We start from the raw sequence: 72,089 nt of genomic DNA on the forward strand, positions 1-72,089 counted from the left end.
TTTCACTGGAGCTTAGAAATCACAATCAACTGTGCCCAAGAGTTTCATTTGCTGCCTGCATCTGACAAATTAGTGGCGTAAATCGTTCAAACATTCAATATAATTTCTACCGGCAACCGCCCAATGCTAAAATATTAAGACTTTGCATGGTTTGTATTTCCACCTAACTTTAAATATCCTTACTCTCTCTTAATCATTCATCAGAGTTGAAAAAGTCAGTGTTAAGTGGTTTTAGTTCATATTTCCACAAACTGCTCAGTGTGTAGATATCCGGTTGGATATTTGGCACACAAACAAATAACATAACAGTATCTAAATGTAGCCAAACAGAACATTTACAAGCATTTTGGGTATTTTTTTAGCTGGTCATGAAGTTGTTATTATTTTCTGTTACTGGTTAATAGCAGAAAATTGTTTTAGATCCTGTGTCGAGTACCCCACAGTGAACAATACTGCTATGTTGATCCCTCCAAGGCCTTAATTAGGTTTTCTATATTTTTTCTCTCAGGGTACAATCACAGAGATACAGAGTCGCCCATAACACCACTGAGTACTTGACTAGCACGGCACCTTTGACCCTTCCACACTGTGAACAGGAATCACAGCGTCCAGTAGCTTTAGGCCTTCTCAGCGTGCCTGTTACATAAAAGCCCACTGGGAAATAAAAATAACGTTAATGTTTAGTCACAGATTTCAGTGCCTAAAATAGTAGAGGGTAAAAATAATGCTCTTGGCATATAAAACAGTTAGTCCTTATCACATTATTTCTATTTCTGGGAAAATATGTATCTTTTGTAGTTGGAGTTTGTCAGTTTTGACATTCATACACAAGCTGGGTACATGGTCGATGAGGATGACGGCATCATGACTCACTGGTAAAGACGACCTTGAATATTGCAGTTTCAGGTACAGGTACAAATCCTGCTGAGCGTACCTCCGATTCAGTTTTAATAATAATACTAATACATTTATTTTATAGAGTGCTTTTAACAATACACAAAGACACAGAATAAAGACAAATTAAAACAATAAAACCATACAGAATAAATGAAAACACAATCAATAAAATCAATATAGAGAAGACTAAACAAAATAGAAAAACAAATAAAAAGGTGGGTCTTGAGAAGAGATTTGAATTTGGTTGATGCAGATTTATTTTTTTACTGTTGCAGGTATGCCTCAAAAATTCAGATTTGACTTTGCTGCCAAAAGGATGATGTTGCACTCATAGACTGTAAAAAAAAAAAAAAAAAAGAGAGAGACGTTGCCATCATAATGTCACCCACTACTTTGTGGACTCTTGTTTTTATGCCTTGAGTTTGCGTTTTGACCCCGTCTTGGATCTTTGGAGCCAGAAATGATCATATTTGGACAAACCTAATTCTAGCTGCTAGCTTGACTAGTACGGCCCATTCAAAGGCTATGGTTAACTGTGATGATGATGATGCAAATTTTTGTTTTAAATGATGAACCTATCCTTTTAAAGTAGAACCTCGGGTGCCAGGATGGCTTGACAAAGGGTGGGACTTGAGTATGTCGGGTGTTCACAAAGGAAAAGTGACAAAATAGTATACGCTCAAAATGGAAACTCACTTTTTTGAGTGTCATTTTGAGCTACACTCTTCTCCCATTATGCAACAAAAAGCACCAAAGAAAATGGAGGAGCTCATAGCTGAAAAGAAAAAAAAAACTATTACGTATGGCAGCTCGGGTAACACCTCTAAAAACAAAAAATAAATGTATAATACTTCTTAGAAAAAACATTTTATTGTCTCTTTAAATCTATTTGGAAGTGACATCCCTCAGCATCATGTGTTGCATCATTTCCTGTCAATACAAAACAATTATGTTAATTTCTTGTAATATAGGTACTGCAAAAATAGTATTATATAAAGCTATTACTAAGACACTGATCCACATGGAGGAATAAATGAATAATCTATTACACAACAGGCATTGACACAGATCTGATTAAGTTATCATAAAGACCAAAATGTCATATTTCCAGTGAGGACTGTACTTCCAGTGGTGAGAACAAGGGTCTCGTGACAATCTGACTACGGGGATAAAGATCAGATGTACTTCTGTGTTCAGGCAGTCAGATGCTATCTGTCATGATGCAAAAAAACAAAAAAAAAAAACACTGAAGTGAAGAGCAGAGGCGGATGAGTCGACCATCTGGATGTTTTACTGGTGGGCTGTCCGACGACCGACCTCATCTATTTGTCATATGCTGAGTTGACACAGGCTGATTGTACTTTTGTATTAATCATGACAGTCTGCCCCGCAAAAATGAACACGGACTAGACAAAGAAAATCCCTTCAGACTGCTGTGACTAAACACCACAACTTCAATGATTTATTTAGTAATAGTGAACATCTAGTTACCCTAAAAGCAGCACATTGGCAGTTAAGCCGTTTTGAGGAAGCAAATTGAGTCCAGAATAGGATGAAAGGCCCATCATGCAGAGATGGCTAAAAAAAGATGGGTGGGTGTAGCAAAGCACATTGTTTCAAATAATTTCACCAGCTTTTTTTTTAATGTTGAAACAACAATATGTAATTTAGGACAAATTATAAGCACATTTTTGACACGTTCTTCCACAATAATATTCAATAAATCCAACTGCTCTCATATCTTCAGCTTTGTCAGATACAAACCTGCCTTGAAATGTTTTGAGTTGTCATGGTGTCACCAAGCAGGAACCTCATTTAGAAGAGGGACTTTATTTTATCGTGCCTTTTTCAATTCTATCAACCTTAATACTTGTTCTTTGAAAGCAACCAACCGCTGCCCACACACTGTGCTGCTTGCCTTGGAAAAGAGGAGAAAAAAAAACCAACCAAATAAACAACACATGAATTCAAAAATAACAAGTTATCCCTTAAAGCGATGGTGATTAATTCAGTGTCAGGCATAAGCCAGCATCTCTGGTGGATAGATGGATGTAACGTAAGCAGTTAAAATATTTATTCTTGCAGAGACAGAGACAGAGACAGAGAGAGAGAGAGAGAGAGAGAGAGAAAGAGATTTATAACCACAAATACTTTTTTTGAAATACTTCTTCATATCATATGCAACAACCAAACACTGAAAGCTTTGTCTTCCCACATACTGCACAGCGCATATGGTACCAATTGAACATTTTTCAGAATAGGGAAGAGAGGCAACTGCATTTTCACTCGTTCTAGTGTGGTAGTTGCCATGGCGACGAGTGTAGGTGGTGTACTGTGCTGTACTCTGTGCTGTACTCCTTCCCTTGTCCTCTCCCCTCTTCTCATGCCCACCCTCTCTGTTCTGCTATCTGCAACATCCCCGTAATTTTGATTCGTTCATATTTACTCAAAAAAAAGAAAAAAGAAAGAAAGAAAGATCTGTCATCTTGTCTGTGTTACATCAAGCAGTTTGATCCGAGCTTGCGTCAAACATTTAGCCCTTTAATGAAGCAGGAAGTTAGATTTGAGCCATTCGTTTAATTGTGGTTGAGGAGCATTTAATGATGCTAATCTTTGTGGATTGAAAATATTTGCACGTGTATCATATTCTTGAAGTATTTTCTTCACATTATAGCCCAGTTGATTGAGCATTTCCCTGATTGGTGCTGTCCCTGGTGTTTTTCTTTCTTCCTTGAATGCATTTCTTGCTGACCATCCAAGTTCTTGTATATGCTTTGTCAATCTCTTCTTTTTGCACACCAGCGATTCTTTTATCAGTTTCCATGGAGATGTGTGTGTGTGTGTGTGCGTGCGTGCATGTGTGTGTTTGAGTGAGTGAGTGAGTGAGTGAGGGCTGAGAATTAAAGAGCAGGGACGTGTCCTTTCCAGTCTATATTTTCGATGACTGAATGTGCCGTCCGTCCAGTAACCGTCCCAAGTGTGGCTTTTATATTTGGGAACATCATCAGCTTGCCGTTCAGTTTGGTCAAATCTTATCTTGTGTTCAGTGCAGCTTCAATCAATCAGATTACACTTTCAATCCCAATGAAATGATCACAGTAAAACCTGAGCAAACTAGATTACGGCCATAAAAAGAGCAATGCATAAAGAAAAGATCATTTAAGCAACTCATTGTCTATTAACAGTGTATTAACTGTGAAAACAAATGTTAATCTGTTTTCTGTTTTAACACCCACAGTTTATCCTCTTGATGGTGTATTTTTAAACAGATCAAAATGATTAATTACTATTACTATTTACAAAATAAGGCTATTATTACGTCACATCTTCGTTTTCTGATCATTTTTCGATCCACATTCATCTCATGTTTATGACACAGAGACAGAAAATAAACACCCCTTTAAAGTGGTTACACCTTCTTCAGCAGGAATTTCTGCAACGCCCTCTTTATATATGTATTTATTTATTTATATATTTATTGTATGTATATATATATATATATATATATATATATATGTGTGCCCACGAAATGATCTATGACACATTCAGGATTTAATTATTAGTAATACACATTTATATAACATGTTTACATTGCAGATATCCAAATGAAAATGCCTTTGAACCAGAACAATTGCTATTGCCTCCACACTTCCATATCCTGTATGGACAGTTATGTTGGACTGTTTATTGTTTTCTCAGTGACCAGAATAAAACACATTACAGACTATTAAAATCTAAATGAGTCACCCGCAGACTGTATGAGATATTTTCAACACAAAAAACATCACTGAGCACCAAAAAGGATTCAAAGGGTTCACATTTTTTCTGGTCTGTCATGAAACAATACATACATGCCTATTTGTGCATAAAAAGGATTTCTGATCTGTGCTCGCTTCCTTGCAGGACTCAATGAGGGAAAAAAATCAGCAGTCCTCCTTCTGTGCCAAAAGGCCTTCTGAAATTCAGCCGAAGCTTCATAGTCAGTCTGAGTTACTCAAATCAAGCATGTATCATCCAAAGTTACCGTCTTCTCTATATTGAATTGCCTTCTATGGTCACCTCCATGGTGACCTCCACTGCAGCTCAGCCAAAAAACACTGTCCAACCACAAGGAAGAAGAAAAAGACTACAACTTTGGAAAATATCCACTTAATTTTCTAACTTGGGCTGCTGATCCCTCATATTTGTTTCAGCTGAACTTAACGGGGCACTACTGAAGGTCAAGTAGCAACTACCATCGCTCGAGGCTGAATCTAATGCAAAAGTACTTTAAGGTTTAATGCCACCAACGACCGTTGGGTGGTGGCTCCAAATAATCACCCTGTGACTCCAGCTGACTTCCAATCAAAAAGGACTTCTCTTTAGAAATACTGTTTTTCAACAAGTCATTATGGTCTTAATTGCTGAATTCAGACCCTCTAATATGTGTGCTGGTTTTCATTTACACTACAAACTAAAAAAACTGGCTCCAATGTAAACCAACCTCACCAGAGTCTGTCTTACATCTAAAAAAAGTTTCATGGGGACTACAACTCAGCACAGTTTTCATGTTCAGCTTTTAACAGGGTGCCCTAGGTAACAAACCAGCATGTTTGATAGAAATGTGAATTTACCAGACAGGACAAGTCTGGCAAAATATATGATTGAGTCCATTATGGGAAATGTAGGACGTAAGAGTTTTGGATCTTCAAAAGTCTGGATATCTCAGCCTCTGCTGCTTTTGTTTTGATTGTGTTTTTTAAACCAGTATGAACAGGAGAAATAATTACAATGATCATTAACTCTTTAAATGAACTTATGGGTGTTAGTATTGTTAAGATGGACTTAATTGAGCTAATCCTAACTTTTAATGTTTTTGTAGTTTGAGTTAGTATCAGGACTTCAGGGACATAATTAGTCTGAAATATGACTTGAATAATAAAGTCTTGATTTAGTAGTACATGTTCCCATGTTCAAGGGCGTAGGAATGAGTTTAACATTGGGGGGGGGGGACACATATCGGAAACCTGACAGATCCGTTAATGGTTTGAATGGAAATATGTCATAAATTAACTTAACTGCAAAACATTCACAAATATATTTTATTCTACTAAAAAGATATATTTGTAAATTTTCACATTTTCACTAACTAATATTTTCACTAACTGGCTGATATGACTCTGTCCCCTGACTTCAGTGTCTCTCAGCTATCTGTCCCTGCTCTGAACACCCTATGTCACACAAAAACAATGTCACACAATGATACGAGACTGCAGTTACTACAAGCAAGCAGTTACTACAAGCAAGCAATCCCATGTTTCCTGCTTTTTAAAATATTTAGCATCATATTTTCATTTTACCAACAAAGTTAACTTCAAATTTATAATATTCTATTGTAACAACAGATGTATGTTCTCATCAAATGATTTACATGTGTTTCCTATGTATTTTATTAGTATACAGAAACATATAAAGTACCACAGATCTTATAATCTGATACAGGTACAGATCAGTGCAGATCAGAAATACTGACACTAAAAATATTCACATATCTAAAAGTATGAATGCATGTATTCAAATACATGACTTACACACTCTTATCTATATGCACAACATACAAAAAATAGCTAAACATTTTTTTTTTTTTTTTTTACAAAGAACAAAGAAAAAATATTTTATAAATGACACAGATTTGGTAATGGTTTATTTCTACCAATTACTCTTTTTATATCTCCCTCTTAATTCATTACAAAATGTAAAAGACAATACTTTGACTTTTCATCATCAATGACGATGGTATTGCTGATCACTGTCAAATTGATACATTTATTTAACAAGTCACTGACAATGACCTCTGTGGCAGCTAAGCATGAGTTTGGAATATATCACCTAACCTTTTATGGTTAGGTGGTTACTAATGGGAAAGCTAGTGCAATATTAAAATCATGTTTATTATATTATTATTATTTAAATTCAATCGTGTTCACTTCTTATCATGTTCAAACCTTCCTCTCATTATCAATGACCTAAAATCACCTCACCTTTCGTATAGCACTTACCTACAACTCTGCAGTGCTGGTGGTCTGAAAAGTTGACCTACCTCCGCAGGATGGCCTACCAGTAGGTCAGGCTTTCAGACAAGTTTGATAAACTGACCTACCCTAAAGGAGTCATGGTAGCTCATCCCGTCAAGTAGGGTAGCACATACTGCCATGCAAGAAATATCTATCAAAATGACCTACTACCCATTATATTGTGCTAAAACCATGGGTAGCACATCCTGTCAGGTAGGAAATGTCTATCAGAATGACCTACTACCCATTATATTGTGCTTAAACCATGGGTAGCACATCCTGTCAGGTAGGAAATATCTATCAGAATGACCTACCTACTACCCATTATATTGTGCTAAAACCATGGGTAGCACATCCTGTCAGGTAGGAAATATCTATCAGAATGACCTACTACCCATTATATTGTGCTATATTATTAAAATGAACATTATTATAAAATGAACATATTATTAAACCTTGCACTGATATGCAATAAATTGTCTTGACAGCCTTCCGGAGCCCATAATAAAATTCACCATCTGCATGAGTAAGATAGAGGAAATTTAATTCAATTTTTTTTGTTTCTCAAAATATATGTATGATCAAATTTTATTATAGAGCATATTTGGTATACTGAAAGTAATATGATGCTATGCCTCTAGGGTAACCAGGCATCCTGCACATGTATGTGAAGGAAGTGGTAGAGCATAACCCCCTTCTGGCTGGCTGATAAAATGTTACCCATTGAGAGGGGACCCACTGTTACTCCACCACTAAAAAAACCAAAAAACTTTGCAGAGTATCTTAGAGTCTGCCTTTGCGATTTATAATATGTATCTACATATCTAATATTTATAATATAATTATAAAGCAGTAAGGAGATTAACCACCTCTTCATATCGGTTTTCCATTGTTCCTATAAAGAAAAGAAATGGTGTGTCAACTCGTTCCTCTCCTCCCTCTATCCTAACCTCTATAGTGCTCCTTGCACTCATGGCGAGTAGCTGTTCAATGCAGGGTCACCCAACCTCCAAGGGGCGGTAACGGGGAAAGAACTAAACTGACTTGTGGAGGTGCTCATACTCTGCATGCCTTGCTCTATTGGATGGTAGTGGTATTTTTTTATCCTTTGATGCTTTCGTTGGAAAATACAATCTGGTTTGTACTAATAAACAATACAAGGCAGTAATCAAGGCTATTCTACAAGCAATGATCATCTTAATCCAGGGCATGCTGACCTATTCTGTGGTTACTCCACAAATACCTTCTTTAGTCATAGATGGATAGATGGTCTCAGATAAAAAATTTAATAATAAATTATAAAGGACTAATCTTACTTCAGTTTGTTTCTCTTCAACCGTGAAGAGAATTTTTTGTTCAAAGATTACTCCAGAAATTGTATAATTAAGATAAGAACCAGTTACCTTTCCTTTCCAATCCCACCCAAAGCTAAAGAAGTTCACTTTAAAATGTTGAATGAAATCTAACCATGCAATGACTTCTTACGCTTTTTTCCTTTTTCCCTAAATATGTCATGCTACAGGGTTCACAAAACCTACCTCATGTTTTACTCAACCATCTCCTCACCTAGATAGCTAACGTTAGCAGAAAGAAAGACGATACCCTTTTTTTTCATGATTAGCTCATTAGCTAGTGCTAAATCTGAATGGCAATAAGATTACATATATTTCATTTGACACATTCAGGGTTTTTTCTTGCAAATGTTATAAATTTAATTTAATTTACCTGTTTACACAGACAGACTAACTCCTTTCTAGATGTGGGAGATGTGTAACGTTTTCAAGTTACATGGGTTAAATTCATCGGAAAATCATGTTCTGTAAATACTGTATTTAGTGTTTAATCGCTTTTGTCCGTTACTGGAAAGTCTGCCATATTTTCACCAGCCAATGTTAGCCAGTAACGTTAATAGTAACAACCTTTACCTAGCAAGAGTTCTGTAGGCAGCTGTCTGTGCACCACTTCCCAAACAGTCTGAGGGGGCGGGCCAGTAACAAGACGCTGTGTTGCGCTTTCAAAATAAAAGCAAGTGAGTTAAAGATTTCAACATCAAATATTTCTCTCCTCCGCGGTTTAATTTTTGGGTGGGACTAATCCAATATTGGAGAGGACACCCCCCTTCCTACGCCCTTGTCCATGTTCAAAGATAAACCAGTTGGCGCAACCCTTTTCCACCAAAGCAGTTCCAGTGCTGGTTCTGGGCCAGTGCTTAATTTGGAACCAGTTTTCCTGCTTCGACCAGACGGGGAGTTCCTGTCCTCTGAAAAGAAGCCAATGCGGAAGTAACTTAGAGCTGCATTCTATCAAAAGGCCACCTGGGGGCGATCGTTTTGTGTTCAAAAAGACTTCCGGCTCTATACAAGTCAATGGAGAATTCACCAACTTCTCACTTGATTTCTAACCTCAGTAAACGTTTTCAAAATGTGTTTATGGTCTCAATCGCTAGTTTAAAGCCTTCTTCAATGCAGTATGACGTTCATTTGTGAAATTTTGGCCTCCCTGATTTTATATTTGACGATAAAGCAGGCTACGTGGCTACGTTGTGATTGACAGGTTGATTGACCAATGTCCTTGAGATCCAGCCCTCGCAACCAATCGCAGCCTCCCCGCTCCGCCGTTGGTCCCGCCCATACGTCCGTTCATGACTCCGCCTCATGCCCATATAAGTAGAATCCGTGTTCATTTTTTCCCAGAATGCACCTGAAATTTTCAAGATGGCGCTGCCTAGATTCGATACTATTGGCTTCCGAGCAGCAGTCCACAAACCAATGGGTGACGTCACGGATGTTACGTCCATTTCTTATATACAGTCTATGGCTTCGACTGACGAACCGGCTCCCGGCCAGAAAAACTGGTTCCAGAGTGGCACCAGTTCTTTGCTGGACTAGAAGAAAGAACCGCTCACGTTAGGGGCAAGGGGCGGGGTTATTGAGACCAACCACAACAAACAAGACCACATAGTGGTGAATAGATAAGGATTGAATTATCCCTTGAACATTTGACTGATAGTTTACACATTTGTGTTGTGAGTTAACTGTGCTCTGCCGGCTAACGTTAGCTTACAACAACAGCTAACAACCATCTCAATCCTGTCGAGCAGCACAAATACGTTGTATCTGCCGTGTTCGGATGCGAGCCAGGAGCAACAGCTGTACAAACGTGTAGACTGCCATCGTTGTTGTTGCTTCTTCTTCTTCTTTGTATTATTGTTGCTTCGAAGTTGGCGCGAGTCTTTATGGGAAAGCAGTGACGTTCTGGCGTATTCGGTGACGTAATGACGTGGCTCCCTAACCACCTCTAGCCTTAGAAAAGCAAATTGGTTCTCAACTGTGAACCAGCACCAGCACTAGAACTGCTTTGGTGGAAAAAGGACAGTGAACCAAGGTCTCATTGGTAATCCAGCTCTGGATCCATTAGTCCCTGGTTTGCCACCAGTCATCTGTAATGACAATGACAGACCACACATAATAAATTATTTCAGGCAATCCATCCAAGATGTTTGTTCCCAGAACACCTTGCAGCTTGAATCACGGTCTTATTAAAATGTTATCATGAAAAAGCATCAGGCTCCCACTTTCTGTCAGCCGAAAATAAGTGTATTTCTTTTTTTAGGTGCGCAAACTTAAGTCTAATTAACACAATCATTTGTACTAAATATAAGAAGCAACTTGGACGAGCTTTGTTGTGGTCTAAAATCTCATTTTCATCTTAATTATTAGGCGCAGTGGGCGGCGGGCCGTCATTGCTTCGTTTTATTTTGGGCTGTTACAAACTCCAGAGATGGAGGAGCGCAGGGCGGACTCGCCTGCCTTTGGAGGCGGTGGTTTCTCTTTCTGTCCATCTATCTCCGCCCTCGAGGGAGAGACTTCTCCGCTCACCGAGCACCTCTTTTTCACGCACTGCTCCCTGACTGCTCCTCAATCAAAATTAGCTGTGACGGACGGCGAGAGCGCAAAAGGACACCACGTCAATTTGGCACTGGATTCACCCCTCGGTATGAATTTCTGGATTATGGGGACGTCGTTATGCCTCGCAGGGTGACGCTTTCCAAGATTAAACCAAACGAGGTAGAAACAAGGAGCGTGTAAAAAAATGTGCACGAATCAAATAATGCACATATGATGCTTCACATACTCGAGATTTCACCTGTAAAAACCTCTGGGATGTATATTTTGTGGTTATAGTGTGCGCAATGTGCAGTCGGTTTGTGTGCAGCTCAGAATTGGCATCACCTTCATAATTATCCTCATTTCAGTATCAGTAATCGGCATGATTAACGTGCAGCGGGCAGCAGTTGTAATCATACATAATCCTTATTGTGTCGTTTATCTCTGCAGACTGTTGTAAGTGTACATATAAGTGACAAATGATGAACTGAGGAGCTCAGTGGATCGTTAGACCAAACGCGCCAGCAGGAGTTCATATTGCTCCAAGATAATAAAGCGACGCAGGGGCTGTTTGAAGTCACATGTGCCCAGAACAAACAATTAAGATGACAAAACCCGTCCTCAGAAGAGATTGTCTTTATTACCGAGGAAGCCGCATTGGGATCACATCTCAGTTCCTGGATTGCAATAGAGTTGGAGGACAGGGAGCAGGGGAAGAAGAGAGAGAGCAGAAGCAGAGGAGAGCTGCTGAGCTGCACAACAGAGCTGTTGCTGATAGGCAAGCTTTGGTTTCAGTAATGGACTGAGCTGAAGGTGAGAGTCAGCTACACGTTTTTTTCTTCTTCTAGAGCCTCCACACCTGACAAAGGGCATGTATGGACACATTGCAGCTTAGGTGAGAAACAAAAGGAGCTTGATAACGTGAACACAACAAATTGGCCTAATGAATAGGATAAAACGGTCTCTCAAAGGGGACAAAACTGGCCTTTTATTTGGAACCCGACTCTCAGGTCTGCACAAACTGATTCTGCCTTGGTCCCGAAAAGCTAGTAAACCTGGAACCTCAGCTCCTTCCCAAGTGCCCTGGACACCCACCGGATCCAGTCTGCAACCACAGATGTGACTAAGCTCTCAAGATTTCATCACCAGGAAGCCCTGTGATTTTGGGTAAGTGTTGTATACTAGTGTGGGCAGCAGGGAAAGGTATCCAAAAAAACGTGCATTGTTTTAAAATATCTATGGCACCTGATGACATTCATCATGTTTCAAATACTGACAAAGCATGCAGATTAGAAGTGAATTGCATTTATCCAGTGAAAGGTATACACACATTTACAGTCATTATCTGATGGGCATCTAATGCAAAACTTCCTATCACATCTCACAGTAAAGTGTTCACCAGTGTTAGTGGCAGCTGGCCTAGAGAAGCTCACTGATGGAGGTGTTAGAGCTGCTTTTCACAGCCTGGATATTTGCCTGCAGCACAGACGGGGAGGTAGATTCCAGATGCTGATACAGCTGTGAAACTCACCAATGCTGCTCTGTCCTTGCAGCTATGGACACTGAGGACAGTTGCTGGTTTAGTGCTTTGCTGAACCTGAGCCTGTTTTTTTTAAAGGGGGTGCATTACAGACTGCATGTAAACTCTGCATGATGACACAGTGAGAGGTTCAGTTAAAGTGGGACATTAGTGGGACTAGTTTGCACTAAGATATTTAAAACATTTTTGTAATTTTTTTTCACACATTTATTGTTGAGACTTCCTCCTCTCAGAAATGTGTAGGCTGTGTAAGTGGTTGGCACAAAAGCAAAATGGCACACTGTTTGAATTGGCACATGCTGAATTTGCATCACATTAAATGCATTTTGTGCCACAAATAATGAATGTGAATGATTGTCAGTTTGCATGAATTCAAAAGCATTGAATTATTTTAATCACCTTTTAAAGTATCCATTGTTTTTTAGCACTAGTTTAGTAGTTCATAAAATGTCTTAAAGTTGTGAAAAAATCCTCCTAGTTTTTCAAAATCCAAAGATAAAAAACTGAAAAAATAGCAAATTCTCACATTTGAAGATCTGCAAGCACACAGAATATTTGGCACTTTTTGCTCAACAGATGACAAACTTGTTTTATTGACTTATTGGAAACTTATTTCAGCTCTAATATAATGTCACACTAGTATCATGAAGCTGCATTTGTAACTGGATTTTTATTTTTTTTCACAACACTGAGTTTCAATCAGTGGTGTAAAAATGCCAGCCAGGTGTTACAATGCTTATTGGTAATTTAGTCTTGCAGGTTCGATGCCCCCAGCGGTGCATTTTGTTCACATAATAATGTTCATGGCACAAATCCCAGCATGTGACACTTGTTGCCCCTCGCTGAGCAGATTATCATTTATTCATATATGTTTTTTGCAAGAGAATTTTAAATCAGCACAAACCTGCTGCTCCCTTCAGGTGATTGGCAGTCAGCCTCTTTAGAGTCAGCCAGACTTTCTTGCTCTTTTCCACTGATTTCACTGATACCTGTAGTTTGCCAATTAGTAATCTCTGGATGCTGCACACTGAACACCTGCACAGACAGTAGGAGGGGGTTTCTGGGTGTAGAGATATGCAAATGAGATATTAAGAGCTGGTTCTTTAATTTCACAAAAGTCAGTCTAACTGTAGGCTCAGTTTACCATGATGGCGTTGCTCAATACAACAGTAGCTTAAATAACTTTAGCTAAAAACATGTCCTACTTTAACTGGACTTTTCACTGGTGTCTCTGTGTATTTTGAAGAAATAGATTAACTTTCTTTTTGTGATAGGTTTTTCTTCTTCTTTCATCTCAGCCGATAACCGCTGATGTTTGAGTTTGTAATGTAGCACAGATATGATTGGATGCCACCATCTTCATGGTCCATGATATCACCCAGTTAAAGCAGTGTGGGCTCATGCATTCAGTTTCCCTTCTCAAAAAAGAAAATAAAAAAAACCTCACCACAGTGCAGTGGAGAGAGAAGAGCGTGAGATAATGAAATGTCTGAGGCTGCACACTTGATAGAACAAGATAAGTCCAGCTCACTCTGACTCAGTGCCCCTTGAAGGATTTTCTATCCCTCCTCCATATGAAATGCCTCTAAGATATGACCTATCTCAAACATCTCTCCTTGGAATTATTTTGTTGCTTCTGCTAAAATAGACAGACGTGAGTCATAAATATGCATTAATATTTTTTCCGATTCCTCATGAACTGTTGAGAATCTGGACTCCTCACTACTCAACCATGTCAAGCCAGGGAGCCTGACAGCCGGCAAAGAGCTGATTTTACTCCAACAGCAAGTTTCTGTCATAATTGTGCTTCTGCTCTTCAGCCATGGAGGGTGCTTTCTCTTTCTGCCAAGGACAGAAAGGCTTTGTCAATCTGTTTGAATGTTCTCAAAAAAACGAAAACATAGGAACTCTTGTCAGCGAGTTTCTGTCCTACAATCTTTTCAGATTGTTTTCTTTTGTCTGAAAATGTGAATTTCTACCTCATTCTGACAAAAACATGAGATATTTTTACCTTCCTAGTAATTATTCTCCATCTTGAGAGTTTAACATTGCAATGCCTCGTAATACTCATCTGCATTATCTTGCAGAAATGTGCAAAAATCCTTTCCTCATACAGTAATCCTCCTCTCAGTCTGTTTCTACCATGTTATCCAGCCCAGATTGCTCATCTTATATAGCAGCCCAACTACTCAACATGCCATACAGCTGTGACCAGCAGCTATTCAGGTTGAGAATGGCTTGTCCTCTGTCATGAGAAAATAATTGAATTTCTCAAATGCTCACGCTCTCCAAATGTCCTAGTTTGGACCGCACTGAAATATCTACAATATGAGCTGTTATGATTGTTTTCCCCCACCTCATTTCCTGTTTGTATAAAACTAAATTCCAATCAGGAAAGATGTGGGGATTGAAAATCTGATTTATCTGTAGGAATGCGTATCAATTAATCATAGTAACAGCTTGTGGCTGAGCAGCTTCGTGACATTTACCCTAGGAGCCTCTAAAGGGCAGCTAGGATAAGCTCAATGTTGCTTGTAATATACTTTACTGTGGCCTGCAGGTTGTTTGTGTTTTTGTTGTTTTTTGCTGTAGTGTGCAAAAGTGTGTGTGTGGTTGAGTGTGTAGTATCCCACAGTTTGTACCTCAAATGTATTTTCATTGCATTTGAGTCACAAAGCTGAGCATTTGTTTTTCTGAAAGACAAAATTCCTTATTCAGCAACACTTGAAGATTCATTAGACACTTATAAACATTTTGATTTCAAAATAAAATATATATTTTTATATATTTTTTAAACCTGTTTACCAAGTTGTGACTCTACTCCCCAATTGTATTCTCCTTGTACAATGTGAACCTACATTTTATGACAAAGACTATTCATTTCCTATATACTTTATGTATATGAAAGCAATAACGTGTTAATGTTTCTTGTGCTGCACCGACGAATCCTGTGATTGACCGTGGAGTTGTACGTTTGTTTCATTAACCTCAAAAACCCAAACTTTACTTGTGTCTGTGCTGTATAGCTGCATGGACACATCCTCAAAGACGTGGCTGCCGCATCAGAGTCAGTTTGGGTTGGTTGGTCAAGCGGAGGTTTGCTGTGGCGGCGGGACTGGAGTTTTAACCCCAAGTGAGTCAGTTTGGTCCCATACTGGTCTACTTTTCACCCGCTGTCAACTGTGCCTACTGTGATTTCACAGCCTCCTCTCTAGTCTGTCGTGGTCCAATAAGATTTTTCTCTGTTATATATGTTTTTCTATGTTCTCCTTCAGTCCTCTCTTTTCTCTGAAATCCGCCCGACACAACTATCGCCAATGGTTAACGAAAGGTTTAACATGCCCTCCAACCTCAGACATGCCGTTCTGCTCTTTTTTTTTCTCTGCCATGGCTTTCCAGTCCTTTTCAGTACTATGAAGCTTTACAAAAAAGGGCCTCAATATTTTGAAGATTCCTAGCACTCAATCCTCCACCGGAGCATCACTCACCCTCTGAGCCCTGCTTTGTCACACTCCCAGAGTTGTATTTTGATATCCTCCAGGTTTGATAACGCCATTTGCCTTTTACTTTGGCTTTGATACACTCCAAGTCTCCCCCCTCTCTATGCTATGCTGTCTTTACTTCCCCAGATGAAAGCAGCCATTTCTGTTCCCTCCAGGGAAAGGAAGAGAAATTATTTTCTGTTAGTTAGCGCAGCGTGTAAAGCTGTTGTTTCAATTCAAACATTTAGACTGACACAGAACTGTTAGGGAGAAACAAACAAGAGGAAGCTCATACTTTAGGGGGAATTCTTAGTTGAAAATCATGTTATTCTGAGCTGGGATGTGGTGAGATAACGCAGCATCTCGGCACAGTCACTATAACGAGCGTCAAACTGCTGCTTGAGCTCTAGAGTTTCATTTTGAGAATTTTCAGCAGTTTAATTTGGGTCTCATCATTTACAAGCACAGCAATAATGCCTCTAAAAGCATTAGTAAAAAGGAAGGTGGTTTGATGGAGAGGAGTACACAAGCTGCGGACCATGTTCCTATGGTAACTAGGCCACACTCCCGTTGGCTAGCTCACACAGGCGGAAGGACAAGCAGGAGAGAGTCGAGAATGCTGGAAAACACATGTAATAGAGACCAACTTTGGATTGTTTATGTAGGTTTCTGTTAGTACACCTTTTTTCTTGGCTCAGAGGACATTTTACTTTTTCAAACAGGTCTCCTGTTTTCTGCAGAACAGTGGTTACATTGCAGGATGTTGGAAGTCAGTTTCTTTCTGTGTTTCGCCTCCTTTTTCTCCAAAAATATCTGCAAGTTTTCAAGCCAATCACAAGTTCTTTCCAGTGGCTCCCTCACGCCCACAGTGCCCCTGCTTCCTCAACCCCTCCACCCACCTGTGCTTTCAAATCCTGCAGCTCTTCCTCTTCTGTGCGTTTTACATTTACTTGATTGCAGTATGGTTTCTAAAAATGGCACCAGTGGCTCTGAACACTGTCAGAAGTGTCACTTGTCTTGCTTGCCCACTTTTCTCAGCAGAAACCCTGCTGATTAAGTTTTCTTATTTTAATATCTTGTCATTAATGCACCATTAACTTTTGAGTCAGTTATTTTATGAGTGTATATGTAAGGCTCACAATGAAGCTATTTTGAATATGTCACCCCTCCAGGTTTGCTTCTTCAGTCAAGTGAAGGTTTGATTGCATCAAAAATTAGCCCTTAAATGTGTTCAGATTATATTTGAAAGCACCAGGCATAGCAAGACAAGAGATAATTCCATGAAGAAGAAGATTCTCTACATGCCAGCAGTGTATTGCTCCAGTGCATCTCCAGTGTCATTCTGTGTTTTGTAAATCACTCCTCAAACCTAAACTGTGTCAAACCTCCTGGGGCGATGCTTCCAGCTTGTCAAAGAGCAACGTCGTTGATGTGCAGAGGTTTTGCTCCTGTCAGTCATGCAGGCTGATTGTTTGGGCAGCTTGCTCTTAATGAATAGCTTCAACCCTCCACACACATTTACGCTGTCTGTGTCAGCAGCTGTGAAGCAGGTTGAAGCCATGACAGTGCATAAATACTTCATTTCTAACTCCTGACCCAAGCTTTTCTGTAGGTTAATGTTGGCTTTAACAGTCAGGTCACTCAAATGTAGAAGTTTCAATTTTATGTTCAGATGGTTTGTGACGTTTTCCTCTGAAACATCTGCTGCCATGCTAGATATTACTGGAGCTACTTCCTACCAATTTATGATGTGAAGAGTAACATTAACACCCTGTATTAGCCTGAAGCACCCGCTTAAACAATGTTTTCATATCATTTGTCCAGTGGCCAGAGGGAGCATGTGCTCTACTTTGTGGGTGTAAAGTTCAAGAAAATGTTAGATCACAGATTTTTCTCAAATTTTTACTGTACATAGAATTTACTAAATGTGGACAGCAAATTCCCAGTCCTAATTACCAGTAGAGTCGATTGTTGACGTGAATAATATTTACTATACAGCAATTATGGAGACGTCCATATGACATGAATGAGACATCTGCCCTAGCAGGCCTGCCTGTGAGTCACCAGAGGCTTCGTGTTGTCAGATGCTCCAGACGAGACATCACAAGATCTTGTATGTATGTATCTGGTACTGGAAACACTCTCATACTGATCAGTATGCCAGAAAAAGATTAAGTATGTCATTGGGTAACATTTTGCAGGATGCAAGCCTGAATGCTTTACTGGCTTGTTCTGTAATGACAAATGAAGTAGTATGTCCCAATTGTATGCATACTACATGATACAGTGTGTACTTTTTAAGGGCAGCTGCAGTACGTACTAAAAGTAAAAAGTAGAAGTATGCAATTTGGAGTGCAGCATGTAACCTGGACTGCACTATCATCATTATGGATGCACAATAATCATCAAGCTCACTCAGTTTTTCTCAGAAGGCTCAGATTCCCATCCTCAGTGCAGAGTGAATCTATACTATACTGCAGCCTGTATGACATATAACAAACTGAATATGGCTGCTCTCTCACAAAACAGATTCTTATCATGAGTGAAAATTTAAATGATGAATCTAGTTTTTCTTTGGGATGCACAGTGGCATCAGCAAATTTAGAAGTTTACACATAATTTTCTGTTAATACAAAAAGTGAGTGACTATAATATTCTGTATATATTTATAGTGGCTTGTTTGAAGCTGTTTGAATGCTATTTGAGCAAAACAAGCACAATAGATTTCCTGTGTCATACTTGTATTCAGCTGCAGTTTCTTGACTTAAAGTTCTGTGCCACCTTGACACCTACTGCGTATTTGTCTCAGCAGTATCCTCTATGGGAATATGTGCCAAGCTATTTTTTTCCTAGTCATAGTTTTGTCCTCCAAATGACACAGTCCAACTTAAAAATAACTTTCCAACTTAGTGCACAATACTCTATATCATATCTCTAATATGTGTGAAAACATATTCCCCATATTTTGAGCTTTTTTGATGAGTACATTTGCCAACAAACAGTCACAACTCAGGACTGTAGTTTAGTTAGGGATGCATCAACCAACTTTTCTCTCCTGAAATGAATTCCTATGCTTCATTTCAGGGTTATTTCATCCATACTGTGTCATCCAAAAGTGCAATATGTATCTCACAGTGTGATACTTATGAGGTCAGGGATTGCTGGGGCACTAAAAACTGAGGTGATGACCGACTGTGACTGAATGTAATGTAACTGATAATGGCGAGAAAAAAGTATATATATATTTATATTCCGATTTTTTTTAAAATGGTGATACATAGGTACTTTAAGTCCTCCTATTTAGCATGTATAAACAGTTAGTGGAGGGTTACAGTTGTAATAATATAAAATCTGTCCTCATAGGAGAAGTTATGGTTGTTGACAATACTGTACATTAATAAACAATTAAAATGTCCTCATATATGCTCACAACTACATTATAGTGTGTTATAAACACTGATTGGATATTAATATACTGCTTATAAAAGCTAAATAGGGAGAGCTTAAGTAAAGTGTTACCTATACACAACAGGTGAACGTTGCCGTAGAACATACCAGAAACACTAAATTCATTAATGGTAATGATAAAGAAAATATATATCTAATGAGATCCAATCTGCTTCATCAGATCAATATCGGTGCCAGTGAATCAGATTGACTCATCGCTAATTGTAGTTTTGATGGTGACTGTTTTATCTGGGGCTGAAAGGAGAATTGAAGTTGTAGTTTATATTTTGTTAGAGCTGTGTATATTGTGATCTCTTTATACTGCATCTATTTTGTGACTGAGTCTGGTGAAATGAAAGGGTTATGGTTTTATTCAATTTATTAAAAACAACAAAGTTTCCAAATGTATATAAATAGAGAGATATATGATAAAGGTTGAGTATGTTTCTCCAACACCCACTCACAGTCTTCCTCTTTCTGTCTTTCTCTCCCTCTGTATCACAGTTTGCTAGAGGCTTTGCCGCCCACACACTCCGTCCTGACAGCAATTTACATTGAGAATAGCCCATGTGAACATATCCATGTGTTATAATATGTCACGTTTACTTAGAGCGCCACATGTTGCAGGTGACTGTTTTTTAGTGGCAGAGAATGATCAGATCAATAATATGCTAAATATTCCTCCGCAGGTTCATTCAGTCTATTCTCTGTGAGCTCGGCCTCTCTGAGAAGCGTGTCGAAATTCAGCCCCACATGAGACACAAAAGAAATCGAAATATATCCTTCATCTCAGGAACACCCCCCCTTCAAACCCCCTACCCTGTCGTGGGCAGCTGATAGATCTGATCAGTTCACTGGCATGCGTGACAACACAAACAGCGCCGTTGTGCAGCATGCTGCTCAGTGTTTTTCATCATCTTTATTGTGCAGTTGTGTGCCAATATCTTCAACAGTTCAAGTAGGAGCCCTTGGAGTTGTTTCCATGGATACCAAACAATTAGCCAGGATTCAGAATAGAACCTGGAGAGTAGCCTATTTACAGGCTTTGGGAGCGAGGAAATCATATGATGACAGTGTCTTCATTCTCTGTTACAAAAGGGAAAAAACGCAGTTCCTTTGGGTAATGGGTCATTTCTAAAAAAAAAACAAACAAACAAAAAAATCATGTAAAAACACTCCAACAGCTCAATCTAAGCAAAAAATAGAAGAGAAGAGTGAATATCAATATGAAACTGATTATGTTGTCAGCTTTAAGATAGCACACCTACGGATTGATAGATTAAAGATGCAGAAAACACAACACTACACGGATCCACTGTACAATCTGGGCTGAAAAATCCTCTCTCCTCTTGAATAAGGGTCATTTTTCTACCTTTAGACATGCTTAATTGTTCCTTGTATTGCTGTCATCACAAACCCTGAACTGTGTGTAACTGGATATAGAAAGCTCTGTCAAGAGGAAAATCTCAATTTTTAGGGTTATGTAGAGGGAAGAGATCCATGATGTGTGCCAGCATTTCCCTTGACAATACAAGGCTCTTATAGGAATAGTTCATCATTTTGGAAAATATGTTTATTTGCTTTCTAGCTGAGAGTCAGAGATTAGAGTAGAAGAGAGATGCTGTTCTTGCATCTGTCAAGTATGAAGCTACAGCCAGCAGCTGGTTAGTTTAGTTTGGCAAGGAGACTGAAAAAATGTGGAAAAATCTATCCTGGCCTTGCCCAAAAGAAACAACATCCATCTACCTGCACCTCTAATGCTCACTAATTAACACGTGATATCTTAACATTTAATCTGTAAATACAATCAGATTGTAATAACATCAATGTGTGGCTTTAGGGGAGGGATTATGCCAAACTATCTCTATTCCTGTACTGTTAAACACAGCCAGGCTAGCACTCTTTGTGCTAAGGTAAGCTAAGCTAACCAGCTTCTGGCAGTAGCTTTGTATTTACTGTACAGGCATTAAAAAGGTTTCAGTCTTCTCATCTAACAAGAAATGAATTTCCCAAAATGTGCAACTCTTGCTTTAAAGCCTTGCTTCGTTCTGCTGTCTATTACATCTCTCTTGTATTCCTGTTATTTTGTAGTGACTCCTGCACCTGTATATTGACCTCATCTTTCTTTAGCCAACACAAAGTCAAATAGTGGAAGCATCAGATTCCCAAAAGACAGCTGCTCATACTTTTATTGATCTTTTGCCATGTTTCTAAGTTTGCAACAGCCCAAAGTCAGACAAAGATGAGTCATTACAGCATGTTATTGCTATCTATTATATAGGACTCCAATATAGCTCTCACATCCAGTTTTGCGTCACTTTCCTCTTGACCTTGGATACAAGAAGTTTTCCTACAGCAGCTGACCATAAATAGCTTTTTTTCGCACACAAACACAAGTGTCTATCAGACTGTCACAATGTTTCTCTTTGTAGTGTTTTGGAGGCTGTAGCTGTCTGTCCTTTGTTGCTGAGCTTCGACTGACATCTAATATTCTGCATTGTTGATGAACTTGTATCCTGCTTGTGATTAAGTGTGTCTTCTGTTATGATTTATTACTTATGATGTTCTTCTTTCTGTATGTGACCAAAGCAGTTGCAAGAGATAATGACACAAGAGAAGAAAAAGATGATGTAATAACTTGTAATAACTGCAGCTATACAAGTTTTTAACATGTACAAATCATTTGAAAGTATTTGAGGACCTCATAAAGGGTACAAGATCAAATGTTTTCAATTATGATTCAATGTTTGCAAGCAAGATGTGATTAAATCCATTTATAACCTATTTTAAATGATAAATTGATTATTTGTGCAATATTATTTCATCATCCATTCTTTTATTATTATTGTATACAAAATCAAAGGTTTTCTGAAATCTGTTCATGGTCTCATGTCTCATTAGAGTGTTAGAGCACTTTTAAAGCTACTACACACTATTAATTGTCATTCAGACTTACTCACCTGCATGAAACTTTACCTCACAGTTTATTTTATGCCTGGATACATTTCCTCCCAATTTTTTAGCTCTCCTCTTCAAATTTCTATCTGTTTTGACACCACATTTAGCACATGAAATAATTGGATCTGAAATATGAAAATGTGTGCTTTTAATATGTCATGTATTTCCCCATAATTGGCATTCTTGTCGCTGTGACTTATGTGACATAATGCATTATTCCGTTACTGCCAAATTTAGATGACACAAGCAATTTAGATGACAATATAACTTGTAAAAGTTATGATGGTATTTTACCTTTGGGCAGCCCTACAGTAACATGAGAAGATATTAATGGCTATCAGATATCAGCAGCCATTCGTCCGTCTCAATTCACTGGATTTTGGTATTCTCCAAAAGTCTGTGAATCTATAATTTATGATAGAGAATCTATCATCTACAGTATTTTGATATCGATAAATCTCAAACTAAACACCATATTATATGAATTAGAATAACACATTAAGAAAGATGTGCTTTCACATTGAACACCTAGTAGTTTAATGTCTCATCTTTATTGATCACCCTTTTTTTCTTGTGTTTTCTTCTCTAATCTTTTTTTTTCTTTCTCATAGACCAATCTCGCAGGGCAAGTTTTGCCTCTGCAAGACAGTCAAGCATGGAGACTCCTCCGAATACCACCCCTCAGCCCTTCAGACAGCCGGTGAGTTCAGTAAAGCCTGATACACACATCCTGATGCGAGCATTTGGCATATGCAGCATTTTTGCTCACACAGAGAACACATACAGTTTGGCTTCCACTAATAAGCCACTAATTAGGGAAGCAATGCCAATATGATGCTTAAATGGCAGCAAGACTCTACACTATACGATTTGCATACACCTGTTATTATGCTAATTATTATGCAGTATAGTCTTTCTATATTGGCGCTGTTTTAACTCTACTCTAATTAACTGAATCTTCAGAGTTTCCTCAATCGGCGTTTGAAGGGCTCCATCAAGAGGGCCAAAAGTCAACCCAAACTGGACCGGACGAGCAGCTTCAGACAGATGATTTTACCCCGTTTTCGTAGTGCTGATCAAGAGAGGTAAGTAACCTTTTTTTATAAAGCATTCATATAATTGCAGGTAATATCATCCATTCAGCCTGTAGTTCCATTTATTTCTATATTCGTTGTCATGGGGGTTTGGAGTCTGTCCCAGCATGTTTTGGGCAAAAGCCAGCACAGGTTGCCAGTTTATGACGGGGGTAACAAATATAATCCCTTCTCCTAGTGATTTAGTATCTGCAATTACAAAAAATATGAATCATCTTTAATTAAGTCTTGTCATGAGCTCTAAATTTCTGATATGATAATTGTCTATAATCAGGAGTCATAAGGTCATCTTAATACCCATATTGTTAAAGTTTATGTTGTGTCAAGATCATGCAATTATTATATGATCATGGCAAAGCATCTAAATCATTAAACCATGGATTTGTGTTCCTTTGGATCATGTTTTTGGATTGTGAGAGGAAGAATCCAGATGAAACTAACACAAATTCAGAGAGAATATGCTCCTCGCATATACTTTGTTTTTTTTTTGGTGTTGGTATGTTTGCTTTTATTTGATAGCTGACAGTGATTGACAGGTTATGTGGAGAGAGAGAGAGAGAGAGAGAGAGAGAGAGAAGGCGGCATGATTTGCAGCAGACCTTCCCAGCTGGAATCAAATCAGGGAAATTGTGTTGTATGTTATGCATTTTAACGACCAGGACGCCACCTCGCAATCCACAGTTTTGCCAGCCTACAGCCATCACATAGAAGACACATGCAGTCCATGTAACTGAAACAAGCCTATAGATCGGGCAGAGCTTTGAGATCAGGGCACCAACTCAACCATCAAGAGTCATATCTGTTCCTGCTTGGATGGCTGATGTGCTGCTTTGTGTGCTGAGTGTTACTTTAGTGAGTTAGCTGTGACTACTTTATGCTGAATTGCCTCTGCATTGAAACCGCTCACCCTTGTTGCTAAAGGCTACATTACTTGTCGAGCTGCAGCTAGAACATCGCTAACCCCAATTCCTTCAAGTTTGCCTGTTATAATAGGACGAGCTGATTGTACGCTGTAATTATAGTGTATAATGGAGTTTGTGTAATTATGGTGCACTAAAGCAGAATGATGCCGTTGTTATTGAATGAACTGATAACATTTTTGACAATCTGTATGTTCTACTGTAATTGTAAGAGTTTTCTTCTTTTATATCATGTATTTTTCGCCTCACATGTAGCTCTAATGAAGTCGGTCTCAGTTAGTATGGAACATTTTAAACAAGAAACATCACATTCTTCCCCTTAAAAATAAAAAGTTGAATTCAGTATGAAACAACTCTTGATCAATATCCTATAATCGCTACTTGAGGCCACAGTACACAAGGGTGTTGAGCAAAGGTTGCAATGTCTGGCTTTAATTATTGGCTTGCCAATAAATTTGGTAGATGTTCATGGTCCAGAGATGAGAGCATTAGCAGGTCAGATTTTGCACTTGTTCAACACTCAAAACCAATTAATTCCTCTCAGATTCAGCTGTACTTGAAGATTATAGCTCAGATAGCATGCTAAACATTATAAATTGTATTACCCTAAAAGAATATGCTTTTTAATGACCTCCTCAAAGAAACAAATCCTAACCACTCTTATAAGTGACAACTCGTGTTTTTATGAGGCTGAAGCACAACATGGATCAATCTGAGACTGCCAGCGGTGCTTTGAGCAGCTGAAACGACCCTCTTCACTCAAACTGTGGCTCCTTATCAACCATTCTGACCAAAGCAAAGCCCTGCTGAATGAGGCACGTTGCCTTCAGTGATACCGTCACAGATGGCTTGAGCTTGTGCTTTCTCCAGAGCTTTTAAGGCAGCAGCTGAGGTTATTCATTGGAGTGATATTAATAGTAACGTTACAAAACAATTTATCTCATCATTACTGTCATGACATTAAAAAGATAAATACTGGTTAGTCAAGTTCATTTCATGTCTGCATAACGGGACCATAATTATACACACATCATATGTAGGTGCAAGGCTGGAAAAACGGTGTCTATTAAAAAAATCATTACCTACATACTGACTCCAAACTACAAATGTGTTTAAATAAGTACATACTCTTGGAGATTAGTGTGTTTTTGATTGAGCATTCATTGTTTTGGGATGATTTATCAGCCTTAAGTGGGACTCTTTTCATTGATGCACAAAAGGAAAATCTATACGTACTTTCAAATATCTGTAGGAAGTTCTAGTTGAATTGCTTACATTTATCATGTCAGTGTTATTTCTATAATTCAATCGTGTCAGGGTGCAATAGCCTGCAACACTGGAGGCTCTCACGACTGCTTTTTCTTGTTTTGTTTTCTGACATGAGGTCACATCCCGAAGGAAATCTGTCTCGCACTGTGATCAAAATTTTATGCAGTACTCCAGTCACAGTGCACATGTGGGAAAAGCATAAAGACGTAGAGAGGGAGAGGCAGAAAGTAAATATGTAATGCTGACAATACATTTTCCTCCAGCCATGGGAGATGCATAATAGACATTTTTGGGGCAGGTGTGGATGTCCGATGTGCAGTAATGTCGCTTGTAATGTAATGCAGTGCAGGTAAAACAAATCATATGTTAACCTAAGTGGTACTGTGGAGGCAGCAGTAGAGGAGGTGGGGGGGAAGCTTAATAGCGTTGGGGGTAAGAGTAGCTTTCTGCCCCAGTCAGTGTGATTTCCCCACTGCTTTCACAGCCGGCTTTAAGTTCTGCCCACACAGGCTTAATTCACTCAAGTTGACTTTGCTATAAACCCTCGGCTATCCAACTTCACACTCAAGCTTTCCAACGCAGCTGCTCTTCACTCTGCTGCCAGGTTGGTTTACCAAAGCAGTTTTCATGTACTGCGTTCTGCGATGGCACTGTAAACCTTTCACTGCACCTCTGAACAACATTAAATCTGGCCTTAATTGAGTGCTTCTCATTTCTTGCATAATTATTATTATGTGTTTCTTTAAAGCTTCAAATCTCTTCCTTTCTCTTTTCCCCCACCTCTTATGTTCAAAGCCAGTGTTTACAATGCATTATGCTAGCTCCAGCTTTTAACTGCACAAAAACTCCACATTTTCAGTTCACTGTTTTTATAACCCAGTTTCAGAAAAGAAGAGTTCAATATTTTTTGGGGGAATATATCACTTTCTCGCAGAGGGTTAGATTAGAGAAGATTGACATCTCTCTTCTGACTTGAAATGATAACGCACCGAGAGGTTGTAGGTTTCATTTGGTTTGCCTCCTTTTTACACAATTCTGAAGTAAAATGTTTTCCTCGCTACATTTCTTTTTTACTGACCTTGCTTCACCTGATAGAGCCCTTGCTTAACTGCGCTGCTTCCACCTCCACTACGACATCTTCTTTCCTTCACACAGCTGCCCTCCTCTAAAGGTCACCCTATGATCAGCCATAATAATCCTTTCCTTTTTTATAACTGAACTACAGTATTCCTGCAGGCTGCTTCTCTTTCTTTTTTTGGCCCATTTTCACAGTGGGCTCAGCTCACATTACATTTACTTTCTAACATTCTTGTGTAGCTATTGGAAATGATAAGAACTGCCTTTCCAGACAACGACACAAACTGAGACACTGTGGGTTATTTCCATGCAGCTAACAAATGACTCACATACAGCTGAGGGTAACATGAGCTCAGAGGACAGCAGACTCAACTAGAACCAGAACTGGAAATCTGGTAGTCTTGAATTTTCCATGAAACTCATTATAAAAGGATCAGATCTCTGAAATTCATGTAGAGATTGCAGGAGTGACACACAAGGATCTCTGAGCTGCAGTGACTCATTGTGTGTCATATAAAAATTGTTATGGATAATTATGATTGATATACACATAACTATGCTTGAGATTTAAAAGTAAATATATCTCCTCTTATTCTTCTTCTTCTTCTCTCAACCAGGACACGCTTGATGCAGAGTTTCAAAGAATCCCACTCCCACGAATCCCTACTTTCTCCCAGCAGTGCTGCAGAGGCTTTGGACCTAGTCTTGGACGAAGATGCCATAATCAAACCTGTCCATTCTAGTATTTTAGGACAAGAGTACTGCTTTGAGGTGTTTACAGTATTTACAACCTGTTCATTGTCCCTGCCTCCTTTTGTATAACCAACAAATCCATATTACTGTAGTTTGATGAAATGTTCCCAACATGTTGAGATTTCAGGGGTCCTTTAAACCATTTATTACAAGATTAATGAAGTGAACTAGTCATTTAGGGAATTTGAAACCTTTTATTCAAGTTGATGCCAAACCGTTCTGCGGTTCCAGCTTCTAAGATGTGAGGATTTGCAGTTTTTACCTTGTTAATAGCTGTAAACTGAATATCTTGGATTTTGTAATGTTGGTTTGAAGATGTAATTTTTTACTACTTATAACATTGTAACCGTACCAATTAAACAGATTAATTGAGGAATGCAAATAATAGTTACTTGCAGCCATAGGAGAAATATTTCTCTTACTTTCTGTGTGTAGGGATCATGTATGTACTAAAAACTGTACATTTTGTGTCTCCAGGTGACCACCAATTCAGGGACAAAATGTTTTGCCTGCCGATCAGCATCAGAGAGGGACAAATGGATTGAAAATTTACAACGAGCTGTCAAACCTAACAAGGTAGACACCATAGATTATTTTTCAAATTCCTGAAAATGATAAACAATGTTGTTGAAACTGCTGAACTGTTGTTTTATCACACCATCCAAACCAAAGTTATAAGACTTATAATGTCAGAACTGATATAAATAAGGACTGTTATAATCCAGTAATAGAACTCCTCGGTCGTCTCTCAGGATAACAGCAGACGGGTGGACAATGTGCTCAAGTTGTGGATCATTGAAGCTCGAGACCTCCCGGCTAAGAAGCGTTATTATTGTGAGCTGTGTCTGGATGACATGCTGTATGCCCGCACCACCAGCAAACCCCGGACTGACACCGTTTTCTGGGGCGAGCATTTTGAATTTAACAATTTGCCTACCATTCGTAGCCTTCGTTTACACCTCTACAAGGAAACAGACAAAAAAAGACGCAAGGTAAATGAAGCATTTCAGTTCATTGGTTCATATTTATTCTGTCTTTATTGTTTTATAAATACAAGTTCCAGTGACATTAAGTGCAAAGTCAGATTTGTTACAGTTAAAGTTGAAATCTTGTACAGTATGGATACATTATATAAGCATTGTGGTACAAAAATTAAACACATGCTGTTATGATTGTCTCTAGGAAAAAAGCACATACCTTGGCCTTGTCAGCATCCCCATTTCTAGCATCACGGGCAGGCAGTTTGTTGAGCAGTGGTACCCGGTCATACAGTCCAGCGTTTTGGCCAAAAGCGGTGGTGTTGGAAGCACAAAGGTCATCAATGCCTCGCTTCGTGTCAAGTCTCGCTACCAGACTATGAACATCCTCCCGATGGAGCTGTACAAAGAATTCGCTGAGTACATTACCAACAATTACCGAACACTGTGCGCAGTCCTGGAGCCACTGTTAAGTGTGAAAAGCAAAGAGGAGGTGGCGTTTGCTCTGGTGCACATTCTTCAAAGCACAGGGAAAACCAAGGTAAGTGTCATACGGTAACTTATTGCATGTTACTTTGTCAGAGTCATTTCTGTTCCTGTCACCCAATCATGTATTTGATTAGTCTGTTTCAGTGCAATAAATTTGAGCTGTTCTTGCAGTAAACTTTCCTCTGGATCTGGATTGTATTGGTCATGTTTTCTCTGTTGAACTGAAAATGCAATCTCTTCTCAGGAGTTCCTGTCTGACATGGCGATGTGTGAGGTAGATCGATTTATGGACCGTGAGCACTTGATTTTTCGAGAGAACACACTCGCTACAAAGGCTGTGGAAGAGTACCTCAAATTGATAGGTCACAGATACCTCAAGGAAGCTATAGGTAAGGCTATGCTGCTGACACCAAATGATATTTCCTGAAGGTATCTGACACTCTCAGTAAGTCAACCGTTTCAAAATGAATGGTTAAATGCAAATGTTGTCTTCTGTTCTCTTGTTCAATGAAAGCAAATTGTATATTTTAGATTAGTTGTTAGGCATGCTAGAAGCTAGTAACAGATAAGTGGATAGGCAGATCATTAATCGGCAACTATTTTGATTGATCAATTAATAGTTTCAGTCATATCAAGCAAATGTGTCCAATGTCTTTAAGTTGCAGCTTCTGAAATGTGACTTTTTGCTGCTTTCTTTCATCATACATTACAGTGAATTGAATATCTTATGGTTTTGGATGGTTAGTCACATAAAACAAGCAAACTTCAGACATTAATCAAGAAAACAATTGTCAAATGAATCAATAATGAATACAACCGTAATAGTGTTGGAAATATCATTCTGTCTGTCTGTTGCTTGCTCAGTCGGTCGCCCACCACTTTGGTCCAGACTGAAAAATCTCATCAACTACTTGGATAGATTGACAAGCAATTTTGTACACACATTCATTTTCCAATAAGGCTGAATTATCACTTTGATGATCCTCTGACTTTTTGTCTGGCGGCATCAAATCATCAGAATGTTATTTAGTCCAGTACTTTGGTTTGTGACCAAATATCTGCAAAACTAGTAACACCCCCATCAGCTGTACTTTATATTTTGTGTTAGTAAATTTTAGCATGCACTAAACCAAGATGGTGAACAGGGTAAACGTGCTAAACATAGGTATATTAGCTTTCTTGCATTAGCTCAAAGAGATACTGTGCCCAACTGTAGTCTCTGCTTCTAGCATGACTATAGACTTTGTCTTACATTATGTTTTAGATGGACCAGCCATTGTTTTACAAATCATTTATTTACATTTTAGTGTATCCTAACATTTTATTATCATATTCACAAAAAGAACATTTGATTTTTACTTTTGTTCTCATCTCTTTATCCAGCTGTAAAAGTAGTTTAGACCTGGACTTTTTGTATAATCATTCATGTTGGGAATCATATTGAGAATGTGATGTCTGACTCACAGGTGACTTCATTCGAGCCTTATATGAGTCTGAGGAGAACTGTGAGGTGGACCCCATGCGTGTGCCGCCATCAGTGCTCGCTGACCATCAAGCCAACCTTCGCATGTGCTGCGAGCTGTTACTCTGCAAGATTATCAACTCTCTCTGGTCAGTTTTTCCACATTTGTACCTTTTTAGATGAATGCATATCTGTTATAGAACATTCAATTTAGTTTTTAATGTAACCTGATTCCAGAAAAGTTATTTTGCAAACTCGGAAATGACAAAATTATAACATGATAATAGTGAATTATTTTCCAGTGCTAAAATCAGTGGAAACATGTACAGGAAGTTAGATTTTTTGAAATAGGTTGCATAAGCACATTCAATATCCATAGCAGAATATGGTCCAGTAATTATCCATATGTTTTACTTCGCTGACCTTGGCGAATTCCTGCTGCATTTTATCTTCCACTTCTCTGTGACAGTGGGTAATAAAATCAAGTTCTTGTTTCAGCATATTTCCCCGGGAGCTGAAGGAAGTTTTTGCCTCATGGAGAGCCAGATGTGCTGAGCGTGGAAGAGAAGATCTTGCTGACAGCCTCATCAGCTCCTCCCTGTTTCTTCGCTTCATGTGCCCAGCCATCATGTCCCCCTCCCTGTTCAACCTAATGCAGGAGTACCCTGCTGAACGCACTTCCCGTACACTCACGCTCATCGCCAAGGTGATGCAGAACCTGGCCAGTTTCAGCAAGTGAGTGTCTGCCATCGCCTGTCCTCTGACACAACATTCATTTTATTCAGTTCATTTTTAGATTTGCAGACGGTGGCGCTTCTGCTAGGTGGGTTGCGTGTCACAGGGTAACATCACAGAAATAGAGGCTTGCGGTTTTGACACTGAGGGTATAAACTGTTACTCACCCACAGTGAGCTGCAAGCCTTTTAGCTGCTCTGACCTTCGCTTTGCACTTTTTCCCTACTTAAAAAAAAAAAAAAAATTAACAAAATTCTGCTGGCTTAAATAAGCACCTATAATTAAGACAACAACAGCTGTGAGTGGTTTGTGGTGAGTACAAAAAACACTCCTATGATCACACATGTAATATTTTAGAGAGAGTACATGTACATGCACACTAGTATCTTAGTTATAATTGGGGTTTTGGAGTATCCTGGCCATGTTTCTCAGCATGGAAACATCATATCATATTCAGGACAAGCCCTTACCCTGATTTCAACCTGCATACACTAGTTGGAGTATTCGATAGAAAGCAAGATACTGTGGCATGTAAACACCTTATCCAAGTTTCTTATCATTCTCTGCCATGTTCGTACATTTGGATGCATCCTCAACACAAGTTGCATAGTAGGAAGATAAATAGTGTAATTATGGTCTAAATGCTAGAATGAAATTTAAAGTCTGACAGTGAATGTTTATTGTTGCTCTCATCTTCCTTTACAAATAATTAAATGCAGAAGCTATATCCAGCGGTTAGATAGTAAAAGCAGCAGTTTTCAGTTCAGGCAGCCAGGAAATAATAACGATGGTAATCTTTGAAGTAACTCAGTCAGAACAGAAACAACAGATTTGCAGGATGTGGAACAGAGACACATCTGCACTGACACAGACAATCAGAAACCTGGTTACTGTTAGTATAATTTAAACAGGCATATGAATATCCAGGTTTGGCATTGTTTCATGTAAACATCGCATCCCAAATATGATTGAAACTGACATACTTAAACATACACACTGATGTTACATTGTTTTATACTCAGTTAATTTGTGCAGAACATTGTAAACCGAACAATAGAAATGACAATCACTTCAACGTTATGACATTTAACACAAGAGATTTTATTTGACTCATCTCCCACATGTGAACTTTCAACATCCAGTCCATCCACTAACACAATGTACTGTGTGTTGCCATCCTTTCCTCTTAATGTCATAATTCATCTATACACTCGGCAGGTTTGGACCCAAGGAAGAATATATGTATTTCATGAATGAGTTCTTGGAGATGGAGTGGGGCTCCATGCAGCAGTTCCTCTATGAGATTTCCAACATGGACACTGGAGGAAATGCTGGAGGCTTTGAGGGCTACATCGACCTCGGCAGAGAGTTGTCCATGCTTCACAGTTTACTGTGGGAAGTTATGGGACAGCTTAGCAAGGTAGGTGGAACACTATGATGAATAGCTCTCTCCCTCTTAGAGCTGGGAAAAAAGTTTTCAGTGTCTGTAAAACAAAAGATATGAATATTGTTTCAACTCTTAACAAATGTGGAATAATTTCTTAAATATTTAACTCTAATGTTTGCACTGTTAATTCAATAAAATTATTCTGTAGCTGCACCATAAAGAAGATTATAAATACTTTACACTCATTCTGAATATTGTCTCACAGGTTGACTAATGTGAGATTATATGCTGGTTTATGTGCTTTTTATTGCTTTATTCAGTATTTCATAAGTGATATTTGAGTTTTACGAATGAATAAATGAGTAGGATATAACAGAAGTTCCCAATCCCTGGTGCGCAGACCAGCACTGGGCCACCGAAATTGGCTGCAAAGAAATGATATGATTCGTCAAACACAGAATAATAATGAAAAATTGAGTAATAATTTTGTAATCACCTTAAACTGAGGAGTCTGACTGTGCTGCAGCTCTCCTTAATCAGTTGTACCTTCAATTTGACCTTTATATACCAATAAAACAACCTACACTGCCAAATATTTTTGGGAACTCCTGGTATATGACATAAGAAGCTTGGATTCCTTGATTTTTAAAGAACGTTTCATGCTGTAGGACGCTATTCTCAAACTCGGACCCCTTCCACGGCTGCTGAATGACATCAGTGTCGCCCTGAGGAACCCACAGCTCCATATGCCTACAAATCACCAGCCAGACCGACCGAAGGACCGACTCTTCTCCCGGCCGTCTTTCAACCGTCTCATGTCCTCCGACTTCCAAAGCCTTATGATGCGCGACTTAAACAGGTATCTCGTCATGGTTTCTGTTTTTAAAAATATTTTTGTTGTAAATTTTACACATGAAATTGGATTCGTATGTCCTTTGATAGATTATTGACTGTGCGCCGCAATGCTAATGGTTTTACACTTGAACACAGCGTTCATTATCAAGACAATGTCAATGGGCATAATTGCAAATATGCATCTGTTTCACATAAAGACTGCAGCTTCACATGGATGTAATTAACAGTAAAGCACAGAAGACACAATAAATGAGAATTCAGTAGCTCAAAACATAACACTGGTCTATTTCTAAGAGCCCATAATGCTAATGCTAATGCACCTCTTAAGGCTTTTTAAGTATTTTATCAATTAGTAATTGCCAGCACCATCTGTTCCCAGAGTCTTTCACTCAGACCTTTTTCCTCTGTTTCAGCTCATTTTAGCATTCTGCTGTTATCAAGAGACAGTTGCTCTCATTAAAGACTAACTGTTTAAATAAGAACATCTTTACGTAAGAGAAATACCAGTGGTAATATCAGAGCAGCTATTTTGTATTTGCCATTATAAGTCCGTCCCACCAACTATGCATTTGTCTGTTGGGATCAAAATCTGTAGCCATAAACACGTTCTTGAATGAGAATTATTTAAATCTGCTGCAGGCAAACATGAAAGGACAGAGATCAAATATTTTGGAAATTCAAACAGACACAAGGAGAGACTCACCTGCCACTCCTCGTAGCTCTAACCTCAGAGGTATCAGGGCTGCGAGTGACTGACAGGCTGGCGTTATGCCTTCTCCTCACTGGGTTTTCACATGTTTTATTATGAAACAGTTATATAATGAAACATGAGCCGTTCTTGCACACCATAAAATCATCATTACTGAGAAATACGTAGGATCAAAAACTGGAACCAAGCAATCCTGCGCACTATCAATCATTTGAACTCACTGAAAATGTTAATAATGAGAGTATAAGATTAACAGTGTGTGACATTTCCTGGTTTCTTCTGTCTTTATTATTGGCTACCAAACAAATCAATTTATTTTTATTATTTTAGTATTGGAATTGAATCCATAAAACTTGCCTGCTGCAGCTTCAAACACTACATTTACTGACTATATAATTGATCACTTGATAAAATAAATAAATAGTAGGTACGACGTGGTCAAATTAAATGGGAAAATAAAATAAATACGATATTTCAGGAGCAAATTGTAAAGTCTCTTTCTGTTGTGTACCTGTAGTTCGATAGACATCTCTCGACTACCTTCCCCTACGACCGGAGTATCAGCCGTCGAATCCCTCTCATCTAACCTGAACATGAGGCGTCATGCAGAACGAGACCTCCGCTCATCACGGGAAGTGTTCTACGTGACCCGCCCACCGCTAGCTCGATCCAGCCCTGCATACTGCACCAGCAGCTCAGACATCACCGAACCTGATCCAAAGGTACGTAACTGTCCCAAGGTAACTGTTCAGACCTCAGGTGTCATATATATGATGTGACATAAATGTAAAGTAACACGGATTTCAGGTGACTGTGGTTGACTTGTGGTGGGTGCCTAAATTTGACTGCACTGCTTGGAGTTACTAATTTTATCATAGATGAGGACATTTCAGACATTGATTGTCAGTTCAATAACAAGAAGATTTCCTTTGAGAATGGATTATTATTATTTATTATTATTATGATTAAACTTCACATCATAAGGTATTTCTGATCCTGACTTTCCAGTGTCATCTCACTCTTGGTCTTTTCATGTACTGATCTTAGAAACCTCGACAACACAGGCATTTTGATTGAGGCAAGGCAAGTTTATTTGTATAGGACCTTTCAACAACAATGCAATTCAGAGTAATAAAAAGACATTAGGATAAGATGAAAAAGAATCAAAAGGTAATAAAAAACAACAGCAGGATTTAAAATGTGAAAATAAATTGTTTCTCGAAGTATTTATTCACCATTTTCCGTTTTCATATTTAGTTGTTCATCAGTTGCAGTTAATAATAATAAAAATGATGAATGTTTTGTTTTCATTGTGTCTCTCAGGTCCACAGTGTGAATAAAAGTGTGTCCATGATGGACCTTCAGGACTCCCGCATGAACAGCATTTCCAATTTAAACTCTGTGGGAGACATGCTCACTTCCTCTCAAGCCTCCATCGCTGGCCTGGGCCACAGTTTCGGAAACCTCGGCGGCCCTCTTCGCATGGGAGGGCATATGCCAACAGGCTCAGCGGGCTCCGGTTTGAGGCTGAGCCAGATGGGCCACATAGGAGGGCCCACCGAATCCATCTCTCAACAGCAGCAGCAGGCAGCAGCAGCCATGCACTTCCCCCTGTCTTTCCAGAACCCGCTATTCCATATGGCTGCCCAGAACTCCCCAGCTCAGGCCCAGCCTCCTCCCCCTCCTCTCCTCCTGGCCCCCGAGCCCGAGAATGGCCACCATGACTATGCACCCGCCTTTGGCAACAGTGCTTTCTCCCGCAGTGAGGACTTGTCCGCCCTGCGGTCACAGAGCAGTCTGGTGCAGCCCAGCATTGTCCACTCACACAGTTACAGTGATGATTTCACCCGGCAGAATCAGAGCAATGACTACGCCTGGCACCAGCTGTCACTGCAGGTGCAGGTACGAATCTCTCACTTATCTTCACACTTCAATTATCATAGACAGTTTTAATGATATGCAACAATACTTCCTTTTGATTGACATTTTAAAAATCAAGATAGACAGATGTAATGTATAACATAATAATATAATATATAATATCTGCAATATACAGTAGTTTTATCATTTATCAATGCAGGGGACTTCCATAGTGCAAATAGTTTTTTTTAACATTAAATAATCAAAGCTTTATTAAAATCTATAATAAAGCTGTGAAATGTTGCACCAACACCTCCCATAACTCCTATATTTATAACTCCTTATTTGATGGGTAAAGAAGTAACTGAAACAGTCATAGCGCATTTGTAACCAACAGACTGCATAATGATCATTCAACCTATTAATATTGTTGAGTGTAAAGTATGTAGTATAAGAGTGTACAACCTACAAGAGACCACTTCAGTCTGGATAGAAATAGATCTTTATATTTATACTGTGCTGCAGCTGAAAAGCCAAAATGGTATTCTATTTTAAAGAGCACCACTAGGTGGAGAACTTGTGAATTCATCCATAAACACAACATTCAGACTGACATTCAGTTTAGATGTTTATTCTGTTTTGTTCATGGTTGCAGTTGAAGTGATCTCCTGGGTGTTATTTAAAATAATTCAGTTCACACTCTGAATCTTTCAATTGGACAGACTCTTGTGTGTTAAGTGCTTGCAAGCCAGTCGCTTGCTGTTGGTTGCTTGTCTATCAGGCCTGTTAATGTATAGAATGTTGTTCCTTGGTAATAACTGTGTTGCACTATAAGAGTAAAGATTAGAAGCTATAGAGGTAGTATTTAAGGGGTCACTTTAGTTGGTATTATACAATGCAAAGACATTTAGTCGTAGCCTCCTTCATGCTTCACACACGGGCAATGTATTTACAAATGTTAATATTGAAATAAGAATTATGTCAAAGTATTAAAAGTAGAATTAAAGAAAAAATTAAAAAAGGAAAAAACTACTATATACAGCTAGGAATGTACAGGTACATAAGTCATATATCAAGGCTATAGTGCACAAAAGAACTTGATGTGGTAGTGGGAGTACAGGTTGTGCAAAGGTAATGATATGTACAGTAATATGCACAAGATGCTACAGTGCACAGCGTGTTTTACCTGCTAATGCCCCCCCCCTATAGACAGCGCAGTCCTTTCTTCAGATTACTTAACAACAGACTACAGGGGCTAAGAAACCAACGAGTAATATTACTATGCTTGAATATTACTTTTGCTGTGTGATAATTTAAACTTAAATTCAAGGCATTTAGTGTGACATATGCAACATGTAAGAATAAACATGAATCAGCATGTTTAGAGTATAGCTGCAAATATTTCTCAGCACTTAAGCAATCATTCAAACTCAATAAAAACTTCTTACTGATCTACGAACGCTGTGATGACGACATTAAGAGTCAGCTTACTTTTCTCAGTTGTGTTAAATAAAGAGCTGAATAGTTTTGGCCCATTAAAAAAAAATGAAAAAGAAAGAAGCAAAACCAAATCGCCCACTATGTTTTTAGCCTTTGAATTTATTCGTAGTTTTATTTTAACCTCTAAATTGAGCAACATGAATTGTGCATGAATTTGCCGACTTAATATTAGCCCTTGCAGTCCATGAGATCCTGCTTATCCTTTTGTTTTTGTAGTGTTTACACTGTCATGTCACTTCATTATGTCGCAGAACAAAGCTTTGATTCAAACTAAATACTGTAGGAAACTAGCCTCTCTTGAGCAGCAGAAGATGCTAATTTAACACTAATGTAAGATAACTATTTAGAGGCACTTGTTCAGCCACAGACAACACACTGAAGCAGGTTCATTCACTCACCTCCTCTGCTGAACTGTGTAGGGTGCTTGACATCTATCATTCGGCATATCCTTGTTTCAATAGGTCTGAAAAACTAAACTAAAAAATGTCATAGCTGCAAATACTTTAACCTTCAGTATGCTGCAGATCAGCTCGGGATCTCCTGGATAAAGGTGTTTGATAGATATACAATTAGGATGTTCTCAAACTTAGTAGACTTTACAACTTGTTTGATGGAGTTCAGCAGGATTCTTGCACATGGTCGACTGACTTTTAATGAAACAGAAATATCAAATGATGTATTTTGGTATACTTTTGTTTGAGTTGTTTTTGCTCGTTACTTCCCTCACTCCTAGACACAATCAGGGTCGTAACAAATGACCTTTTGGCTGTGGCTTGATGGTGTATTTTGGCTGCTAATCTGTCACAGTGATGAATTTACTACAGTGTGTCTGTGTTAAAATTACAGTGTTTAATGATACTGTCGTGTACTCTTTGAGATATTTCTGTACTGCTACGTGGGCCTTAATGGAACAAACATCATGAGCCTCCTGTCTATTAATACAGATGGTGTTGTTAGGACATTGCTTTATGAATAAATTATCTATCCATCTATCTTTCTATTTGTCATCCATCCATCATTCATACTGGGTTAAAGAGCATCAAAGTCATACTGCACAGATTGGTTTCAGTTGGTATTTGCCTTATTTTCTTGACTTTTTCCTTTCCTCTCCTCTCAGGAGTCTCTCCAGCAGCAGCACCTGATGGGAGTCACCTCTCAGACACCCACTGGTACAGGAACCCCCGCCTCTTTGGCCACACCTCCCACTACAGTTCATCCTGTCCGCCAGTCATCCATAGCCCCGCCGGGTCACCTCAAGTCACAGCGGTCCATTAACACTTCAGCCACCGCCACACCTCCAAGGGTACGCCCCCAGAGCCGGAACCTCCTCCTAGACTCTTCAGAAACCAATTTCAGCGGTAGTCAGCCGAAGTCGCGCCAAAGTCAGCAGACTCCGCAACACCAACACCACCACCAACACCACCAACAACACCAACACCAACACCAACAACAACAACAACAACAACAACAACAACAACAGCAGCAGCAGCAACAGCAACAGCAACAGCAGCAGCAACAGCAACAGCAGACGCAGCAGCAACAACAACAGGAGACGCAGTTGTCTGTGACTGATAGTCCGGCACCTGGGCTCCCGTACCAGACGAGCTCCGCCAAAGAGAACCAGGGTCCGTCTGCAGCCGCCGAGGAGTCAACAGACACGCCAACGAAAAGCACCAAGAAGCCTCAATCATCTCAACTGCAGCCTCCACAACAGCACCTGCTCAAGCCAGTTGCCAATAAACAGGTCAATGTCATTTCAAAGATTCTTTTTTTTTTTTTATTAATTGATCAGTTAATCAATGGAACGTTAATTGGTATTGTTACTGTTTTGCCAACCATTTGTAATTTTTTAATCAAAAATACAAACAATTGATGGTTCCAGCTCCTCAAATGTGCCAATATACAGTTTTTTCTTGTCTTAACACTGTTAAAAATGTAATATGTTTGTGTTTTGGACTTTTTGTCGGACAAAATACGTCATATGATTTGCCTCGGGAAACTCTTTTTTTCAAGTTTTCCGTCTTATAGATGAAATGATTAATTGAGAAACTAATCAGCAGATTAAATATGACAATAATTGGTATTTTCAGCTCAAGTTTAAGTCAGAAGCCTAGTTAATGACACATCTTCTGGATTAATTATGGGGCTCTTAGATGTTTAAGTGTATTATGTCTCAGTTCAGTAAAATTGAATTATCAGGGATTTTTACATCAAAATATTAATTAAAAGCTTGACTGGCCTGTGCTCTTGTTTCAGGGTTCTACCTTGAACACCCCGGGCGCCAATGAACGGACGGTCGCCTGGGTGTCCAACATGCCACATCTCTCTGCTGACATCGAGAGCCTGCGGCCGGACCGTGAGGGTCAGCTGAAAGAGTACTCCAAGAGCATGGATGAGTCACGACTAGAGAGGGTAAGCACATTCATTTTTCTACATATCTTTAAAATGGAAACTGACTCACTTCCTTTGACTTCCTGTGAGTTACCAAGAAATGTTTTTCTGATCAACTCATTTTTGATATCCAATGGAGCATGTTGGCAGCTAAATATGGCAACGAGAAGAAACTGTAATTGTTTAGTAAACTGTACAGAAGAATCATGTCTATCAAACCGGACACATTGATTTGAGTGATTTCATTTTGTTATCATTGACTGAAACCCAAATACTGAGTTTTATTTGAGAACTTATTATTAGTCTGAAAGTACATGTGAAGTAGTGCTGGGCGGTATTCCGGTTCACACCGAATACCGGTGTATATTTTCGTCATGATATGAATTTGATACTGAAATACTGGTGTATTTCATTACACAACGTTCGGAACGCTGCGCCGGCGCGACACTGTTTCAGACGGGACCCTTTTCAGCGTTGCGCTTCCTGCCACTCAACAAACAGCAGAAGATGTGTGCCTGCTGAGCGGGTTAAGATGATAATAGTTCACGCAACACATCCTGGTTTTTAATAATTAGTCAGTAAACTCGGCATTGTCTGATGCAGGCTGGAAAACTTGCACAGTTAAAAACATTTTGCGTGTGTTTCAGCTTCTGTCAAACTAACAGAGCTGCGGTGGCTTCCAGTCTAAGCTTTCAAAATAAAACCTTTGTTATTGTGCTTTCCTTATTATCATTAACAAACAAAGATGGGGCTGTAAATTACAGGAGATTCCCGAGAGAAAGGACCGTGGGAGAAACCCGGGAAAAACGTGGATTGTTGGCAGCTATGATATTACTACTAGTGTGGAATTCTACAATATTCACTCATCATGACAGTAAAATAGTCCATCCTAAGTCAATCTACTGCAGTAGATTAGTAGTTCCTCTCTCAACCAGTAGAAGAACATCTGATTATGCATGAAAAATACAAAACCGGCATATACCGTGAAACCGTTATATACATTTTTGGTCATACCGCTCAGCACTAATGTGAAGTACATGTAGCAGTGGCCTATAACAAAAGGTTGTTTTGGACAATGATAGCAGGTTTGCCAAAAGTCATGGATTACTTTTTATATTATATTTTCCCGACCGGAGAAATAGTATTCTGGCTTTGCAAAGTCAGATCAAAGCAATGAATGCACTTTAAAAAGGTAGATGCTCGTCAGCTCCTACAGTGTCCCTGGAAGAAGAGAAGATGACACTCTCAGGTCCCTTAAACATCTTTATTAACATTTCAACACTCACACACAAACCCAACATTCAATGTGAGTGGTGAATCATCGGCTGCCTATATTCCAAATGTGTCTAACATCTCAGTCATGCTGTACATATAAAATATATGTTAAGCAGACAAACACTTTAAACCAAATGCCAACCACTTCAAGAGGAAAAACATCTTCAACTGATTGTCATTACTGATTACATGACCTGCAGTGAGTTGACATTTTGTCATATTATGATTATATACTGTATCAGAGCTTTAACAGAATCATACATGAGTTAGATATTAAGTGTGCATTTTCTATGATGAATAACACTCTTTCCTATATCACAAATAGATTCCTATGCAGCGGTTATTGCACACATTTACATCTAGCACAATTCCACCTCAGCTTTGTCTCCACATTTCCTCCTTTTGCTGCTAAGCATAAAAACTGTTGAGCTACAGAGTTGCGTCTATATTGATAAAATCACTCATCATTCAGGAATATTGCTGAACGCCATGGACGACACCCCTGATGTCACTTAATGTCATTCATCTTTCAGGTAAGAGAGTATGAGGAAGAAATACATTCTTTGAAGGAGCGACTGAAGATGTCTCATCGCAAGCTTGAAGAATACGAGCAGAGACTTATGTCGCAGGAACAGCAGACGAGCAAGATCCTGCAGCAGTATCAGAACCGCCTGGACGACAGCGAGCGCCGCCTGAAGCAGCAGCAGGTGGAGAAGGACTCTCAAATCAAAGGCATCATCAACAGGTGATTAGTGTTTGGGCTGAACTGGAGCTGGCAGACAGAAGGCTGTGCAACTTACTGCTTTGTGTTTACTATCGTATCAAACACATCACATAAAATGTATTCAGTACAATCACAACTTATTTACTGCTGTGTTGCTACTCAGTTATGATAATAAGTTAGTAATATAGTTATTAATAAAACAAACTTTTTATTAGAGATAAAATACATTGTTTTGGGTTTTTTTTAAATGTATCCCCTATATTATTATCATTATTATCATTATTATTATTATTATTATTATTATTGTTATATCAAACTCTGTGATGGAGTGTGTGGAAACGCATAAATGCTACTACTGCTAACATTTATGTGACCTCGTCAGGATTTGGTAATTCACTGTAAACCATCATCAACAGCATGGTGAATGTCATTGTCAATCAATGCACATGCAGCATTTGATGCTCTGTTATCTTTGCTGGCTTGAAAGTGTAGCAAGTAATTGATTGCACCCTGAAAACCAATTATCTGAGAGCTACAACAAAACAACATAATAAACACATTTAGGAGGAAAAGATTAAAGTGGTTGCCAGCTTGTGCTGTGTCTTCTCAGATATTTGCTCCATTTAGAGAAATGTTTTTAGGTCTATTGTAAAAGTACCCAAAACATCTGTGCTTGGTGAAGGAAGTATCAAATGTCATTTTTCACTAAACTGTAAAAAAAGAAAAAGAAAAAAAAAAGTCATCCACTAAAATACAAGTTGCATGACGTCATATGTATTTGAATGTAAAGGAATTGCTCAGCATTTTTGGGAAATATGCAGAGTCACTCTGATGTCTGCTAGAGTTGGGAAGTAATTAGCCTAGATTAGCATAAAGACTAGTAGCAGGAGGGAAACAGCTAGCCTGGCACTCTCCAAAGTCTAAATCATTTAGATATCTCAGATAACTCTCTCTAAAATCACAAAATGTTGTTTTTACGTTTTTGTTTCTGCACAGACTGAATAAATAAGAAAGAGCCAGGGGTTTGTCCCTGCTTCCAATCTTTGTGCTAAACTAGGCTAACCACATCCCGACTCCAGCTTCGTACCTAGCGTATGAGAGTGATACCAAACTTGTCTGTAGCAATTTCCCAAAATGTTAAACCTTGTTCATTCCCATGTTCCTTTAAATGTAGCTCATTTAAATATGAACAGTGATATTGAAAATCATACCCATAAGGCTTATAATAAATATAAAACACAAGTCTCAAATGAACACCCACACATAGAGGAAATGTTTCTTGGAAGAAAACAGGATTTTTACCAAATGAGATGTTTGTGCCCCACATAATATTCCTTTATGGAAGCCATTTTGTGATTTTGTTCAGCTGGACCTCTTATCTCATTTGGTAGGAAGCCTCCTTTAGTTAAACTATACATTTCCTCCAGCTACAGATACTGCAGACTCCAGAAAGCACTGAAGATAGTATCCAATTGTACTTAGAAATATGTCAAGACCTTAATATCATCATATGGCCACATAATCCTACAGCAAATTTGAAGAACACCGGCTTCATACAGTAATTCTATTTTTGTCAACCGGTATGTTTGTCTCTATTTCCCTGTTGTCAGACTCATGGCTGTGGAAGATGAGCTGAGAGGGGGTGCCATTCCTGATATTAAGCCTCGAATCCTCACAGACCAGGTTTGTGCCTGTGTCTACATCTTTTACCATCCCTATTTGCCAAAACAGTCTTGTCCTAAAACAGTTTGCACCATTCTTACATCACATCCAGAACATTTTTCCAAAAGTGAGCGCAGGGGAAAAGTTTACAGCTATCATACACGTCACCTATTCTCATCATTTCAAAAGCATGTTTATGTCATATCTGTAATAACATTTCACCCTTTACTGTGCATGCCTGAGGGGAGATAGAAAAAACACAGCCCTGATCTTAAAGATCAAGAGCTGGATGGAGCTTAAGTTTGTTTCTGTGCTCTGTGAAGGAATATCAAGTCTCAAAAAGATTATTATTATACCGCAGAACACATTCGTCATCAGAAAAACCTTGATTATGACTCATCAGCAGCGTCACAGTAATTCTTCAGGGCTCCGCTTTGTGAATGCACCATGTGGGCTGGATTGTGACGCAGCTGAGGAGGCAGTGTGTGCCGTGTTTACGCCAAAATAACTCTGAGAAACAACATTTGCTGTCCTTGAAATCCGCTGTCGCCGTCTTTCAAGAGCAAACAGGCGAAAATTGACAATTTAAAAACCTGAGACTATTTATAGAACTGTTTAACCACTGGGTTTGCTGTGAGATTGTAATTGTTTATCACCAGATTTTCCTAAATAAGTATGAGGGAGTGATGAGGATGGATGTCCAAACTCTCCAACCAAATTAGTCCAGTAAAGTGGTTTCACGTTGGCAAAACAGTATTAGTTTTTGGCTCCAATTACTCTCCTAGCTATGTATGAGTAGACACTCTCACTCATGATATCGAGTATCACACTGCTTGGAGTCCAATTAAACAAGAATAATGTACAGTCCAAGCAAGTGTTGAGAAATGCTGTTTCATTAGGGTGAGACAGTCCTGTTAATCATTGTGTGCCTCAGTTCTCTCCCAAAGACAGAAAGAAGATAATTAAGATAACAAGTTTAGCATCTTGGGAAACAGGTTTTATTCCTTTCTTGATAGTTAATGAGAAGATGGATAAAACTCATAGATGTACTTACTGTATGTAATCTGAAGGGAGCAACCTTAAACATGGGGAAACAGCAAACCTGGCTGTGTCTAAATGTAACAAAATCAGCCAACCAGCACCTCTAAAGCTCACAAATTTACACTTTAAATTATGCAATGTTGAGCTCTGTGAGACAAAAGTTCAAAATAAATTCTTTGGTCATCAATTCAAAACTTTGGTCCTGGAATGTGCTGTGAGAGACGTCCACCAAAAGCCGATTTTAAAATGACTGCTGCCACAACCCAGATCTACAAACCAACCTATCAGAATATGTCGTAACATTTCTGAAGTGCCATTGGGTTGATGACGTATTTCCGCTCATACACTTTTCTGTATTTCCATCATAGCGCCAGGATTAACCGGACATTAATTGCACAATCTAACATGTTCAAATTGGTATCGTGTAGTCTGACACAGTGTGACATTCGATAAATGTACACAATAATTTTTGTCACTCTAATTGTGCCTCATCACTTTGTTATCTTATTTGTTTAAACTGTAGGAAAACTGAAGCGGGACGGTTCACCCTTTAATGTCGGCATGCACCCTGTAAAATGACAAATTTAAAGTTATTATACTACACATTTTTTACACAGATTAAACAAATACCATGTTAATTAGTGAGTTTTAGAAGTGATCATAGGCAATTTTGTTACCTTTGTGCAGAGGCAGGCTAGTTGTTTCCAGTCTTTATGCTCAGCAAAACTAAGCTGTTGGCTGTAGCTTTGCATTTAACAGACAAATATAAGAGTGATTTCAGTCTTCTTATGTAACCCTTGTTGAGAATGTGAATAATTGTAATTTCCAAAATGTTAAACTATTGCTTTAAACATGCGCCCTCATTAAGCTGTAAATGGAGATAAGCAGTAATTTCATCTTTTTTTCCGTTCCCTTTAATCTATCAACCAGGGCTATGGTCACCCGGGATCCTGACTGCCAATTCCAAAGTGACCAGAGTTCATGATGGTCATTCGAGTGTAAGAAGACTGATTCAGATCCTCCAACAAAACCCCATGAATAGAAGCTGTGAGAAGCAGTGAATCCTGTAGGACGACTGGAGGCTTCTTCTCACAAAATTCTGTAAAAAAAAAACTTTGCACATATTCAAATTTTGCCTGTACCAGAACTTGACAATCAATTTAGCGTGAGGACCAATGTGTCCAGTGAATCCTCTGTGCACATGTTGGCTGACAAATGTAAGCCAATGCAACAACAATGGCAATACTGAACATAATGAGTTTCTTTATTTAATTGGAAGCACTAAGAGGAGGTGTGTAAAAATCCTGGGATGAAGATGGATTCATGATTTTCCCTGCAACAAGCAGCACTTCTTCACCACTTGTAAGTGGCTGCATACAAAATGTAGAAAACATTTTTGTACAAGCATAATATCACCTCATGGTGACGCCTGTGACAAGCAACAAGTGTGTTGTTTTACCATTTGCCATCTATGATCCTCAGACACAGGCCCGAGCAAAGACCTATATTACTATTTGATTCTGGTTTAATCATTTAGTAACATATTCTCACTGCATAGGTGTTTTCACTCACAGAGGTGGTTATCATTATGATTTTTGCATCCTTAAAAGTACAGCCATTCCATCTGAATAGATGCCAAACAAATCCTATGAGCCTATATTATAGTTGCTGTCAAAACAGACTAAAGCCTTTTCTTTGTTATATTTCCCTTTGACAGACGGTGTAAAGTGAGAACGAAGTTAGTATATAAATATATATAAATATATCAAAGCTACTAAACCTTTTTAATCATGGAAATACTTCAAAACTAGTCTGAGAAAATGTGATTTGTTCATAATAATAGTGATGATCATAATAAAGTATATATTACATTTCAAAATCAACTATACAAAGTGCTTCATAAACAAAGAAAAAGAAAAATAGCTTGCAAATGTAAGAAAATATATTAATCAACTGATTTTATGCAGTTTCAGCCTGTGAAAATAATCTTCACGTCTTCTGTGGCTCTACAGGAGCTTAGTAAGGTCAATAACCCTGATTATGTAATAATGATGTCATCAGGGTTATCTTGGCTTGGCCTCAGAGACTACAAATTTATAACTGAAAGGCTACATTACTGCAGTGGAGGCACGGAGGTTGAAATACACGGGTGATCACCAGGCTAGGAATGAAAAAAAATGCTTTAAAAGTAGCATTATGGGAAATGTAGGAACATTTTTGGAGCTGGACTCATACAAGGGGCTAAAATTCTGTATATGTCAACCTCTGCTGCTTCGATTTTGACCATTCTTTTAAAAATGTCTGTCAAAAAGGATTACGCTTTTAGACATTTTGTTAAAGGCAGAGACAGTGTTGGTCTAAAGCCAAAACTGACTGAGACAAAGCCTCAAAAGTAATAAATCAACCACAAACAATCAAAGGCCTTCATGTCCAGCATTTTAATTGTTTATCTTTGAAGCTTTATTTTCTTTGTTGTACAGCACTTTGTAACATTGATTTTGAAAAGTGTTATATAAATAATTTTATAATAACTATGATTATAAACATCATGTGCAACTGCAAACAAATGATATTATAGCGAGTAGTGAATTACTCATCTGTTGTGTTTAATGTTTCTGAAGCATAGATGTGCAACAGTTCTGCATGTGCTTTATAAATGCGAGGACGAGTAAGTCAGTTTGCCGTCAGATATTATACTAATGTACAAAAAAAACAAACAACCTTTGACATGGCTTTCTTACTGAAAGGCATCTTTGTTTCTTTTTTTAAAATCCATCCTGCTGACTCTTCAGTTTTTTCAGAAGAGGGTGGCATTCAGCCTTTTCACATTATACAACATGAACGTACTGAGAGGAATGGACAGACAAAGTTGACAAAAACCGAGGACAGACAGTGAAAACAACAGAACAATAAGGAGTTTCCAAACAGGGATATGTAGTATATGTGCATAGGATATGACTGCCTTACAGTCTGTGCCGCAGGGCCCAAAATAACAATGCCAATACAAAAAAAACATGTAAACTTTGTATATTAAATGTCTTTTTTTTTGTAGTCAGGTGATGAATTAATAAGCAGTGTGTTGGTTAACTCTATATGTTAGGCAGAATCATTTATATTACAAATTTCATGGTTGATATAATTTATCTTAACATCTTGCCTTTAAAAATACATTTTCTTTCCAGATAAATATCAATGATACAAAGTTCTATGTTTATGTTACCAGAAATGTATAAAATAGCTTAATGTATATCTATTCTTATATGTAAAATGTATTCAAATCAAGGGTAGGCCTTCAGGCATGTTGAACTTGTGGTAAACTGATTCTTATATTATTAACTCTTAATGCTGCAATCCAGAAACTATTAGTGCTATGGGGATGAGAGCTTGAATACGTTTCCAGCATAGCACTTTTCTGTTTAGAGACGAAATAATACAGCAAAAAAGACGGTCTTCAGATATCTCGCCTGTGTTGTGTAACCAAAATAGCAGTGGTGCTTTCAACAATACTGGATTGCAGTTTTAAGTAATCTTCTTTTCAAATACGCATTCTATTTATTTGGCCTGCATTGCAATACAGTATTTTTAAATGTAATACTGCACTTCTGTTTTCATTTTACGAGAAGCTGCAATCCATAAACGGAAAAAAAAAAGTTTTATAAAGATATAAACATATATGATATGCCCACGTGTTCTTGAAGAGTTAAACAACTTTCTCTGTCTTAGCTGCAGTGGTACAGTGTGCTACCTCTGAGATTGTGCCCTCATCTCCCTTCTCTGTTGCAGTTAAACATCCTCGTTCCGCTTTATAACTTTATTACATTTGGCTTGAAAACCTCCATTTATTTAATGCTAAAAGCTAGTTTTGTTTTTAACCGTGTGCAAAGTCAGGCTTAATTTTTGGTTGCTTGTTTGTTGCTATATTAGGATTAATGGTATATAACCCTTGCCATCACAGGGCCATTTCTATAAGGTTTGTCCTGTTTACTATTTAAGTGCCGTTACCATTAAAATTCACACAAATCTCCTTTTTAATGATGGGATGAGATTGATCGTGTTCCAGGTATTCGTCAGACTCTCAGGTGTTACGGGGAACACAGAGATAACTTTTTGATATCTTTAAAGCCAAATGCACAAAAAATATCGAAACAATTTTTGGCAAGTGAGCATTAAAGCGAAAAAAAAACGGTTCAAAGAGCACATCAGATGAGTGGTCTGTGCTGCGACAACTACTTTGCTGTCATTTTTTTTGGCTCTTGGCCCTCATCTCATCCATATAAATAGTGGATTTTACACTTTTCTTGTATTATATGCAAGATAAAATGAGACAAAAGTTTCATTTCTTGCTCGAAACGAAAAAATGTGACAAACGCTCCACTTTAATGAAACTTATAAAGGAAGATTATTGAAGTAACTATTGAAGAAGTGCTTTATGTTTACAGAATCGTGACATTTTAGAGTATTTATGAACCTTTGTTGACCCAAGGGAGAATGACTGCCGCTTTGCTGCAGCTAAAGCAGGACCTAATAATAAATTAAATGAAATATCTTGTATATTTTGAATAAGGGTATTTAAAGTCACACAAAATATTTATGTTTCTAAAATGGATGTATAGCATTTTGGAATGAAATAAAGTTGTTTTTTTCTTTTCTTGGCAGCTATTATTCTGCACAATTGATCTACTGTGTCACAGTTCAGTTAGTGGGATTTCTGACTTGAATTAGGCCTACTGGATGTAATACCTTCATTTACTTGACATTTCTTTTGAAATAAGCCATGCCCCATGGATAAGCCATACCCTCCAGTCCCCTGATGTTGTATGGTGGATGTTTAACGTTGGTAGTTTTATTTATAATGGTAGTTATTGTAGGTATGATTGCGCTTGTAATTATTATTATTATCAGTGTAAGTATACTTGATTGATATGATTTGTTATGTTTGAACAAAGGGAATGTATTCATTTTTCAGGTGATTTTTCCGAGTGATTTAAATAAATTAATAAAAACATAATTGATGGGGTTGTTTTTTAAAGCACTACAATGAGATTTGTTTAGATTTGTTTTAGCAGCTTCTTAAATCGGACTAAAAGCAGGTTACATTTGGGTTATGTAGACTTTAATTTGCATTAAATTATTTGCTAGTAAATTATTTGAACCACAAATCCAAAGTTTTCTTTTATTGGAGATTTTTACAAATATTTACTGTAAGTATGAGTAATTTACATGATTTGTGCTAAAGGCCTAAAAGATTGGAGAACTAAAAAGGATGAATATGTCACCATGTGAGTGCTGGAGGGATGTTTTTTAGGACAGTCTTGGATGTATTTTCTGTCGTTAATAAAAATAATGTTACAGTTTAATAAAGCACATTAGTGACTTATGTAACAAACAGCCCAACAATGTATCTGAAACTGATTAATGAAGTTTAATATTTATGAAGTTTGCGAAGTGTAGAAGTTTCTTCTGTCCTAATCTTACAGCAGTCAGAGTGAGCATTGAAGTGATGTATTTTAACTTCTTCTTACAAATGAAGAGTTTAGATTATAAGCTTTAACATGTTACTTCAATCAATTCAATACACTCTGAAATGTTTGCTGATATATTCTTGGTCTGGAATGACCACTAGATTATTGCAGCTAATGTTAACTCCCTATGCTTTTGGCCACAGTCTGACTTTTGATCCCTGTAAACTCAAGATTCAAGAAACATTAGTCTGTCACATTATAACAGAAATGTCTCTGACATAGCTCAAGACAAATGCAGACAAATGTAATAATAAAGTAGAAACACTGAAAATCATCATAGCAACCAAAATATATAACGTTAATGTGACCCTCATCACTTCTATTTGCCTAAATACTGTTTGTGGATTGAAAGCGTGAGATTTTTTGGCCACATTGGGGCTGAAGAAACAAGTAAACTACGATTAATTTGGAGATGGGTTCCTGTCCAACTGGTGAATGTAAGTCCAATATTTTCTCTCATTTGGCTGCATTTTTGGTCTCTATCAACTCCTGATGGAAATATCTGTCAGTGTCAGTTTTTAGAGCTCTTCCTCTGAAAACAGCTGTGTGCTGCAGCCTAAAACACTATGAGAGCAGTGAGAGTTAACCAAAACAAACCTTACCATTACACATCATAACACAGTCATTTAATACATAATATTAATAAAAATGATCAAATATCAGTTCACCCATTCCCCCTGCTGGTCGTTTTTGGCACCTCATGTGCTATGCTTTCCCTCTCAATAGCAGAGGCAGATTATATAAAATCCACACAAATCTCCTTTTTAATGATGGGATGAGACCCTGACCCTAACCTTTGCCTCGTTTTTGCCCTATGTCTGATCCTATAAAAATGGAAGGATAACTTTTCAACCACCTTTCCACTGTGGATTCATGACTTACTTTTCTTTATTAAAGAAAATGTTTAAGGGGTACGAAGAAAATTGTACAAATTTTTTCCTGGTTCATATTAAAGATATTCCATTTCATTGTCATGCCATCTGTCACTTTTCTTTTATCCAGAAAAGAATTGCTATAAAAATAAATAAATAAAAAGATTTCGCATGCAAAACCAGCCTAAAAACAGTGGCTTTAAATTGCATTCAACACAATCATTCCAAAGCTCTTCCAAGGCAAACACAGCTCAACTTTGGCCTGGTTTTATTCCCAATCTGTCACATATCTATGGACTTCACTGTATCAGTAACACTTCCAATGATCCTTCAATCCAACTCTCCCCAGTCTTCGTGCTTGATTACACAATCTGCTGATCTAAACACACTCAGCATGATGATGGACTTCTGCAAGCCTCACCAGCGCCCTCTTCCTTTCCAAATAATGAGGAGATGAAACATTTCCAACCTAATCAAAACAACGCTGAATGATGATCCTCCTCTATAGCTCTATGTGTCACAACCACTCATGTCATTCATCACAAACTGGCTTAGCATGCTCTCCTATCACTGAGCAAGTAGAGGAATGTCAGCTGCCCTCTGTCAGATTTCTTCATGATGCAAGTGGACTGCAGGCAGCCACCTGCTTCTCTGCACACTGCTCTCTCAGTGTCACTCTCTTTGAAGAGACATATATTTCTGTTATATATGCTTAGTCAGCTAATACTAGTAGTTTATTAGATAAGCCATCAGACTGCACAACACCACAGCTCCCAGTACTTACCACTCGTCCACTCCCACTAATAAAACTGAGACTGTCCTTGCTGTTTAATCCCAGAAACATTGCACACTTGCATAAGGAATTTATGTGCAGTATAACCTATTGTAGATTTATATTATTACAGATTATTTTAGAGATTGTTTATTGTATACTGTATTTTACAGATTATGTATATATTTGTATTGTATCTTGTTTTTATTTGTATCACTTCACCATTACAAGGGGGATCAATAAAATTAACCTTACCTTACTTACCTTATCTTAATTTAGGAAGCCAGTAGCGGAAAAAAAGGACTGATAGAAACAATTGAAGTTCACAAGATTTTTTCCCCAATTCTTCTGGATGCTATCAGTAAGTCAACAAATTACTGAAGCAATCATATGATTGGGATAAAAGAAAACACATCAAGATAAAATTCAAAGTTGTTTTTAAACTGCAGTGCATCTTATATGAATATCCTACTCAAGCAATCAACTCCCATTATCCAGTGCAGTGGACTGTAAAGGAAAAGGATGTCATGTTAGTATGTGGGATTCATTTGGGCTTCAATTTCAGTTTTAAAAACTGAACAACATCACCATCTTGTGGCATGTTCGGGACACAGAGGGCAGAAAAATGCAGCAGAGTTTCTACATATTGGTCATACTGTCCAAATTTGATTTCACATCACAGTGATGCATATGTTTATATTGACAAAATAAAGATTTCTGAAACACTTTATGCAGGATTGCATATTTTTGGAGTTTAATGAACTTTGAACAGACATGGCATTAACAAAGTCACTCTCTCATCCTCTTTTATAAACAAGACAGCCATGCTAGCAACTCTGCAAGGTTCTGTTAGCTTCAGTTTATGCTCACAATAACAATGCTAACATGTTGATGCTAAGCAGGTTTACCATTAGTATTTTTTTTGAGGGGGGGAACAGCACCAAACAGCCTCCAAAATGACCATTCAGTTGATTTAATGCCTATATAATATTCATGATGTGAGCAGGACTGTTGTATTGGACTACAATGCTTTTAGCAAGGTGGACATTGGCAACTACTGGCAACAATCAATTTATGGCAGTTAGTATTTGTATTGTTTATTCAAGTAATTCAACTGATGTTTACAAGAAGCTATCTTGCAGACACCACTGCACACAAACATAGCAGACAGAGGAGCTCTGTTGCTGGGCAAACAAACCAACTCATTCCAGAGGCAACATGGTGACCCCAGCCGATGATGATGATGATGATGATAACAGGGTGCAAAAACAGATGGTGGTTCAAAATCAACCAAAGCAATATATCAACTCAGTCAAAATAACATCTTTACTTTTGGTAAAGTAATCAGATTACAAGTAATCTGATTACTTGTAATCTGATTACTTTACTGGGAGACTAACAAGATGTAGCAACTTTTCAGAGTGCTGTGTCAGTGCGTCAATATTAAATCCATTCCGCTTTTTTATAGAGGAAACTCAAATCGATGAAACTACGTTCCCCGTTTTCACTGCTACTGGCCACTTTTTGCATACTTCGCGTGCGTAAGTTACTTTTGAGAGAGTAATCGAATTGCAAGTAATCACATTACTTTTGGGAGCGTAATCAGATTACAAGTAATGAGATTACTTTAGAGAGAGTAATCTCATGACCTGTAATCAGATTACTGTATAGAGTGATCGCAGAATCTTTGAGCGCTGTGTCAGTGCTTCCATTCTAAATCCATTCTGCCTTTTTATTGAGAGAAAACCCAAATCAATGAAACTCTTTGCATATCCCGCACATTCAAGTTATTTTTGAGAGAGTAATCAGATAATAAGTAATCACATTGCTTTTGGGAGCATAATCAGATTAAAAGTAATTAGATTACTTTGAATCAGATTACTTTTGAGAGAGTAATCAGATTACAAGTATTTAGGTTGCTTTAGTAATCTGTTCCACAATGTCCAATACCAAGCAATTCTTAAAACGTACCACTCCGCAAGGACACCACCTCACCTGCATTGCAGCCCAAGATGCGTGGGGGTGCGAGGACCCGTTCATCGCTGCTTGCAGCTTTAGTTAAATGTAGGTATCTGTTAGGGGATGATGATTGTGCAGCGGTTCTGGTGTGCATACCCAGTGCTAGACCACATTTTTTTTAATAGAGGATTAAAACTCACAGTGGGGCACATATTTTGTCACCTTTATGTTTCTGTGACAAAGTCTCTACACAGATTGTTCAGTTAACTAACTGTTAGGAAGCGCTAATGATATGTGATATGTTAGCAAATAGTAAATGATATGTTAACAAATAGTAAAAAGGAGGGCGGTTAGTTTTCATTTGATTGTTAGAGTAGAGAGGACTGGTCTGTTTTTGACTGACAGGCTCTTGGTTTGATGTTTGTTCACCCAGTCAACATGGACATAAAGAGGAGGAAAGTAAGTCATCACTAGTAGTAATCAGTTCACTTCAGCTAACTACACCTGAGTCTCTTATGGACAGGAGCTGACTAATAAAAGCCTGGCTGCCTCATTTATAAACTGGGTCATAATCACAAATATTCTACTTTTTGAAGAGCAATCTTTGGCCTACTGCTGAGGGCTTTGGGTAAATTTCCAGTTTCACAGTCTTGTACTTTATAGTCAATTGTATTAACATCCAGTATTTACATTCAGTATCATTTGTTCTGATTATAAACGTGAAAGAATAGATACTGCTCACTAAATAATTATCCCTCCACCACCTCTCCTGACATCAAGGTGCATGAGAGTGAGTCAGAGACAGGTGCAGGAAGCAGGGAGAGTGCAGAGAGATCCTTTGCTGTGGTAAGTGATGAAAGGGATTTGACAGTTTAGAATAATTTGTCAATGGGAATATTGAATGGGAAACATTTCAGTCAAGGTGCTCTGTATGACCAATAAAGTCAGGAGAGCATCACTTATTGAAAATTTGATAACTTAATGACATACCATTCCCAGGTGAACCATCTTATGCTATGCTCACTTTAAAACTGTAAATCAATCATGGACCCTCAAATGTTTTGTCATTTATTTGTAAAGGCATAGACCACCCAAAACAATCTGAATTTGCAAATGACTATCCTACCTTTATATTACACCAATGATTAAATTAATACATATGTCACGCATATCTATTCATCAGTTTCTATACTTCCCTTTTTAATATCTTCTAATATGTGATCTGGGACCAAACGCTTCCTCTGGATGTAATTATAAAATGTACCCATAATTTTTCTCACAGTATTGTCAGATCAAAGTGTCAAAACACCAGAATACAGGAAATGACATCTACTCTGTTAAAAACTTTATGGGGGAGGACCCTAAGGCACCAGAACTTAAATAGACATAGATATAACGTTTATTTTACAAATTACTTTTTTACCACACTGTATGTGGAGTAAACTTGTTTTGGGATTGAGTAAAGAGCAAAAACACAATCAGGAGTAGAAAGTTCAGGTTAAGAGCAATTTTATTCAATAATGTCTATTTGAACAAAAATGTTTTAAAACCTGGACAACCAAGAAAACCACAACTCAGACCTGCAGTGCTGTAATATTAATTTGTACATTAACAATAATAACAAGGAGTAGCAGAAAGGAACAGGAGGCCTCATGCAGAGTGGGCAGCTATCTTGAAGTTAAACTTGTGCTCTAGTGCAATAGTAAATTAAATTTACAAAGTTGAATATTTTATTCTACCATCTTTGAACAAGGGTCAAATCTTCATGTGGCCTAGTCGCACAGCTAAACCTATAAAACACAAGATCCACTAAAGCTACAAATACAGTTGGTTTTTATTAAGATGTGGCCTTTTACACACATTGTACAGGAAAAGTAAAGGAAAGAAACAGTCTTTCTAAAGCACACGGGCAAAACTCTATAAATAAAGCATGCTGTCCTTCTTACATAATTTTGGTATGGCTTTACAAGCTGGAATCCACTGTTGGAAGTGTTGACAGTGGTGCGTATCTCCTTGTGTCAGTTTGGGTTGTCTGGCTGTACAAGTCGTTGAGGGGAATGGCCAGTTCTACAGCATGTCCCGATCCCTCGTCAGTATTAATGCCATAGGGCATCTTGGACATAATAGCCAGGCTCAGTTTGAAGAGCACATTATGGAGAGCCACACGGTATTCTTTACGAACCAGGCAGTAGATGACAGGGTTAAAGCAGCTGCTGCTGAAGGCCAAGCAGTTGGCCAGGGGGAAAAAGTATGTTTGAGCCAAGTAGTATGAGGGACTGATATCAACAATGTCGAGGTGGAGCATTACACTCCAAAGGGTGAGAACATTGTAGGGAAACCAGCAGGCACAGAATGACAGTACCACAGCTGCCACAGACTTTGAAACATCAGCCTTTCGCCTAGAGTTGCTGCCTTTCAGGTTATGCCGACAGAGGAAGCGCAACAAAAGCAAGTAGGAGAGGATGATAGTGGCGTAGGGCAGCAGAAATCCCAGCACCACTCGCAGGAGCTGGTTTATTCCAAGCCAGGCTGTACCATCTGGGAAACGGTATAGGCATGCTGTGTCGTTACCACTACCCACACGGCCCAGATCTGCAAACACAGCTCGAGGTGCCGCTGCTATGAGTGCTGCGGCCCAGATAAAAGCTGTGGCCACTGGAGTAGTGCAAAATCTACTGCAAAGGGAAGGACTGGGTTTGAGCGCAGTTGCCACATAGCAGTACCGGGTCACACTCATAGCTGTTAGGAAAAAGCAGGTAGCAAAGACATTAAGCCCAGTGAGTAAGGATACAGCTTTGCACGTGGCCACGCTAAAAGGCCAACTGTAGTCCAGTGCAAGCTCTATGGCCCAAAATGGCAAGGCCAGGGAGAAGAGTAGGTGAGCCAAAGCTAAGTTGAACACAAAGAAATTGATGATGCCTGTTGAAATGGTGTGAGTAGAATAGAGCAGGAACATTACTAACAAGTTCCCCAACACTCCAGCAGTGGCCACAACAAAATAAACCACAGAGATGAGTATTCTTAGCCAGGAGGATCCATCATCACCGATTTCCAGCCCATTATAAATGCTCATGTTGAAAGTCAGGTGGGAGTGATTACAAGATGCATCTTTACTGCAACCATAGATGATGTTTCTGTAGTACTCAAGTCTCTTGAAGTCAGGGTTTGACATTTTTGGTTCCCCTGAAGGAAATCCTGTTGAGTTTTAGGGTTGTCCAACCGCTTGTTTAAAATGTAAGTTCTGGTTGTCTGTTTAGCAGCTTACAGTCATCTATCCCTGCAAGGAAGGAGGAAATTATTATTATATAATAAGCGCTGCGGTTTATGAGTAAATAAGTAGATTAGCCATGTCAGATAAACAAATTACACTCAAGTGTTGCCCACAGAGTTAGATAATCCAATTTAAATCTCAAAGAATAAAACTTCTCTGGGAGGAAATATAAATATAAATATGGAGTGATTAAATAAATGTTACCCTTTGAAGTGGAAAAGTCTTTCAAGAGTCACTTTTTAAATCATGCAGTCACACCCATACAAGTTGACAGCTAATCACAATCAAGAGTGTGATTAAGTTTTTAAATTAGTGGTATTATTGAATTGTTAGAAATATCATTATATATATTTCCTTCCAGAAAACAGATGTGTTATTCCTCATTTAATAAAACATAGCAGATACACTGACACACTCTTTGGAGTAGCTGCAATGTGAAATACAATTTTCATTGTTAGAATCCGAAAAACAAAGATTATTTTTTCCTTAAGAATAATCTTTTGTCTGATGAATCCTGGGTAATTCAGATAATGCACAACAAGATAAATGTGTCTCACTAAACTGGTATGTTTTTGCAGACATTTTTCAAATCAATTCTTTTTTTCATTTCCTCTCAGATCTTGGGAGTCTTAACATGATCAATAATTTGCTATTTAATGGTGTATCAACCTAAAACTTACATTTATTTGTGAGCAAAAGGTCAGTAGAACAACTTGTAAAGGTAACAGAGCAAGAAGTGGGTTTAAAATGTGTGTATTCATCAGTGACAAGTCAATTGCTTTGTTAATCTGCTCATACTGTAATTATGTAATAAATCTAATTAATTAATCAAAAATGTGCATAAATCACTTGTAGTCCTGATCTGAGACTGTGAAGTCAAGATAAAAAACACCTAACACCTAAAAATGTTGTTTTTTTCCAGTAGTACATTAATAATTCAATCAACTATTTATGTCTGATCTTGTGATCTATACATTGTGTAATAACCAATCAAATCTAAACTCTTAAACATTTGAATTTAAAGTTACAGAGAGATCTGCCAGACTGTGGTTTGCTTTGCAGCAACAGCTGTCAGTGTGGTTACCTTCTCTTTATGAATAACATCTGTTAGACATGAAACAGTAAAATAAATATACTGAGCATAAATATAATGTACATAATGAGCACATACCTATTTATTTGGTTGGTTTATAGATTAAATTTGAACTCTTTGTCAAATTTCTATACATATGTTCTGAGATAGATGTAGAAAAAAATCTTACCTGAGTGTCACAAAGGAGATAAATCTTGAGGTACTGGAGCCACCAGCTCTGCTGCACGACATGGAATTATCTCAAAAGGTGGTCAACAACAATAACAACAGTGTGGTTGTCATCCACCCTGGATTCATGCTCCACCCCATCATGTTCCTCCTCTGCATATTAAGACTGGAAATAAGATGAAATCGTATTACTGAAACATAAAAAACAATATTATGTTGATTATGATGAAAAGATATGATTAAAAAATAAGCTGCCTGTCAGTAAAATTTGGTGGAAAATGTACCATTAGCACAACAAATGTATTCAAACACACAGTTTTGATTCAATTTAATTCATTAATTCATTTTTAAAATACTTTATTTGCCATTTGCTCTGTAACAGATATACAAGGGCAATAGGATTTCTTAGGTGGATCTCTCAGTCAGGTAATAAAAAAGGTTTTTAATTGTTTCTGTGTCAATCCTAGTTCTCATTCAACCAAACTCTGTTAATAAGGATTCTCAATGCAATATTCAATTTAGACTAAAACAACAAATCCAGTTTAGGATTTGTTGGAAAAGGTTAATGAATGCCACAGGTTTTTAATTGATCTTTACATTACTGCGTCTTCACTATTACACATTTGTTGCTTCTTTGTGTCTGCATTAATTAAATAGAGCACAAACAGTAACCTACAGTTAACTTTAAAGACTGACATTTTTTTTCTTTTGAACTTTTTCCTTGTTTTTTAAATTAAAGTGTTAATAAAATTTTCTGGGTCTAAAGCACAGATGCAGCAGGTGCTTAACATATTATTAGTGGTGTTAAAGGCACGTAAAGGTGAAAATAAAAATGTAGCAAAGTCAAAAAGGAGAAAGAGGTTAGACTAGTACTTTGCATTGTGATCAATAAGTCATTAATAAAAAATACAAAAGGTTGACTGCTTTGCAAAAATGAAAAATCCTTAGCGCCTTCGCATCTTCAACAGGGCACATAAAAAGGCAATTTGTTTCTTTGTTTTTTCTATTTATATCTCGGGCGTTGCTCCAAGATTAGATCGAGCAGCAGAGATGACTCTTCATTATGAATTGTTGATAGTGGAAAGAACATCAGTGGTGAATGACTAAATGAGATTAGGGTGGAATAGGCGGAAGAGTGGGGAAGTTGATTAATGTCGGTCTGTCTAAAATGAACCATCTTCATGAACTAGCTGAACAAAACATGCAGCTCCCTGAGCGCGGGGTGTTTTCATTGTCAGCAACGTGCCAAACAAACAACACCTTAAATCTTGTCTTTTAATGCCTGTGTTTTCCTCTGTTGCACAGCTTCTCTTTAATTATCTTGTAATAGAGAAATGATCCTGTACTCTGTCTTGAGCTTCCAATTAGCAAATAATGTATTTATGAACAGATGTTTTTATTGTAAAGGATGTTCCTCACATCTGCTGACAAAATGTAATCTTTTGACTTTCATCTTTTTCAGCATTGTGCTTTAAAAGTTTTTTCAGCTATCATTCACACTCTTTATAGTTTTTTTTATGGCGCCCTGTACTGTAACTTGACATGAACTTGGTATTTGAACTAGCACATACTGACAACTTCAAGCACCTTTATATCTGTATAGTAGATATGAAGCTTGGGCCAGGAGATTTAGCTTAGTTTTGCATCTTTAAAGCTCATAAATTAACATGTCACATATAGCTATTTTTAGCTTTAGAGTAGTTCGTAAGCAGATTCTATTACCTTTGGACAGAGCCAGGCTAGCTGTTTCATCCTGTTTCAGTTTTTACTGGACATATAATCTCATCTATGTCTTAGGAAATAATTCCCAAAATGTCAAACTATTTAATTTAACTGAACTCCTTATCACCACCACTCTAATTATTGATAATGTCTGTCTATATAAGTATGATAAATATGGCTTCCCCTTGCCACAACCCTTTGAAAAAGCCTCTTAATTGAATTTACAAATCTGAAATCTTCCACTAAGTTGTTGTTGTAGCTATGGATAAAGGCATCAGAAAGAACATGAACAGCGACAGCTATGCTCTGCCATAAGAATTTAATTATACATGCTGTGTAAAACAAAGTAAGGTGTGGTATAATCTATGCCTTATATATTCATGCCATAAATCCTTATAGATGACCGGTCAATGAGGGTCAAAGACAATATTTACACCTTGAAGTGTATAGCTTTAATAACATACTTAAAATGGAAATGTCATTAAAATGTCATTAAAATTAATTTAATTATTATTTAATTAATATTATTTTACCCTTGACATCAGTCAAGATTAAAAACTTGGCTATGCAAAGACAAGACATGTCTATAAAGGTCCAATCACATCTAACACGTCAACTGCAAATGAGAACTAAACTCTTTTGGCCATGCAGCAATCAAAGTGCATATTTGCCTTGAATCAATTATGATGACAACTATGATTTAGTGTAATATACTAATGTTCACGTTATATGTTCAGAACATGATCAGGTGTATCTTTTTGTTTTCCACTTTTATAAATAGAATACATACTTGGATTCATGTTGACTACACGGTCATGGTGTGTGCATATCTGAGCTTGACATCTGAGTTGTGCCACAGGGAATGGAGAGGTCCGTGAAGAGAGTGTCAGAGAAACGTGGCTTTGTCGCCACCCTTTGTAAAAATGAGACCACAACACAACACCTCACTGTGTCAAGAGGAGGAGGAGGCCTACAGTACAATGGTCGCCCTTTAGCACTATCCCCACGCTTTCTTTTAAAGTGAGCCCTCTAGTGACAAATGCCTGCTCTGACAAGGGACAGCCTGAATCCATTTGTAAAGATGAAGTTGTTTAGGTAAGTAATATATTTTACATAAAAAAAGAACTAACCTTTAAACTTCTTTTGTGAAATTAAAATGATTGAAATTATTATTATTACATGTTAAAACGTGTCTAAAAACAGTAAGGGCATCTACGACCAGCCTGCTGTGCAACATGTTTAACTGTCTAAACAAACCAAAGACAAATATGTGCTGTTGTAGTTTTACACCATTCAAATGAACATGTAGCTTAAAACGTATGGTCATTTTAGGCAGTTAGTTGTGCTGATTATTTGGTTATACTGAGAGATGTTTCTAATATTTAACTCTTGTTTTATGACGTCAATGAAAAGGACAAAATATTAGAAACACCTCCCAGTATGAAGCAAAACAATTCAACACCAAAACAAACTGTTACCTTAAAAAAAACCCATAGAGTTCAATTAACATCCTATATATCATAAAAAATAGGATTTATTGAATGGCTGCTGTATTTTACTGCATTAGTTTTCAACTTTTTGGCAACTAAGCAGTGGTGGAAAGTAACTAAACATATGTTTTCAACTTCTGAACTCAAGTACAATTTTGAGGCCCTTTTTTTGTTACTTAATACTTCCACTTCACTACATTTCAGAGGTAAATATTGTACTTTCTACTCCACTACATTTATTTGCTATCTTTAGTTACTTTTTAGATAAAGATTTGATACAATGGATATTATAACAAGCTTTAAAAACACAATATATTATTAAAGATGAAACCAGTGAACTCCAAACTTTGTCTTTTGACGTCTTACAAAAAGCAGTGTAGTCGGGGTCACATTTCAGATGTCTATGAGTTATTAACAGCTCCACCAAATAGGGATTTTCTCTTTAAACTTCTCACATCATTTCAATAAAGATTCAAATCATCCAATATGTCAAAGATTACAGAAAGAGTCTGAAACTGAGAACATTTGTGTATCAGAACTTTGTTTTTGTTCTTTCCTCTCACACTAATCATCTCATGACACCTCAGATTTATCTGATGACCTGTAGGAGGAGCTAGACCCCCAGGTTGGGAACCACTGGACTATAAAGATATATAAAGTAGTTCAAACTAGCTCTCAAGCAGCTGTAAAATGCTGCTTAAACACTTCAGTATTATCAAGCTAATGATGTCTTATATAGTAAAATATCAGTTACAGGGATATAATGAGCACACATACTTCAAGTAGGCTCCATTTGGATTCTAATTATCATGTACTTTTAGCTAAGTAGACTTTTTTCATGCAGGACTTTTACTTGTAATGGAATATTTATACACTGCTGTATTGGTACTTTACTTAAAGTCCCCGTCTACTCAAAAATAGATTGTCCTTCTTGTTCCTACAGTTGAATGTTTGAACTTCACTGTGCAGAATGATATGTGCAGATTTTAGTTTTCACATTTATCTACTTAAAGTGGACAATTTCTGTGCTCACTGAAAATCCAATTTTTAAGATGCTCTTCGAGACTGTGTGCATTATTTGTGACATCATAAATAGTTTGGAAACCAGTTGTGGTCCAGTATGCAACTTTCAAAAGTGTGATGTGGAAACTTGAAGCCTTCAGTGCACAAACACTGTCAATGAACTTCACAGGGAAATAGGAGACTTTTGAAAACTTTCCAATTTAAAAATAAAAACATATTTATAGACTCAGAGTTTAAAAAAAAAAAAAAAAAAAAAAGAGGGACGAGGAGTAGATGTAATTCTAAAAAATTTAACAAGATAATTGAATACCTTTTTGTGAAAAAAACACATCAGACTCAGATTAATAATTCTGCCACTACTTAAAATGAATGTGTATTCACCTATAGATTGTCCCTTTAAAACACAAAGATCTGGTCAGTATGTTGAGATGTAAACATTTCACCCTTTTCTAGTTTAATTGAGTGTTAATTTTTGGTCAAGCCTATATTACTTAATCAAAATAATGCAACTTATTTTGACTTTGATTTGTCTTCTAATTTTATAACGAATGTCTTCTACTGTTAGGTTAAGTGTACCCATTAAGCCCACCAAAATCTAAGTTCAGGTGCTTTTCATGGATACTGACATGATGTATAAGGGAGATCATTTCTTATGAAGCAAGATTTATCTCTCATTTGAAAAAATATATTTAATTGGTAGCCTACTGTGACACATTGGAGCCCATTCTTGCTCCACATTAGCCCACTTTATGATTTAATTACAAAATATACAAAAATATTTTTTCAAAGAATTAAAAACAACAATATATTCATTCAGTAACATATTAAATATTTAAAAAATTAGGAAAAACCCTGACTTCAGATTTGTAATCATCATTTCAAATTACATAACACCATTAAGTAGTTACTCCACAACACTGATAATTAACTATACCACCACTGAAGAAATGTGTATAATTAAACATAGGCCTAAAACAATGTGGTTTAATTTAACTTGTTTTCTAATATTAGTAGATGCTCATCCAATAAATACCACCTAGTGGAGGCCATTGTTAAGTACATGCACCTTTTAACTTAATCCACTAAACAAATAATGATCCTGAGTGAGGTAACGTCACTCAACAAATGTTCCGCGCGCGCCCTCCGCTCACCTCTCTGTGAATTTTGGAGAGAGCCGCGCGCACGCAGAGATCACTCGGGCTCGTTATTAACGTTAATAACGTTATCTCTCGCGTCATTCATGTCCCCAACCACGACGAGGAGGAGGAGGAGGAGGACTACTGCTGCTGCTGCTGCTGTGGATGAGGAGGAGGAGGAGGAGGCGAGGAGGAGGAGCGGGACTGTGGTTCAGGTGCACCGCTGTGATTGAGAAGACGGTGAAGTTTCAAGGCGACGGACACGCTGGCGAGAAAACTAAAGGATAACGGAGGGATTTGTCGACAAGTGTTTTTTTAGCTGTTTAAACGTGGCTCGCCATTGTGTTTTCTTTTTCTTTTTTTCTTCTTTTTAAATCAGTGATGGGATTTCTTCAGGGTCGACCTGCCGCCTAAACCCACCACTCAAGGTAAGGAGTAACACGACGGTTAACTAACAAAAGATAGTGTCTTATAACAGGAGTGAGATGCTCTGCTCTGTTTTTAAAGGGCGAAAGTTAACTACAGCCTTCAGTTGGTTAGTTAGTGAGCAATGAATGTCAGTTTTTTTTACTGTAGTGAAACACTCGGCCAAGTCCTCTCTCTCTCGCTCTCTCTCTCTCTCTCTCTCCCTCTGTCTCTCTCTCTGTGGATCTCGTGTTGGGGCAAAAGCTGCTACTACCAGAGACACACGCCGCCCAGCCAGCTCCCCACAACATCATCATCATCATCATCATTATTATTGTTATTATTAGGCTATTATCATTAGCATTGCTGCTGTTTTGTCACAGCTGTGAACGAGCTATCAGTGGGACATTGTCAACGCACGCAAACTTGTGGTAAGTGAGTGCAAACGGGACAGACAACAAGGCTGCCATTGTACCGGATCAGCAGCGGATTAACGGAATTCCTTTTCTCTGCACTGTCTGAATGGCCTCCAGTCTCTCTTTTCTCTCTTTCTCTCACTGCCTGCCTGCTTGCCTCTGTGGGTATAACATCTTGATTTCTAGTCGCTTTAACCTTATGGCAATTGTTAGAAAGAATAAACTAAAAAAGATTAAAAAAAGGACCTCAGGGTCAGTAGCAGCCACCAAACCAGACCAGAGAGATGTCCAACTGGGGCTATTGTGAAACATGTGGATGGGACAGTAGTGTGTGTGCCAGAAAATTGTTGTAGTTATTGTTATAAAAGGCCTGTAGCTGAAACTGGGGATTATCAAAACACAAAAGCAGGGCAGCAACTATGTTGAAAAAAAAAGAAAAAGAAAAGTAATCATTTAGTTTTAGTAGAAAAAAAAGACCTGTCACAATTCCCCACAGGCCAAGGTGATGTCTTTAAATAGCTTGTTTTAACAGAGGAAAAACAGCAAATCCTCATATCTGAGTGGCTGAAACAAGAAAATATCAGGATTTTTTGCTTTATAATTGAGTTGATTAATCGATTATCAAAATTGTTATAATTCATTTTCAGTCGATTTATCTTTTAACTAACTATATGATCCAGGTCTAGTAAACAACATTGCAAGGTGATGCTATTGAGCTTTAAACCCAGAGGGGGGAATAGAGTTAATGAGCACAAGAGGACAAATATGTGTCAAATAGGTCTTCAGGGTGTTGTTTGTCTGCCCTGCTGATAAAAAAAGCTGTCGTATCATGACTGATCATCAGTATAAGCATTTAAGGGTAAAGATTATGTGTGCTGCAGAAGCTCTAATTACATCCACCAGACATCCAGATATGATAGCTGTTTTCATTTTCCAGTATCCACAGACAATAAACAAACATAGGCCCAGATTTTCAATATCTTACTCCTCCACCCCTCCCACCCTCCTTCCATACACTTGCACATCATGCACAGCGTGCACCATCCCCAGCGCTCCCCCCTCCTCCCTGTCCCGTATGTGGCCAACCAACATGTGGGGAGGTAATCCCAGCTATTAGGGTAATCTCCTCAGCATGACGATCAATAGGGGAGGGTGCGCGGCAACTACCAGACAAGAGTAGCGGGGGGACAAAATTTGTGCTGAAGAAAAATGATTTAATCATCTAGATTAGGTCAGGAGACTGGGGTCTGGACAGGGGCTTGTTGCTGGACAGGGGGGGAGGGGTGCAGACAGACCAGACAGGAAGATGTGAGGGGTAAGGCCATCTCCACTTTGGGCAGCTCCCTTGAGTGATAATGGGCTGACCAAATGAAAACAACAAGAATAAAGCTTCACAATGGGACAGAAATCTAATGTACAGCGGCAAACCTATTATGCTACTGCCACACACCGTCAGCATGATGAGTAAGAAAGTAAAAATGGATGCAAACAAAATCTACAAATGTTTAAAAAAAAAAATCAGACAATAATTAGACCAAACCTTTCATGCATGAAGTAAGACTGGACTATATGCACTAACTGCACCTCATAAAACATGTTTAACTGAAGATAATAGCTACAACAAAGTGTGGGAATGACTGGCCCAAAATTGCTCTATTGAGTCTTAAAACTGCTTTGTGGTTCCCCAAGGAGAGGACATTGTAAAGGGAGAAACCCCCAGGAGAGATAAACAAGTCAAAATCATTACGCTGTTTCTCCGTGGAGTGAATATAAGTTAGAGAAAATGCAGCATGTGCTAATGACTTATATCCAAAGCATGTTATATAACATAGCATAAGTTGATATCTCTTTCGAATAGATGTAATCACTTGCTGACGACAGCTTAAAACTGTTGAATATCTTGGTATTTAACTGCTATTTCAAAATAAATCTTAGCTCATAGATAACAGCAAGAAGCTCACAGATATGTAATATCATGTGTCTCCTGGACAATGTGAAATTTCTATAATCAAATGAAACTATAAAAGCACTTGAGCAGGTTAAATACTTAATATATGAAGTTAGCAACAGTGACAGTAACACTTTAATGTACAGTAAATTTAGCTGCACTGTTCACAACAAGTCTGCATAATGTGAAATTACTTCTGAGGCCATATTCACACCTGGCATTAATATACATCTTGTGGACAGCTGTAAACACATCAGTTTACTTTATCTAGCACATGAATGAATCTCACGTCCCCACTTTACATGCATATTAAACACGTGAAGCATTTCTCTTTGCAAAAAACACATTTGTTGTTGTTTTAACCGGCATCAGGCAGCAATGGACTTCTTGTGTCTAGTCTGCCTGAAATTAAAACATGAAGAAGTTTGCAAAAATACTGCATCTCAAATGTAAATCAGACAGCATTTTTGGTGTGTACTCCATCAATGAGAATCTATTGTGCCTCTTGTTGCTGCTTCATACTCTCAATATGATGCTGTTGGCACGCAAATGAGTACAAACCTCTGCCTACACATCAATTGACTAAGCGGTCATTCAATGTGGCCCAGGACACATTCACATACACACACTGCCAAAAGAATTTGACCATATGCAGCCCAGACTACCCCGAACGTGGTCTAAAGTGATCGGATCTCAATGAGTCCTCAATGCAGACCTGTACTGACCAATTCTGATCAGATCACCGATTTTAATGCCAGGTTTGAACCAGGCCTGAAATAATGTATGTGCAGACATGTTCTCAGTCTTCCTGTTCAGTGTGCGATCTCTGGTCTGATATTATTACCCAGCAGCACAAAGATGGACCACATACTGGATTCAGTCTCATGGAGGCATATGCTAGCTGTCCATGTAGTTTTTGTCTGTATGTAGTTTTGCTGTATATTGTGTTCAAGCTACCTGGACCTCAGGGCCCCAAATATTAAATAACTAAAAGTGACTACACGTGAAACAGATGAGAAAAAATAATATGATTGAGCCAATTGTGGTATCACGTGATCTGTTGAATTAGATCAAGACAGAAAATACAATTTTGATACTTGTTTATTTAATATTTATGTAGTAATTTTCCTCGTGGCAGTTTTTCAACTGATTTTTTTCTTTTCCCCATTTTATATTATTTTAAATGAATTTATTCAGGTTTTGGATGATTGGAAAGGCAACACATATAAATATGTAAACATAGACTAAGAGAAGTTGGTTGGACATTTTTCCTTTGTTACACCAAACGAGACATCAGCACATTGGTAGATGAATCAGTAATGAAAATCATTTTTAGTTGCGAGCTTAGATTTTTATGAATGTTAAGATTTGTCAATAGATTCTTGCAAAATAGCTTAAATCCATACATATATGGATATCAAATATATTTTCAAAATAAGAAACTTTACTGTAGGAACTACTCTAGTGTCACTGCCATTGTTTATTCAGTTGTTGTTATGAAGGGTAGTTTAGTCTAATTAAAACAGAACACTGGCACAATGCACTGCTTAATTTCTCTGTGGCCACAAATCAGCTTTTGTGCCAGTGAGAACTGAACGGACTGACAACATTCCCAGTTTGTGAAGTATCAGATTGGTTTATTTAAAAAAAAAAAAAAAAAAAGGACTTGCCCTTTAAGTCTCCAGTGGAGGAACTGGAGTGCAAACACTGGCAAAATGTCCAGATGGAAGATGGGAGGGATGAGTAAGGCGTTCACAGATCCCTTCTGTTTGGCCCCATTGAGACAGAGGGAGACGAGATTGGATGGGTCTGAGGGAGTCAGGTTACTATCGGCCCATTCTACTCCAAAGAAGTGGTGGTGTAAAAGATGCAAACCCCTATGGGAAACCTAATCCAAACCCTGCTGCCAGCTGTCATTCTTTAGCTCCAGGGTAAAATCGCTAAGCAGGTATCGCCTTACCCTTCTTCAATCATTACCTTAATCATAGCAGGAAATGGGGAAATTACACACGTTGTTCTGTACTACAAATCCACATGTACCATATAATTTGAGAATTTTGATCTTATACAGCGACAGATCGACTGTACATCGAAGAAAAAGCAAAAGCTGTAAGCTAAGTGAGCTTCAAAGCGTCTCAGGATTCATGATGCTCGTGAGATTCTGCTCTAGGTATATTTAAATTAGTCTTTTTTTAAATATATATTTAACACATAAAGTATAAGTTTACTAAAATCAATACCAGACATTCATAACTAACTACAATATTAATACATAGGTGTACATTATACTATGCTTTGTGTGTGAAAAAATATTATGTCAATGTTAAGGAGTTTTGTCACATATGACAAACGTTTGGGGGGAAAAAAAGGTTTAACACCACAGTGAGTTAAATCCCACTATTGAGATGAAGTAACATTATCATAATCAATTTAGATGATAAAGTAACACTAAATTTAGTGAATTCTACAGTTAATTCTTCAGTTAACATTAAATAAACAATATTCAGTAGTGTAGGGTTCAAAGTTCACTGAACTTTAAACTTTAAATCCTGAAATTGTTCAACTGAATCAAATGAATCAGGTCTGTAAGGCACTCCAAGTCATATTTGTTAAATCAGATCAAAACCATGAGTGTGATTTAGAGCTGAAATGATTAGTTGATTAATTGATACATTTATTGACAGAAAAATGGCAATAATAGGAGTGTTAATCAAACAAAATAAGCAATTTGATGACATCATTTTGGGCTTTAGGACATTGAAAGTGGGCAGTTTAATAGTTTTTCCTACACTTTTTTGGAGCAAATGATAATCGATTAATGTAGAAGAAAATTGGCAAATTGACAAATAACCAAAATGATCGTCAGCAAGATTATTTCTTACTCTTATCAAACAGTCTAATGTCACCTTTGGCTGATTGCATTCATCACCAATTTCAGACATTTTATGACCAAGTGACTCATCGATTAATGGAGAAAATAATTGACAGGAATGATCAATAATGAAAATGATTGTATACATAATCAGTTTCACATTGTTTATAATTGGAGTTTGAGCTGTATCTCTGTGGCTTCTAGCTTTGGAGGAGGAGACATATTGCTTACATTGTACAACAATGTCCTGTACATTTAATCTGCATTAATCTGTCATGTTTCCTTTTGATTTGTATTGGATGTGTAATTTATATTTAATTTACGTGAGACTTAAAATCAGTGACACTGTTTAAATATATATACACCTGAAAGAGTTAGTGGGGGGGAGGGGGGGGGGTGCAAAAGATTAAAGGGGAAACTGATAAAGTAAAAGACAGAAAGCAGAGTGATAGAGAGACAGTCACAGCGACTCTGAGCTGACCTTGCCATGATAATCTAATCCCTGTCGAGAGTGCTTTTTTTAGAGAGCAAGTTAATGCCAGCAGATTATACTCCAGTGTCTCCCACACTAGCCAATCCACACTGAAAACAGAGTGGGTCCACAGTGGATCCTCGGACCTACCGCAGCGGTTAGGCGTAATCTCAATAATGAAGGATGCACTACAATCCAAAAAATGAAAAAAAAAAAAAAAAAAATCTCTTCATCTTTGCTTTGGTGCTTTCATTGGCAGGAGCTGTTTGGTATCTGATGTCTGCATTTGGGACTGCTTTACTATTTATTTATTTATTTCATTGTAAAGTGTTAAGTCGTGTGTTAACATTACCACAACAGGTAAAAAGCTCTGCCAAGAATCTCTTGTATTCCCCTCCCTTGTGTCATCTCTTTGTCAATCTCCCCCTTCCCTGTGTGTGTGTGTGCTTTATTATTGCACAAAGGGGCATCCATGATAAAAGGCCACTCAATGAGCAGCTCATCTGATGCTACGAAGAGTAATCCCTGTATATGTTGTGTAACAGAGTGGAGAGTTGGACAAGGAGGGGGATGGGCTGACCGATGTGTGTAAGTTTGTCCGTGCTTGTGACTGTTGAGTTCATGGCTGTCTAATCTCTTAGGTACATTAGGCCGTTCGCCATCAGTAGTGAGCTGCTTTGCTGTTTTTTTTTTTTTCTTTTCTTACCGCAATTAAGTCGCTCGAGGAACCCTCCCAACACTGAACACTACCAACGTGTTTATGTGTGAGCTTTGTTGAGGTGGTGAGGTACTGTACATGTGCCAATCACATTGTACTCATTATACAGTAATTATGTCCAACACCCGAAGGTATGTCTCGCATTTTGGAAATAGTTTTAAGATTGTTTAGGGGTCAAAGATCAATTAGTGTCATACTCATTCAAGTATGTTTCTTTGAATAGATCGTAAGGATTTATCACATTTAGATTTTCTCATCTGATTGTCTTTTGTTGCCATTATGGTTGTTTTTTTTTCAGGGATTTCTTGATAATATTTGTTGCTTTTGTGATAAATGATAAATCTGGAAAGCAGATTTTGTTGTGCTGTATGGTTTAGGGGAAGCATTGGGATTGGCTGTCACTGTTTTTATCATTCATAAAGTCGTTCTGAAAGTGATTCAAACTATATCGTTCTCCACTATTGTCGTCGTTATACTTGTGGTGTGGACACAATCATCCACTTGAATTAGAACGATATTTAAAATGATATTTATAGTTATTGTTCTCAGTGTGGATGGCCCTTTATCCATACTTTATTGAGTCTGGCTTTGAGATGTGCAGTCATCCTGTGTTTGAAGTCACACCTATAGGAGGGACTATGTCTATTTTTTCAATGACGCACACCTGGTCAAGAGCCAATTTGCATTCCAAATATTGTACATTTTCTAAATGTAATAAAGGGGGGAAAAATCATATAAAAGGGCTAATTCTACAAGTTTGTAGGTCTTCTGGAAGCAGAAATAATCGTATAATCATTTTGGACTCAGCAGAACAACATGCGCAACTGAGTGATACTACTTTTGTTGTTTCACTAACTAATTTTTAGTTAAATTTCTCACCACTTTGCTCTAATGTGGTTGTTCTGAGGTCACAAGACTGCTAATTTCTGCATTTACACCATGTTGGCAGAATAAGAAGAGTGGAAAAATGTCCTATTGTTACCTTCTGGGAGTGCTTATATCCTTCCAAGATGGTTACCTGCCCACTATTAGCCCTTATTAGTCACACCAGATAAATGGAAATGTAGCTTCTCTTTTTTAAAAATCATTTTCACCACTTAGTTAACCAGCTCAACCAGGTTTAAACAAAGCTTCTTTTTTAAATAGGTGCATCAAATATATTGTTATTACTGGATTTTTATCCCTTTTAGTTCTGTCCTCAAGTGGGAGATAACGTGGATGAGTGTTCATTCTGAGGTATGATGTTGAGCATACTAACCAGTGTTGGATGGTCATTAAATATGACAACTCAAACAAGCACCTGGGAGTCTGTTTTGACTCCACTACATCTGGAGGGCGTCATGTTGACCTGCATCAACAATGAATCAGCAGAGGATGTATTTTCTGCATAGACTCAAGTATTTCAGTGCAAGGAAGGAGATAAGAAACCTATTCATCTATTTTTATGACTTTTATTTTTTTGCTTTTGCCTGCCACATATAGTAGGACTTTTTGCAGTGGTAAGCCATGCAAGTGGGCACATTTCAGGCAGCTGTAAAGGAGGTAGTAGTGGTAATCGTAGTAGAAGAACATGATTAAAAATGATCGTAAAAATAGATAAAAATAGTTAAAAGTGATTTTCAGATTTACATTATGAGACATTGAAAAGCAAATTCTGAAGATATTTCCTTAGAGCGACTAACATTTCAAATGTTATTCAAGCAATTTACCTGTAAATGCAGCAAGACATACACACACACACATCTTTTCCATGTATTTTTTATGATATAATTGTTGAATATCTGGC

The 72,089-nt window shown here is 37.9% G+C and overlaps 2 protein-coding genes across 2 annotated transcripts; one reads left to right on the top strand and one right to left on the bottom strand.

The window, feature by feature from the left end:
* Nucleotides 1–15,407: 15,407 nt before the first annotated feature.
* Nucleotides 15,408–45,398, top strand: LOC128373782 (ras/Rap GTPase-activating protein SynGAP-like). The gene is made up of 20 exons (XM_053333968.1): nt 15,408–15,510; nt 22,876–22,964; nt 23,228–23,349; nt 27,242–27,395; nt 27,855–27,953; nt 28,109–28,369; nt 28,560–28,895; nt 29,088–29,232; nt 30,310–30,454; nt 30,804–31,040; nt 32,259–32,460; nt 33,096–33,286; nt 34,509–34,713; nt 35,315–35,893; nt 38,469–38,743; nt 38,864–39,101; nt 39,608–39,763; nt 41,551–41,762; nt 43,352–43,422; nt 45,361–45,398. The coding sequence occupies exons 1-20, from the start codon at nt 15,408–15,410 to the stop codon at nt 45,396–45,398; spliced, it is 3,858 nt and encodes a 1,285-aa protein (XP_053189943.1).
* Nucleotides 45,399–55,532: 10,134 nt separating this feature from the next.
* LOC128373890 (relaxin-3 receptor 1-like) lies at nt 55,533–56,741 on the bottom strand. Its single transcript, XM_053334085.1, has one exon. It carries the CDS (start codon nt 56,739–56,741, stop codon nt 55,533–55,535), a length of 1,209 nt encoding a protein of 402 aa, XP_053190060.1.
* Between the last annotated feature and the right edge of the window lie 15,348 nt (nt 56,742–72,089).

This window comes from Scomber japonicus, chromosome 15, assembly GCF_027409825.1.
Source record: "Scomber japonicus isolate fScoJap1 chromosome 15, fScoJap1.pri, whole genome shotgun sequence".
NCBI lineage: Eukaryota > Metazoa > Chordata > Actinopteri > Scombriformes > Scombridae > Scomber > Scomber japonicus.

What these genes read in the sequence shown, in the direction of transcription:
- LOC128373890 (XM_053334085.1), bottom strand. Translation starts at nt 56,741, where the DNA reads ATGTCAAACCCTGACTTCAAGAGACTTGAGTACTACAGAAACATCATC.
- LOC128373782 (XM_053333968.1), top strand. Translation starts at nt 15,408, where the DNA reads ATGGACACATCCTCAAAGACGTGGCTGCCGCATCAGAGTCAGTTTGGG. An exon ending in AAGATTATCAACTCTCTCTG is followed by an intron (nt 30,455 to 30,803) that starts GTCAGTTTTTCC and finishes TTCTTGTTTCAG; the next exon opens with CATATTTCCCCGGGAGCTGA. An exon ending in TTGCCAATAAACAGGTCAAT is followed by an intron (nt 39,102 to 39,607) that starts GTCATTTCAAAG and finishes CTCTTGTTTCAG; the next exon opens with GGTTCTACCTTGAACACCCC.